The sequence below is a fragment of the Anopheles stephensi genome, chromosome 2, assembly GCF_013141755.1.
Source record: "Anopheles stephensi strain Indian chromosome 2, UCI_ANSTEP_V1.0, whole genome shotgun sequence".
NCBI lineage: Eukaryota > Metazoa > Arthropoda > Insecta > Diptera > Culicidae > Anopheles > Anopheles stephensi.
In genome coordinates, this window is record NC_050202.1 from 49,928,025 (window position 1) to 50,000,113 (window position 72,089).

At 44.5% G+C, this 72,089-nt stretch overlaps 1 protein-coding gene across 1 annotated transcript; it reads right to left on the reverse strand.

Moving 5' to 3' along the window:
- Window positions 1–12,597: 12,597 nt before the first annotated feature.
- On the reverse strand, window positions 12,598–42,070 carry LOC118502533 (helix-loop-helix protein delilah). The gene is made up of 3 exons (XM_036034804.1): window positions 40,849–42,070; window positions 24,152–24,193; window positions 12,598–17,368 (listed from the first exon to the last, which is right to left on the reverse strand). The coding sequence occupies exon 3, from the start codon at window positions 17,313–17,315 to the stop codon at window positions 15,981–15,983; it is 1,335 nt and encodes a 444-aa protein (XP_035890697.1). The 5' UTR covers window positions 17,316–17,368; window positions 24,152–24,193; window positions 40,849–42,070; the 3' UTR covers window positions 12,598–15,980.
- Between the last annotated feature and the right edge of the window lie 30,019 nt (window positions 42,071–72,089).

Consider the following 72,089-nt stretch of genomic DNA (forward strand, 5'->3'; position numbering starts at 1 on the left):
AAACTGGACACTACAAATTATTGGCATTTTATAGCTGACCCGTTTGCAGGTCGCGGTGCGTCGCGCATGTCCTTGGCACAAGGATCGCCGGTACTGCGCCCAGTCCGGTACGGTACCGGAATGATAATCGGTCACGTACCACTGCAAACCGCCAAGCCGGCCAGCCGAGGTGATAATTTTTATCATTTTAAAGCCAAGTGAAGCAAGTTGGCGCCATCGATTGCACCTTAACTACGAATAAAAAAAAACCAACACACACACACTCCCCGTGGACTGGAAGCGATTTGTGTGTCTTTTTAGTGTCGCGCCACACAACCGACCGCGGTCTTGGATTTTGCGTTTGCGTGCCATGTATTTTATTGCACTGCGTCACAATGGAGGCGCCACATTACATTGCGGAGCAATTGTGAGGAGGGCAAAGAAAAAGGCGAGCAAGAAAACAAATCGACCTTCTCTCTTGTGGTGTTGATTCCAGCGGGCAACCAACAACTGTATCCAGCATTCAAGACCGTCGAGGGTCAGCAAGCCGAAGAGCGTAAAGTGCACTACACAAACATAAATAAACAGTATCGATCAAATTGCGGTTTATGTTGAACTGGCCGCGCCAAGTACGATACCGGGCCGGCCGATTGCATGCCGCGCTTAATTTATATCCGAGCTAATGGATCCAGTTACAAGCCTTTAATTGCTGTGGTTAACTTCACTCGCGAGCTGGCACCAAAAAACGATACTTCTATCTGCTACACCGGGAAGATGTAGAGCACCGATGCGCCGATGGCGGAGTGTGTGATTTGCATCTTGAAGGACCTGCCGCGCATCACGCTCCCGAAAAGTGTCCAGCAGTGTTCAACAGCCTCATCCCGATAGCAAGGTTTCACCGGGATCCACCGATAGAGGGCCAACGACTCAGCCAACTTCCCCGGAGAGAAGCACCAAACTGTAGGAGGTCATCGTTACTAACCCCACCGTTGGGTTAAGGAACCCGTTTTTAACACACTAATTGGCTCAATCAATTTCGCTGGCGGCGAATCGCTATGGCGGCAACTTTCTTGCTTCCCACCTTCCTACGCCCAGCGAACCAGCAAAACCCGCCAACGTGTATGCAAATTTTCGGTACAGTTCGGTATCGGTTCACTATCGCGTCCCGTACCACCTCCGCGAAAGGATGCCAAGGGGATGAGATTTGATTAGCTTCTTCGGAACTTCTGGTCCAAGCGTGGTCCAATTACCGTATCCGCCTACGAGATACATTTCACACCGCCAACTCCAACGTCCAAGAGTCTTTGGTGTTTTTTTGTTCGGTTAGTGCCGGAATGCGTATTCGGTAGGAATACGTCCGGTAGCTTCCACGGTAGCTCTTATGGTTGAAAGAGCTCCCGGTCGATCTTCAACCGAGCGTAACGGGTCCCGGGGCTCCCGGGGGCACATGAATCATTTTGTAGTGTGCTACTAATTGGTGATAACGATCGATCGATCCATCGAGCCCTCGTCAGCTTCGGCAGCATTCGAAACGATACGGCTACCGGACCCGTACCTTTTCTGTTTGATGGACGTTTCGGTCGGTTCGGCTCGGGGATTTGCGTTATCCAGTGGAGCTTCCTACCTACTCTAGGCTCCAGGTGAATCGATGTATCATCGTCGCCGGATGATCCATTTGGTTGGGAAAAATGGCCACCGGGATAAGATAGGCCTCGGTAGTCGCTGAACTAGGCCCTTTTCGGTATGCTCAATGATTGCTCGACCTTTACGGCACATCTTCGGTGGGTAAGATAAGATTGGTAGAAAAAAAACGATCGTTCCTTGTTGAAGGAATCGTAGGCAGTACGGGAACGTCGAAGGTTCGTTGCGATCTCGGGAAGGTTAGATGGATGGTTGCCCTGTGGCAGCAGAGTGATGGAGTTTCGATAGGACGATATCTCCCGGGGTGTAAAAGTCGATGCCTGCTGGTGTGATTGATGACATCTAGGCGATCATGATGGTAAGTCAGAAGATCACCGATTTCCTGCGTACTTCGGAAGGGGTTGGTCTCTGGGTAATGCGTTCGGAAAGAAGGGTAAGGAACGGAAATTGCTGTTAAAGAGATTTGTAACGTTCAATGATGGTTTTAGATGTGCTGGAATAGGAGCTGAGGTGATCAGGTAGATGCGGTAGTGACGCCGATCTGCACATAGTTGGACCGGATATAAAATCTCGGCCCCGAAGGCAGAAGTTACTATGTGCAAGCTGTACTTCAAATTATTTTTATAAGGAACTCATTTTTTGATCTCCTAGATTTACTAGATCTCCCAGATTTGATTTTCCCAGGATATCCTAGACAACCAACATCATATGATTGTATCTATATCTGATCTCCTCATAGCTTAAATATGTTTTATACTCATCCTCAAACTTTCGAAGTTATGTCTTACTTCTTCGATCATTTAACTCTCAACAACCATCAAACTAGCGATCTAATGCATAAATGTACGTTTCGCTCTAATTATTGCTATAAAACCAACATATTCCATTAGCCCACATGTTTATAGCCTCACATGCGATCGCGCCTGCGAGCGATCGTGGTGGGCTACATGATGCAGTGAAGGTATGGTTTGAATTAAATCATAAACTCACCTTTCGATGCGATTCATCTCCTCCATGTCGCGCATGAATCATCGGCCACCAACACGAGCGATCGTGGTGAGATCAGGGGCCCGTGAGTCCACGCGGACATACCGGGAAAGGTTCAAACCAATCACGTCGATTAGGCGAAGCGGCCGACGTGCTGTGTGTGTGTATGTGTCGTTATTCAAATTGACGGACATATGGCGGTGGGATTTATGGGCCATACGGTTCGGGGTTGGCAAACCTCGTAAGCACATTTGAAAATCATCCCATAAAAGGTGATTTAGCGAGCCTTTGGCACGGCGGCACTACGGAACCGGTAAGGCCGTCACCGGTTAGGTCTGAGTGAAGTGGCCCAGTTGAGGCCTGGATACCGCCTGCCCGAGAGGATGTATGCTGGTATGGGAGCATTGACGGTAACTGCTTTTCTTCAGGATGCTCTGATGTGTTGTAATATGCCCATAATGCACCATCAAACTGCACTGGACTTGTTCCTTACCCTCATGTACCGGTCCGCGGTGAGATCAGTTTGTGTGTGTGTATGTGTGCGGGGGCCGTCATTTTGGCGCCCGTTCCGATCTCGATCCACCCCCGGGTTACGAGATTCCTCTTTTGGGACTGGACGGTTTTAACGGCTGGGAACTTTCGTGGAACTGGGCGCCTTTTGGTCCGGTCGGCACGGCGGTTGGGCGGTTTCATGAAGGACTTTTATGGTCATTTGGGGTGAGTGAGTGCGCGTGGCCTTCTTGAGAACTTCGTGCAGGCTTTTCGGTACGTGAATATTCATTACCGACACGTTCTTCGCGCTTGCAGGTTTCGGTACTGTTCTGCGGGTGCTAATAAACGAGGGTGCTGGTTTAAGTAGAGAAACAGGAAGGCTTAAGTAACTCCTCCGCAGACGAGAAGTTTGAGCAGTGTTGCTGCTGCTGCATCGGTCAATAAATTATAATAAAAGTTTTCCTCACTCCGTAAATTGGCGCCTGGTGCGGAATCTGGGTGTGTGTGTGTGTGTGTATGTGATTGGAGTTGCGGAGTTGCACCACGTGAGGGTGTGCGCATACGCGTGGCAACTGATGTCCGAAAGGCAAAACAACATCAAAAACAAAGGAGTGTCCAGGGGTGGGAACGAAAGCGACAGGGCGGCGGGGAAATGGCACAAATAAAATGGCTCAACAGTGTGCTCAACATGAAATTATGGAAATTGACTTTTTATTGCTTCATTCAAATGGGAAAACTTGTTGAATATATACATTATTTATTACTGAGGGTTGTTGGAGCTTGAGATGCAGCTAGGTTTGGATCGGCCATGTGAGTGGGTATTTGAGGTGGGGACCGGAAGAAGCTGGGCCGGGATGGGAAACGCACTCTTTATCCTTTCCGGGCAGTCCGGGTGAACTGATTTGGTTGCGCCCGGGACGCCTTATTTGGGTACGTATTTAGGAGTTAATTTGTCGATAATCATGCTCGCCGCGTTCGTTCGCTCCTCCCAGGCGGTCCAGGCCGGTGCGCTTAAGTCAAAGATCACACAATGCTCAGTCGGCTGGACGGTTCGGTTGGTTTGTGGCACCGTACGCCGAGAACGCTAATGCGTCTGAGTGCAGTTTCGGTGCGATTGCAAAGTTATGGCATAATAACCAGTCCCAGTGTAGTGACTCTCATTAGCCATATTTATTGGTAGATTTCCATTGTTTATTCACCAATGTGATGCGATTGAGAGCAACGTGCAAGGTGAATAGATACGTTCGAGGCTAATGTTTCCGAGAACTGAAGTAATATGTTGAGCGATTTGGTGGTGAAGTTATTTTTTATTCTGACATCAAATGTTCAAAATTTATTTAAAAGATATTTGAGATATAATGCAAATGTGGTAAAGCTTTCTGTAGTTTCTATAATTGAAATATATTTGTGAACAATTTCTTTAAAAGTGTTGGGAGAGTCGGAATTTGAAAAATTCGACAATCCAACACCTAGAAAATTTTGAATCGGATTGGATCATAAATGACGGATTCGAATCCAAATCGGATTTAAAAGGGATCCCAAAAAGATCCGGATTCGATTAGGATCCAAATCCTAATAAAAATCCGAAGTCTACCCAAATTTGATGCGACTCCGATTTTAATCGGATTTCGTTCTTAATTCAATTCCTATCTAATTCCGATTCGTATTCTATCTGAATCCTGTCCAAATCCGATCCGAATCCGAATTGAATCCAATCCACATCTGATCCGTATCCGATCCGAATACTATTAGGAACCCATTGGGACTCAAATCGGATTCGATTGGGATTCGATTGGGTTTCAATAGGTATTCGATTGGGATTTGATTGGGATTCCATTAAGATTCCATTGAGATATTACTGGAATTCCATTAAGATTCCATTGTGATTCGGTTGAGATTCGATTGGGATACCATCAGGTTTCGATTGGGTTTTTTACGCAATTTTAAGACTAACTGGGCTGGAATAATATACTTGTTTGCTTTCATCACCATACAACACCATCACCATCACCATACAGCATTCATTAAGATTCTGATCCTTATAAGGATAATGATTCGAAGATTTGAATCCCCACTGAGATTCATTTTTCCCATCACTAGTATTTAACCAAAGTGATTTTATGAGTGCGCTATAACTCTCGTGATCACTTACCGTACAATCGTCCAATGCCATAGAAATTACGCTTAGCGCGAGTCTCGGGACTAATTGCATCGTTGTCTCACCCGGCATGCTCTCCAATTTGCATACAGCACTGTAAAAGGATTTAACAACTCACTTCTATTCATTCCATTACTGCACGGCGGAATCGGGAAGATTCTTAACGCTAGACTCCAAGCGCTAGGCCTTTTACGGCAATCGGATTTAGCTCGGAATAATTAAAACATTTCATCTCAAGCTAAGCCGAGAGCGAGAGACGGACACAACCGGAGAAGGTTTTTATCCTTCTCAAGGGTCAGCGGTTCTCGCCAGGAAAACGCATAACCTAAACGTACGCTTATCGGTATCTCTGTAACGTTTCTCTACCAGCACTCCAACGCCTCGGTAACGTTACAGAAGCAGCTCACTTGCCAGCCGTGTGTCAGATTGCGCCCATAAAGTGTATGATTAGTGTATGGCTGGCTAATGGATCCAGACGCATTTGTGGCATCTCAACTTTAGTTACGGTGCGCTGAACGGCGATAGTGGTGAGGAAAGAAAAAAAATGCCAGCAGACTCAAATCGTAGTATCGAAACCGGTGAGTATAGCCGGTGTGAAAGTGAACGTATTCGCTTCAAACTGGAGAACTGTGGCCAGATAACACACGTGTTAACGTGAGTCTCCCCCCAGATGAATCGTACAACTTGTCTTTCACGCACCAGCCGCTTGGTGAGGTGAGAAATTCTTTGTCAGATTATCGCAAGAAGCTAGCAAACATTTTAACTACTTTAGATAGCTCTGCTCCGATTGTTTGCTGGCAGGGGTTGATGTGATTTTTTGTTTGGCGCTGACAAAACTCGGTAAAAGAAGGTGCCCGACCGGGACCCTTGGTAGCGAGGGTGTTAAATTAGGTGATAAATAGTCGTAAACTTTGGAGAAAATGTTTATTACGTCAACACGGTCCCAGAGTCATGCGGTCGTTACTGTTTGGAGTGTTAAACGTTCATTTTTATTTTACAAATCGCTCGAGTTTTGAATGTGGGGCAAAAGAATGTTGTCTGAAAATGTGGTTTAAGATTATAGACATTAAACGATTTACTCACCAGAATTGCGACCTGTTTCATATCGTTACCGTTTTATTGTCTGACAATGGAGATCCGTCTGAATGATATCCTTTCGAATATCCTATCCAAAAGATATCATTATCTTGGATGAGTTGATAGTCGCTTCATGGGTGCTAAAAGTCTTCTGGTAGGATCTTCAGGACAAAAACGATAAAAATCAAGCTAAATAATGCAGTTATCCAAACTAGTTAGATATAAGCGAACATTTGGCTCAAGGACCATCAGATCTGAATTCTCAAACAGATTTGTAAGAATCCTGAATAGATTTTAACGGCTATTTCTTGGATTTTCTAGTGATCGGTACAACTGTTATTCGTTTTCATTTTTTTAAATTTGGCTCATGATGACGACCGGTTGTACCTGCTTTTAATTTTGTTCTAGTTTCTCATTTCAGGAAGAAGGCGAAAACGGACGAAAATGAGATATATTGGGACTTTTCAACAGTATTGAGTGATTGTAAAATGCAGTATTAACTGACGAAGAAATCAGAGGAGCTATTTGCTGAAGGTTTTATCGAAGCAAATCCTTGATCCATTTATCATAATATTCGTCTAAATGGTGACGATCACGAAATTGTCTATAAAAATGTCTTACCCGGAGCTGCGTTCGTTGAAGAGGATTTCAACTGACCTCAGCAATAACTGATCGAATCGTAGCAAGTAAAATAGATGCTAGTAAGGGACATCCAACCCAAGATGGAGTTGCACTTCAAGGATCAAGAATAAGTAAGAGAAAGGTTTGAAGACATTCATGGCTCAGGTCTCAACTAGAGCGACCCGGTGGTAAATGTGACAGCGGCCAGGTTCGTTCCCCTAAAGCGAGGGCTGACTATCCAACTATGCGGTATCAATAAGTCTAGAAAGCCAGAAATAGCAGGCAAGACCTAAGAGGTCGTTAGGCCGAGAAGGAAGAAGAGTTTCCACTAAAAATCTAGCAATTGGTAACTACTGAGTGACTCCCAAGTCTTTAGTGACAATAGTTTCATACAATGTTTCTTGGACAAAATTGGAGCAAGACTGAATATTTTCCATTACTTTTCTATAACCATCCAAAGATTGTCTTGATTACTTTTAATAGTCTTGATAAATTATTATTATTTAAAATATCTGCTATCCAACATTCTTGTAGGGTTAATCCATCTGCTGTACCAATTTCGTTCGTTCTGCCATGACATTTCTATCGGTGGCGCCTTCGTTTGGACACTCCCGTAGCACCTTCGCATGTACGCCCGGTTAAGCTACGCGTTACTCAGCGGCACGAGTTGCTCCCCTTAGATTCCCAGGGGTCAGTCGTGTTTGTCGATGGCTCACGAATTTCTTGTCCAGCTGCCCATCATAACCTCAATGCAATAGCAGCACCAGCAGCGCCAGCTGTCGGTATGGTACGATTTTGGTTGTAGCCGGTGTAGCAATGCCTATTCCACCGAAGTGTCTTCTCTCCGTGCAAAAGTCATGCGTCGGCAGTTCGTACGACGCCCATAGCGAGCGCGACATTAAGCGGCTTTGGCACCTAGCACTGACAGTGCGGCGGCTCCCTCTTCGGGTGTAACCACATATGGTAAATGTGGCCAATTCGGATGGTCGGTGTTAAAATAAAGCAACCTCGCTTCCAGTCACACCGAAAGCTAAGGGTTAGTGTGCTGTCGTGTTCGTCCGTGCGGTTTCGTTAAAGGAATTAATCATAGGTTGGTGGTGGTGCCGTTGTTGTAATCGTTCTTTTATTTCTTCTGGATCGCCCCAAAGTTTCTTGAGCGACCTCGGACCCCCAAGACTCCGGCCAACACCGAATGCCGAGTAAGCTGTAGCTGTTGGTGCACTTTGTCAAACCTGTAAAAAGGTGCATCGAACGTAACACCTCGTCGTCTTCGGAGCACGATCTCGATCCGTATAGAAATGGCGAATGGAAAGGGTGGCGCAAAGTCTTCAACAACCGACCGCCCGCTGACCATTCGAATCGTAATCGGTTTAATTTCAATATTAAATTCTATGCAAATATTCTTCGGCAGCTCCAAAAGACCGCAAAGGATGAAAACACACACCGGCAAGAGGGCGACAACTTCTTCAGTGTTTCGCCGTGGAAAGTTGGAAAGATTTTCGACAAATGTGGAAATGTGGATGCGGCTTTGCGTTTTGTCGCTTTGTGGGAAAGGTGTTTGTTCTTCCCGTTTTGTAGCGATATGTTGCATGTGCACCCAATCACGAGTCGAATTGATTATTCAGCGGGAACGAGCTGGTGCAAAATCGAAATCACCAGTCCGTCTGTCCTAGTAAAAGGGCTTCGAGAGAGTATGGGAACGGGGTGCGAAAGGAAAATCCGATCCATTTCCATCCCGGGAGACACTGCGGTTGAGAAATAATCGTGAGGAATAGACAAATCGCGTTCGGGTTCGGTGTCGGTTCTCACCTTTGGTCGCTGGCAGTGTGCTTTTAATTCCCCAGGAGCAGCTATAGCGTCGGGGCGTTTGGTCAGTCGGTGGCTTATTAATTGAGATGTTTTTTTTTTCCTGTTTGTGGGTGACATTTCGTGTATGGGCGACTAATGCGACTGGCGGTCGTGAGCTGAGGTTATAATCGAGCAGTATCGAGTGTCATTCGTTTGGCGGTAAGTTGGAAGACATTAAAGCTCACCGCAGTACAGTTGGGTCGGTGCGTAAGGCTGGTAGCTGGCAGTAATGGATTCAGTTTCCCGAGCATTGATTGACCTTTCACGAGCGGGAGTTATTTAACACTCGTTAAAGCTGATTTTTTATCAGACGTATGGTGAATTACAGATGTTTTGTTAAATATATATTTTAGGAGAACGTTTTTAGCAATAATTTATAGTTTTTTGCAAAGCTGTTTTGAAGTTTAGTCACCACAAAGTCTTGTATGATATGTTGGAAGGATTCTCGTGAACATGAGAGTCAGTTCTATTCTTGTCGGCTAGTAGCTTTTCTTCATTGGCTCATAGTTTGTTAACACAGTTGAACTGGGTAGAGCTCATCTATAAGTCATAGCCAGGTTGCTGATCCTTTATTAGGAAACGCGATCCAAGGCTGTATCGGATCACCGATAGGTTGGACTCCATATAATCCAGCTAATAACCTTGCAATATTCCTGTAAGCCTCGTGCCGAATGGGTCCCTGAAGAGTACCTGTCTTGTAGGACATGACTCTGGCATCCTAATAAAGTGTTTCAGATATCGAATCCTTCCCTCATTGGCCACCGTCAGGATATTAGTGTCACCACATTTTGGTCGCAAGCATTACCAGAGATAGTCCTTAGCACCCGCCACTCAAAAATGGAAAGTGCATTGTTGTCCTCTCTCAGCGAAGTTCTTGACTCGTGTTCGTATTACATTTTTAATTTGAAATTCTTTCTTTACTTTAAATTCTAAAACAATTTAACGATTTACAACGCAGATCTAAAAGGTTTTTTCAAATCAATAAAAAAACTGTCAAATTTGAAATTCAGTTTGTTCAGTTTTAATTCTGCAAGAGCATTCGCCGTATGGCCTTAAGCTAAGCTTCTTCTTCTTTTGTTTTTGTTATTAAACACTGCTAGACCTCTTGAACTTGACTTGCCTTTACTGGTTTCCCTTTACTTAATTTTATGCTTTGTTTTTCCTAAGATATTTTTCGTTCAATAATTCCTTTCAATTAAACAAAGTCTTACATTCTTAAGACAGTAGATCTGACATGGCATTTTTAATCCTTACACGTATCTCAGTTTATTTGTTGAAGAATTATTTTTGGATGAAGTTAGAAAGAGGAATTGTGGCTGAATTTTACGCAGTTAGGGTAATAGTGAATTAAATCGGTATTCAACCACTTTTGGATTTCTTGCTTTACTTAGTTGATATTAAGTCGATTAGTTAATAGAGCATCAGTTTACTCTATTTACCTTGCTCTTACATATTTGTTTTGACTTATATCTTCCAGTTAATTTATTAATATCTCCTTTAGATAGTAACGTCTCGTTTTTGAGACGGTTTCTCTCAATTTGAAAATTTCATTCATCTTCTTTCAATTTTATTTAGTCATTTCGTTCTGCATGAAACTAATTCTTTTCTTTATACAATTTCATATAAGCATGTTTTAATATTGGACTTGTCAAAAATATTATTTATTTCTTACTTAAAATTTTAATCTGTTGAATTTATTAAAAATTTATAAAAGTCTAAAATTTTTCAATCAAGTCTTCAAACTTAAATATATTTTGCTACTTCTTTTTATAATGTTTTTACATGGCTGATTGAATTCATCATTCCATAGTGATGATTATTGATCAATGCAAGAATTTATTAAATTTTAAATTTAAGAAGATTTATTTAATTATTTATTTATATTTAATTATGGCGGCTTGAAACTGTATTGTCTAAGAAGATTTATGTTTAAAAAAAAATTAAAACCAAGCATCACATTCGAACAGTTTATGGAAAACAAATTCTGAAGAGGGTAGAACATTTTAAAAATTTGCTCAAGAAGAGGCTAATAACCTCAACGGTCCATGCGACGACAATGAACGCTACATATCGATTACGATCGGTTTGTGACGCACCCGCAACGCTGCTCACCAGTAACCACGGAAGCGTTTTAAGCCCTTACGCACCGAAGCAAAAGAAGCAGCTCACGCAGGGTAGGCAGCATCTTGAGAGGAAGTACATAAATTGTTGCATTGTGTTCAACGATGTGAAACATCGCCAATGTTGATTGATCCTGGATCGTCGTTTGAAGTGCTCGGGAACGCTCTCCGACTAGCAGCCCGCACCAACGTGGTGGTCCCCCGGTTCGTGTCACACGGTTCAGAGCTAAGCTTCGACACTCCCTTTGGACGCTGCTACGGCGCTCCATAGCGTGCTCCCGTGAGTAGGCTCTGCGGGCGGTGAACCGCATCGTAAGGGGCGCGACCGCTGTGGATCGAATTCTTGCCTCGACGACAATGGTACCGTCGTCATGATCGGGCCAGCATCAAGGTACGAGCTTTGCGTGCGGTTATTGAATTATTTATAACATTATGGAACGATGAACGCAATGAGGATGAGCGGGAGTCAATGGGAAAAGGGAGATGGTGGTGAGGTCCAGGGAAACTGAATTATGCGCTGGGAAAATGCAACTTGAACGATCGAACAATAGGATAAGAAGTTATGCCAATCTTCCAACCGAATCAGGCCCATCATGTTGAGACATTGGAGAATCGATAGGATTCGGAATGTTACAAATCTGCGCTGGTATAGGCAGAATTTAATTGCCCGCTTTAATTTCTTTGCTCAGTTCATTTAACGTAAACCTTATATTGCGCTCTGTTTATAAAGCAATACAACTTCGAATGCGAATCCGTCGATCATACTACAGTGAGACAGAAAAACGAAACATTCCTCAGATATGTCACATGACATACTTTGCAGGCCGGGAATAGTTCACACAGCAAGATGGATCGGTGCCTTATTGGACGTAAATTCCTGCGTGCCTTAGCGGGAACGCTGCGCTCCGGGAACGGTACGGTCGGCCGTTTTGTGGCCATCAGCAGCATCGGTAGCCCGGTAGCCATCCAATTAGGGAAACCATGAAACAACATCGCACACCAACACAACATTCGCACGGTCCAGCCGTGGAACGTGGACCGGGAACAAGTTTTTCCCGCGCAAAACCTCATCAATATTCTGGCCCAGGCGTCGTTCGCTTACGGTTCACGCATTGCTAGCTGCACCGGTTCCGGGCGGGTTTCGGAGGGCTCCCCAGAGTTTCTGGAGTTGATGATGTCGGGTCGGGAAGTTATGTCCAAACAAAAGCAATACGCACGCTGGCCACGGCCTACTCTGGTGTGTGTGTTTTCCCATCAGATTTGCTACCGGTCAGCGAGAAACCATCGCAGCAGAATTCCAGTTTTTCCACGCAGCTTGGTGTGAAGGCGGCCGACGCATCAGCGGGAATTGATTCGACAGGATCGCGACAGCCAGCAGAAAGCAACGGTCCGGTAAGGGGTCCACTATCATCGATGACGAATCAAACAAGTTGTTGCATTTGAACATGCATTGCCTAAAATAATAAGAAGTTTTTCCTTTGCTGCGATACGACGGACTGGTGACACTGGTCCTAAGGACTTCTGGCGAAAACAAAGCGTGAGAACATTTTGACAACGCTCCTCTGCGCACCGAGAGGAATAAATTTGCAGTCACATAAAGTGGGATCGAAAACACTTACGCTGGCGTTGATCGTCAATGTTTCTTTCGCTTTTCAATGAGTTGTGCAAGTCGAGTTTGTATAAAATATATCTGTTTCGTTTACTATTTCCAATTCTTACTCCTTATCATGCAACTGTGAAGCACACATAGTTTTGCTAGGACATTGATACGCTCTACTCACTTCTACACTTTATTAGTTTACACGTAGTTGCTCTTGTTGGGCACAGATTTCACACAGACAACATGCTGGCCTTATTGTGTGGTGCTTGATAAAAACTAGAAAAGAACTAGACCTTTACACGCTCATGGCTATTATCTTACAGTAAGCTGCCTGGGGAGCTTTAGAATCTATTAGAACGATTAGAAGATTGAAGCAGAGCTTAAACATAACGTTTGCATTGGAGACATAGACTAATCTTGGACGGTGATCAATGGATTAAATTTTGCTCGAATTTAAGGGGTCCCTAGACGACTTTATCTGAGACACCTGAGATAGGGAGCTCAGAACAATAATTTCTATCTAGTCCAGGATTTTTCCAGGATTTGAACACATGTTCTGACGCCAGAATCAAAGTTATACAGCGATCTCACTTTATCCTTGGTTTCCTGTTGACATAGTCCTACAACAGTCCTGTTGCTCGATTATTTTCTCCAAAGCTGCTCCAAAGAAAAACGAGATGATACAAAAGCCAATCGATGGTTGGGTGGATCGCTACACTACCGGGGCATCGCAAGGAGAATCTTCTAGATTAGTCTACTTTCAAATGCATACGCTACTTGTAGAAGAAAGAAGTATTGCATTACGATTTAGCTGAAGTAGTGTCATATGTCATACACTAGAGTGTGCGTTTCACCTAAGCTTTACTGGAATGTGCCCGTATGGAATCGATTAATAAAGACTTCGAAGAGATAACTTTTTATAAACAATGTTTGACATTAACCTTATGACTTCTTTAGGCTACTAAGTGATGTTTTGTTGGGCTTTTTTCTGCTGAGATTGTCGTTTGATTGTTAGTATGTCTAGTTGTCTGAGTCTTTCGAGGAATGACATTGTATTTCTTTAGCTTCTTTAACCTGCCGCATGCATTATTTCACCTAACAGACGATATAGAGAGAGAAAAAAAACAAGGCTACCGATTCAGCGTCCTCTCAATCCGCTGGTCAACCTTAGAAAGACAGGTTGTCCTTACCGTTTTTGGACCGATTTGGCCGATAATAATGGCTATATCATAATGCACGTGTATGACGCAGGTCTGCAATGTAGTAAAAACAGTTTCCCACCACAGCGATCGTTCAATAGAATTTGTAATGCATGACACATAATACAATGTATGTACGCATGGTTTCTCAGGGACAAAAAGTGAAATGATCGCCGCAAACGCAACCGATCGCTTATGGAAGGAAGTCTGTCTTTGGGCGAAAGATGACCAAATCTGTAGCCACTCTCGGTGAAAGGTTGAAAATGGCAAATCTTGAGATTGACTTTATGATAATGCAACTCTTGCGGCCTGCTGTTTGGTCTGCATCAGTCGGGCTACCAGTTTTGGACCGCTTGGGATAGAGACACAGAGGGAGAGCGTTAAGCGCATAACGCTACTGACGGACGTTACGCTCACAACCGGGATTGATTAAATGTATTGCGATTAATTTTATATTGATTTACAGGCCAAAAAGCAGAAATGCAAAAAAAAATTGCATTTTAAAAAAAATCAGATCAAAATCTCCATCTGCATCGTTTTCGATAATGGCGGCTCTTGGCGATGTACATCAAAGTAGCTGTAGGTCTGTAGGAGCAGCACCATTTTATGTCCCCTAATAGCCGCCCTGCAACAGGTGCCTGGTCAGTGGTTTCCACTTCGTTACACTTCGGTAGGTTACAGTTAGTAACGCCTACCCACGTGCTGAGCACCATTCGCACACGTTCCGTTCTCTGTCGACGCTGATGCTAAGCATTTGCTAGTGTCCGCTATTAATCATCCCCAAAGCAACTGGCAAACGTGGCAGCGCAATTGTCTACTGCACAACCAACTCTAAACCAACATCATCTACCTCAGATCAACCCGGCAATTGGCACGTTGCAGTTTTCTAATGGTTGTAAGGGTGGGAGGCACCCGGTACACCCCCCCACTAGGGGATTGTTCAGAATTGTGGGGGTGGCTATCCCTACCAACTGTGAGCTGGCGAAGCTGTTGTTGCAGGTGTGTGCCCGAGGTTCGCTCTATTCTCGTGGTGGCGTCGTTGTTCCACGTGCTGGATGCATTATGCAACCTACGGCTCCGGACAGGCAATCGTCAAAGGTCCCCCTCGCTATGTTTGACGTACAGGGCATGTGTGAGGTGGAAGTTATGCCGTACAGAACTAAGCCAGCTTTAACGAACGGGTTTGAAATGCTAGCAGGTCCAAAATTGGAGTCATAACCAAGGGGCCGGAATGGATGGTCATCGCGATAAGCCATGAAGTATCGGTGTATGAACGGGAATTGAGCGGGCATGATTCATGGATTGTTCTACCGCTACCAGGGTTTTGCGAAATTGGACAATAAAGGAAAATCGGAATTGTGATTTGTTGGATCAAATTCACCCTCAATTTGGCGATCAGCATTGATCCAATTAAAATGCAGAATGACACTGACAGTTGCAAGAGCAGCGTTCGCTTTCAAGTTGCATATTATTAAAAAGGAGGTCACAAATGGCATACAAAGAAATGAAAACACATTCAAGATAAGCAATGTAAATAAATGTGATGATATCGCGTCACAAATGAGCACCAATCCCCTTTAAACATGATCGATCGAGATTCACGCGAAGGATGAGCAAGCGACGTGCACGATCCACCAAAGTTGGTGTGGACATAAATCAAACTGAACCGCGGGACGATAAATGAGTGTGACAAATAGCCTATTAGGGTCTATTATGATTGCTGGAGAATGGAGAATTTGCATGCACCAATGTGTGCGGAACTTATCGAGTTCGTGACGGATTAGTCGCGTGCGTTAATGGCGCGTCGTTGGGGCTTCGTGAGCTAATTCAAATGAAGGAGGCATTCAAAAGGCACACACACACACCGTTCTGTTAGACTAACTAAATAACAGGTCCACTCAAAGCTCTCGTTAGTTAAAAAGTGAAACTGGAGGTGGATGAGTGGACTACAAACAAAAAATTGATGGCAAATGGTTTGTATGGAAGTCACGGTACACCTGTGCGCCGGATGCTACCGCACGGCAAATACGACCCGGCGGCCAGTTTTGATCTTCTTTCTGCGTGGTCGATGTCCGGGCGCCCGGGCGTGGTTGCTTTTGTTTCCTAACTAATATGACACGGTGAGAATAAATTACTGGGACTTTCATTGACACTGGGCTTTAACCGCTAATCCTATATACGCTCCTCTAAGAACAAATAAACATATGCACAATCTGGAACTTCCGTTTGGGTCATCCGGTGACCTTCGGCGCTGGGGGTTATAGATACAACTCCAGAGCCGTCTGTTCGTTGAAACCGGTGTGAAGCAGATCGTTGAACGGGTTCAACGAGTCCAGATGACTAAGCGGGCTCAGGCATGGCTCGGACAGCTGCAACGAGTCAGCGTCCGACTCTAGGAACAGGCCAAACTCCAGCCCATCGTTCGGCACGACCGACTGACTGTTGGTGCAGGCAAAGTTGGGATGGGACTTCAGACCGCCCGGTCCGACACCGGTCGTCAGCGGGCTGAGACACGGTTCGGACAGTATCAGTGAATCGTTGTCCGACTCCAGCACCGAGCTTAGATCTACATCCATCCCGAGCGGGTCCGGTCGGGTAGGAGGGTCCGGTAGTAAGCTGGGCGCCGTTAGCTGAATATCGTCGTCTTTCTTCTCTACCGTTGGTAAACTGGGCGTAGATTTTCGTCCACGCGTTCGGGGGCTGCTTGTGGTGGAACTGGATGAGGTGGATTTTTTGGAGCGACTATTGCTGGACGTGCTTCGCTTGCTGGACGATCGTTTCCGAGCGCTGCTAGAGGAGTTGGTGCTGCTGCTGCTGCTGCTCGATTGTTGCGAGTTATTTTTGGAGGATGCTGACGATGGTTTAGGATTGTCGGTAGGTTGCCGAACCGGCGATGCGGCCGGTGACGAGGAGATGTATCCCGGAGTTCCGGTGGAATATCCCCCTTCCAGCAGTAGCAGCCCCTTCTGCATCACTTCCCGCTCGATCTCGTTATGGTTGATCATGTCCAGGTCGTTGTTGTTTTCAAGCGTGCCGGGCGGTGTTCCGTGCAGCATGTCACTTAATATCCGGATGTACTTCATCGCTAGCCGTAGGGTGGTAATCTTGGTAAGCTTCTCGCTCGATGCCGCACTTCCACTGCACTGGGGTGAGCTGACGGGTGAACTGGTGCCACTCGTACCGGCCACGGCAACCGGAACCGCTCGTCGGAGATTCTCGAACGCACTGTTGATCTCACGCATACGGCTCCGCTCCCGTGCGTTGGCCGTTTTCCGGCGGTACTTGCTAAGGGGGGCCGCTTTGGGCTTAGGTTTTTCCTTCGGCGTCGCCTTCTCCTTGGTGGTGGTCGTCGTTTTGCTGACGTTCGCCGTCTCTACCGTGGTGCGACGTGACTGCCGCTGTCGAAGGGAATACTTTTCATCCTTCTTGATTTCGGACACAAGGGTTCCGGTACCGTCCGCCGCCATCATCGACAGCCCAATGTAGCTGCTTCCGTTGTGGTTGTTGTTAGCGTCGGCCATCGAGGACGCCTCCATCGAGGGTTGCTGGTTGAAGGTGATCGCACTGATCGACTCTATGTTGTTGTGACGCATCGTGATCTGTTTGCTTACTATCCGCTTTCTTCTTGTGGCCGTTAAATTGTATCCTGTGAAGAGAGATGGAAGAAGAATAATAAAATGTAGACAATCGTTTCGATTTGCTAGCTAATGCTTAGTTATAAAAATAAATCTTGAAACCCAAACTTGAAATCCAAATATTTTGCAGGCCTGTATTACATTCCTGCTTTGAATGCAAGGAATCTCCATCACAACACAAGAATGTATTAGACCTTTTTTCCCTCCAATAACCGAGATAAAAGACGTTATGAAAAAGGGCTCCATTGTGTGGTTTATTCCAACAAATTCTTCCCCCTCCAAACTACGTCTAACAGCGTCCGGTGACGCCAATGTCCCAGCCCTTGCGTGACAAATGGGTTTCTCCCGGTTGCCCGGGCAGGCAAAAATGTTCGATCCCAACAACTTGTAAATCATCGGTAACAATTGCTGTTTCTTAATCCGGTTGGAAGCTGCTTTTTTCTGTTGCTTGTGTGTGTGTCCAGCCTCGCTTCCTCGCGGACACTTTCTCATGATGAATTATGAAGCCATGAAATAGGGGACGGCTCGTTGGGACCTGTAGCTGCCCGTGTTCGAATGGCCAGCTTAGTGGTCATCGGCATAATCGGTGGCCCCGTGACGGACTGGTTGTTTTGGGACTTTAAGCACACCGCTGATACTTGACACTCGCCACTAGTGATATGATCGGGGAAATCGGGAAACGGCGCGGTGTGGAAGATCTGCGCGGTTCGCAAACAAAGTTCAACACAGGGCCACAAAGATTAATGACTATTGACATCAGGAGGTCACCTACTACGCATGGCTCCGGGTGTGGGGTCAGAGAGCGGTTCTTGCCGTATCGTTTATCGTTTTGCATCGGGGAACAGATTATCAACTTGATGCGATGCGATGATTTCGATTGAAGCTAAAGATTGGACAGAGGTGCTACTTGGTTGTTGGAAGGAACGAAAGGGAAAAAATTGTGACTTGGTCAGTTTAATTACCTCCAGAGATGAGATGAAGCGTGAGTCAAATTGACTCATGGAGGGTTTTTGGGTCAGGTTGCACATATTTGCTCATTAACCTTGGAATTTTCTGGCACATCATTAAACAACTCAAGCCACGGTACTTGTCCCACGGTCTTAACAAAGACGTCACTTGAGATAATTGAAGAATCCTGGTGAGTGATACGTTACATTCAGTGAGTTGTTGTCTTAAAGTTTATAAGGCTTCAATGACAGTTACAGGCAAAATCAAGTCGCAGGAAGCCAGAAATGGCAGGCCGAGACCTTTCGAGATTGTAGGGCCAAGGAGGAAGAAGTCCTCAGCGAGTGTTCTCGTTTGATCCAAAATACGAACTTCAAACACCGGAAGTGTCTGGTGAACAGGAATTGGAACGAACTAAAGTAAGACGTTACATAGCACCAACATCAGTAATCACCACGCACAACAGTTTGACAGTTACTTTCGCGTTTGTTTCATCGTTCACAAAACACAAAAGCCACCGGCGGGTCATCCCGGCCAAAGGAGGACGAAGATGTGGAGTCGTGCCGTGTGATGACGCGACAAATTAAGATCCGCTATCGTTTCTCGTTGCAGGGAAAGAAAGAAAACAGCTCAACTAATAAGTGGCCGTCCCATTTTTATGAGTGAACCCAACAACGCCACAACGCTGTGTTGTGGTTTTTGCCTGTCTGACGGAGGCCGTACCTTGACGCCCTCTACGCGTCGGTCGGATCGCATCGTTGATTGAAGTGTCGATGAAGAGGGCCATGAGTTTTGGAGCCCCGCGTGCGTTGCGCGTGTAGCGTTTTGGATGAATAAAGTAGCCGGAGAGAGGTTTCTATTTGTGAACAATGCGAAGCAAACTTAACCTTCAGCCACGGGGCGGTCGGTATCCGTGTGCGGCCACACAATGGAGGCAGGACTTGGAACAGTGCTTGTAGTGAAGTGTTTTGCGACATTTCGCACACGTGAGTCGGCGGGAGAAGTGAGCTCTAACGATTTGATACGGCCTCGTTTGTTACGAGTTGCTTGCATAATGGCGGGGAGAAAGACATGCGTGAAGTTTTATTGGACTAAAGTTGATTTTGTTTGAGGAAAAGTCATATCTCATAAGATACATGCTCTCTCTCACTGACTTATCATCTTCAGCTTTACAGCTCTTTTAGAGAACTGGAAGTACCAGAACAGACAGAGTTTTAAATTATTGTGACAAATTCTTCTCGACAGCCCATTTCACACGCCACCTGTTCGAGAAGCATTCGATGTCGAATGTCTGCACCGAACACGAGCACCGAACTTATCTGAAGCAGTGCAAAAATCCGTCAAGACCCATGCCAAGTGGTTCAAAACAAGTTGTCAACCAGCTGATCGTTGTTGGCATTTTTGAAGGACGATCTTAAGCTGCGCAGCAAGATCTCGGCGGTGAGCGAGTTTGGAGCGCCTACTACAAGCGCCGTGGCACTGTGATGCACCGATAGCTTAACCCGTGTGTCAATTGCAAAACGACGGACCGTCGAACACTAATCGGCATCAAGATCGGATTGTTCATAGCATGAAGCTTCTCACGATCGTACGCCGCTCGCTGACGGCGTTGACATTTCTGGCTTCCCTACATTTGCTAGCAGCCCAGCATAATGCAACCGATCGATCGATGAAGACGAACAACCTGCGGTACGTGATCCACCACCAGCCCCGCACCGAACGAACGACAGTTCTAAAACAACCATAATAAAAATGTAACTCACTGGACGAGTATGGGAGCCTCGGATGGGCGCGATTATTGTGGTTGATGCTCGCAACGATCTGCGGTTACGTTGTGGAACTGTTCGCTGACCATGAACGGTTACCGGGAGTGACTTCTGATGAATTGTGGTTTTGCACCGGTAGCCATTAAGTGCATTGGCGCGGGCTTGCGATCTTGCAGTTGGTTCTCGTGATCGTTGGCGGCTAATCGCACTGCACTGCTTGGCTGCTACCGTTTTGGACAGTTTACACAACACACAACCGCTGTGCGAAAATGTCGTCCCTCCCGGAATGGTCAGTAATGCTAGGGACCGGAATCTCTGAGGGGGTTTTCGCTGCACCATTGCCGTTGTGACCTTAGCTGGCAGGTTTCCTGCTGCAAGAGTTACATGCAGCTGGTCTTCAAACTTGTCTCCTTCGTAGGGCATTGACTTCGGGTTGGTGATGTGCCTTACCCGAACAGGCTCTTGAAGATCTTTAAAAGGATGACATCAGCTGGAACTGGAAGAGGCGTTCTTGGCGGGGGAAAAAGATTGCCTTCACGTCCGGTTTTTCTGAGCTGTGATAACGGTGAGAATCAATCCGGTGGAAGCTGTAATGCCTCTTGTCTTTAATTTTTGCGAGTGATCAATCGTTTCGTACGATCGAATGCTATCGATACTGTCATATGTCCCCCTGGAACGTATCAATCAAACGTTTCAAACTCGATCGTCGCGCGACGACGTGTCAACGCTGTGAGCTTGCGAGTTGTGTTTTGCTATTCTATACCATTCTTCAGCACGTGATCGGAATGCTGGGAATGTTTGCGTAGCTACGGTTCCAGCGATTGATACACTTTTTACACTGTCAACTGTTTTCCCATGATGTTAGAAGGCTTGCGGGACTCGTTTGTATCTTGGATGATTGCTTTCCTAAGATCATTGATTATACTTTGTAGTTGTAATAAAGATAAAATATATCTTCTAGAATTAAAAGTATCTTAAAATTAGATCTTAAATAATTTTAAAATAAAATGTCACTCCTGATGTACGATCGTTCTTGTATCCTTCAGCCTGTCTGACTCCAGCAACAAAGGACCAAATCTGACAGTATCGTTTAAAATTCGGCGCCTCTTACCAATTACCAACAATTGCAAATTGCTGTCCCAACTGTCGGCCCAGTGAATGGACGTCGACCAGCGAAACCTCCGACACACATCACAGGCATATCGCACTCACAGAATACGCCATCTGACATGAACGTCAGCCAATGTTTGGGTTTTTTGCCGATGCATTTCGGGGAAGGCCAGTCACCGTAGCCGATGCGTGCTGTAGATGAACTTTGCAACTCACTTCCCCCACTAAGTGTGTGCGATTTCCATCGACCGAACAGATCGCGACCGAGGCGCAATAGCGCATACAGCAGCAGTAAGTGACCACAGCGACCACAGTTCTACAGAAATCGATAAAATGCGATGCTGTCGCTGACGCTGACGGTTCTCCCTAACCGAACGGATGTCATCCATGCTAACCGCACCCACGTGTAGCGGCAGACCGCAGCATGCATACAAAGTGTGCCTTCCCCCGAGCGCATGGGCTGTTTCGGCTGGCGATTTGACAAACCGCGCCTTATTTCGCACCCTGATTGATCGCTGACAGTGGCGTTGGAGACGCCGTGCCAGCGGGTTTTGTCGTGGCATTGCGACGGCCGATGTGATTCCTGGGAAATGCAAACAGTAGTCGTTTGTACGGGACGCGTACCGGGATGAGGCTGGAACCGAGTAACCTACATTACGGCCACTGGTCGGTTACATTATCCGGCGCGCGCATCGATGTGGCCCGTCTGGTGGAGATTTAAGCATTTATGGCACATTTCGAGGCACGTTCCTGTGGATAGCCTTTCGGGTGGTTTTGGATGCGCACTGACTCATGCCGCCGATCCGTTTGTTAGGGAGCCGGGAGTCATGTAATCGTTCAAAACTATAAGCAGGCCAAGTCACGACCTCCCGCGAAGACTTGGCGAGCGAGAGGGCAAAAAATGTTACAACTCGTTGAGTGCATAACAATGAGCAAATAAAATAAATTAGTGTCGTTCTGCTTTCGATGCACTTTCGGCACAATGGAAGAACCAAGTGCAGAGGCAAGGATTTTAATTGTATGGTACTGGAATGGACCATAACTCCAGTACGCCACTTTGGGCCAATTACTTAGCAAGGAGAGTGATTTGTAAACAATTAGTAGTTGGCAGAGTTTTGGACATTTATGCTTCATCAATAACATGGCTGAGCAATTTTAGCCCAGAAGTTTCTTAAGAGATGCATATTGAACTTGAAAATAATGGATGCTCCATGTAAGCGCAACAGAGCTTAGTTATGGTTCGAACATCAATAGCTCTCCCCGAAAACCCTGAGACTGCACTAAGCTTCTAGGTAAGACTTAGAAGCTCTTGTCTTGAAGATGAAGTTGAAGTTATTTCTGAACATTTCTAATAAAATTTTGAATTCCAATACAATAGTAAGGAAATTTGTCTGTTCTCATCTTGCAGTCTATCGATAAGCATACAAACAATACGACTCATGATTTACCGACACCGCGTGGACTGAGGCTGACATTGTTCACACTCTTAACGCCTCCGGGATAAATAGGAAAAGGGTGAGAGAGATTTAGGGCGCGGATCGTACTGACGTCGTTTACCGTACAGTACGCAGCAACGATTTAACGGACATCAGTCACGGTGCATCAATTGACCACGTTTCAAAAGGCTTGGTGACCGTGTGCCACAGCACGTGTTCCATGTAATTGCAATTTTCCTACTTTTCAGTCAATACCTGCAGCGGGAACCAACTTTCATCAGATCCGGCTGGTGATGCTTCTCAAGAACGTGCCCCCCAACCCAAAGTTAAAGTCAAAAGGCAAATGGCGCGTCATTACGACCGCTAACCCCCGCATGAAGAGCTGTCGCGCCTTGGAAGAGCGGCACCAAACGGCACCATCACGCGTCACTTGATGCGAGCGTCCTTCTCGGAATGCATCTGTGGCATCAAGGTTGGCGTGGCCGGCGATTTATGGAACCCTCGCACGTACGCCACAGTCGCCATCGACAATCGACGACAGTTTCAGATCGTGTCAAGCTGATTGGAACGCGTCGCACGGTTTGAACATCATCTTCAGCGCTGTTTCGGTACGTCTTTGGAGTGTTTCCACGAGAGGTGCTTGCTGGTCGATAAATCACCGGACAATGTTTGCTGGAAGTGTGACGAGTTTCAATAGTTGTAGCCTTTTTTATCTACCAGCGAAAGTAGCTCTAGCAGTAAACCATGTCAAACAATTTGTAAAACGCCTTTAAACCACTGAGCTGAGCTGAGTATTCCATTTCAAATCACCAAATTACATGCTCCTAATCACATTTACAGTCCCATTCGGATTTCTGACGCTGCACAATTTTTCGAGCTAAAGCGATTAAAGATCACCAAATAAAAGATCAACCGATTAAGCAACACCCATCGGAGTCTGGAGAGTCGCTGCATCACACACTGCGCTCAACACTATATGCCGCAGTGCCGCCGCAGTCCATTAGCTCGGTTAATGAAGATATAAAACCTAACCGTCGCCTGACGAGCAAGGATGCCTTCCTTCAGGGGGCTAATCCGTGACAAGGGTTGTTTTGCTACAGTGACAGCAAAAATCTACAAAACCTTTCTCAGCAGCAGCCGACAATCCCCCAACCTCGCCACAGACAGGGACAACTACCGGGTGAGATAGTTTGGATTACTGATTGGTGTTGGTGGATTGAGCGATAAAGTGGACAGAAATCAAAGATCGCTGCACGCGGTGTGCGGATGACTCTGGTCGATACCGACGGCTCGAGGTTTTTTTTGTGATATCATCTACCGACGCTGGCACCTTGCGTCTAATGCGTTTTGATTGAGATATCAAGAGGAAGGGATACGGATTTTCTACCCGTGGTCCAAGATCGTCCAAGATGACAGCTTGGATAACGGATAACGGTTAGGACATCGTGATGGCAGATATCGGCGGAATTGTGTCCGTTTTTGCCGAGCCCTTCTCCCACTGTGACATTGACAGTTCTGCGGATGCTGGTGTACCTACCGGTTTGATTTTATCGGCGATCCGGTGACTTGTAGTACATAGCTGAAAATAGAAAATGAGATACAATACAATCAGTTATGTTTTGTCTAAATAATTAACAAGGTTATTAAGTTCCCGAAACAAAATGAATAGTTTTGGGCCTAAAGCGAATATCTAGTTGTAAAGCGTTGTCTATAGTCACGACCTCCAGCAAATCGACGCATGCCCTAGATCGCTATCGTCTAGAACACCCAGACCCAGGCAATAAATTCCCACTGGCAAGCGGTAGAAATCGTAGCAACTTTACGACTACACGCGAGCAATTAAGTTAATGAAGCTTTTGCCGCCAACACGCTTCATGCTAATAGATGAAGATCGCCCAAGCTTCATAATAGCTGATCGGTTGAATTTAAAGTTGATGGAGCGCGTTCTATTGGAGTTGAGCAAACTTTCTTCCCCTGTTTGATTAGGAACTTTGACATCAGCCGATGCTCGATGAAGCAATCACAAGAATCTTTAAATCAATATGATTTTAATTAGTCTCGAAGGGCGTTCGCTAAAGCACCGAACCTTTCAGCGTCCAATTTACGAATTAACCGACACTTTCACGGCCGCAGGAGGCGAACGAAAACACACTGGCATGCCGGGCACTAGCTGTGCGGAAGACTCACTCCCCAGCCATCCCCGTACCACATTGCCTCTCACTCCCTTTCCCCCTTCGGAAGCCTATCCTTTATCCACTCCCAAAACGCTTGGATATCTTGAGAGGGGAAACAAACAAAAAAACAAGGATGCCCTCAGGAATGAGTCCACATTCGCGCGTCCACGAGCAAGTGAATGGTCGTTTAAGTGGCCAGTCTCCTGCCTTCGCAAAAATCTCGGTAGCAACTTTGTGCCGGTGCCGACGTGTGTGTGTGTGCGTTTGTGGCCTGTTCGCTGAAAAGTTGTCGTCGCAGTTGTCATCCTAAATCAAAGCTGCAAATGCGTTTGCGCGAAAAATGTGCCGCTCTGGGACTGGCGTTTATCGCTCAGCGCAGGGAAGACTGGCAACAGCAGGACCGTGGTGTGGCGCAGTGTGGAATGAGTTAATGTTTTTGGTTGGCGTTGTATGACTTTTTTGCTTTGCTTCTTCTGCTTCACGTTTTCCCCTCGCACTGAGCTACAAGGACCATGCGACAGGTGAATTTTCGGAAGGAAAGTAACAGCCCCTACCGACAGCAGTGATTCCGAGGACCCGATCCATCGATCTTGCGCGCCGCTGAGTATGGAGCTACGGAGTGGCAATTAAAGGCGAACAACATTTTGTTCGCCTCGTTGCTGCGTCCGTTGCCAGGATTGCCACAACCATTCAGAAAAAGGGGAAGGTTTGTGGCGAGGACTACTTTTCTTTCGCCCGAAGTCTCGCCGAAACGCGCCAAGCGGTTGATAAAAAAGCGGTTTTGCTGTACGTCGACGGGTTGGTGTAAAACATGTGCTCGTTCGTCGGCTTATCGCCCCAAGTTGCAAGCTACCCCTGGAGAGCTAGGTGTTGGCTAGTGAAACCTTTACGTGTGACAGTTTTTTTTCTAGCTTCCCCGATGTGTCGTTGTTCAGTTTTTGTTGAAGAGTTGAGGACTCTTTTGTGTGTGTGTGTGTGTGTGTGTGTGTGTGTGTGTGTGTGTGTGTGTGTGTGTGTGTGTGTGTGTGTCATTCTTCACGTCCAGTATGAAGCAAAAATTGTATCAAATTTCAATGATCTTTTGCGACGGCCCCGCTCCCGTTAGCAATCATAATAAACTTGACAAACATGATCAGTGACTGTCGAATTACTTTCACATAAATAGGAAATTAAGGCAGACAGTGGCCGTATGCTGGAATGTCTAGGGTCAATTAACCAACCAACCAAAAAAATGTCTAAAATTTTAGATCGCTGCTGGTGTTGTTTCTCCAGCAGACGTTCGACCAGATTAGCCGGAGGAGTCGTGAAGTAGTCACCTAACAAGCGCACGTAAAGACAGCGGGAGATACAACATATTAGAAGCCTGCGGGCAACTGATTTTGCTTGATGTCTTTCTTCATTACCTAGCTAACATCATCACTAGACTAGCGCGTTTGATGGTTTTCCTATTATCGAGGTCCCAAAATGCCATTCGCGGGGGGTTTTGTTCTCGCGCAGCATTAAGTTGTGCTGTGCTGTTGTTATCTCGGAATCATTTATAGCTTAATTATTTGGTACGATTATTCGCTGTCCATTTCTGCATCGTGCTCGTTTGTTTTTCTCCCCATGCATTGACGCTGATTACACATAATCAGGTCCACAGTGCAGGGGCGATGAGCCTGCTGCCTAAACGTATAATAGTAGCTCTTATGTTTGTAGGCTAAAGGGCTGGTCTTGATAAACTGGTTTGGTGATATTACTCCACTTCCAAGAAAACTTTCCGATTTGAATACATTTCCACTGTGCAATCCCTTTTACACGCTTAATCTCCTTTTGCTCGCTCCTTAGCCGGCCCAAGTAAGGGTTTGTCCAAGGCCTGAGGAGCAAAAGTGCGAGTCATCCTGTAGGGCCTATCCTATAGGAAGCTCTGGGCTGTAGCTCTACATTCCAATACCCTTGCACATATCTGTTGCTGTATCATTGTCTATAATTCCTACCCTAACGACAATACCCCGGGACCCTATCGATCGTTCAACCCTCGATCGGCATAATGTGGAGCATTGGTTCATTAAAAAATCATCAATGAAATTAAACCGTTGCTAGCTACAGATGCACAGCTGGGCAGGTGATAGAGAGGCTTAATGCCGAACGACCCGCGGCAATGTCTGTCACACGTGGATCGAGGATCACAGCCGTAAGACGTACGCAAATGGATTATGTCCCCCGAGCACTGTTTGTTATGGATGTGATAATTCGTTTAGTACGCTACTAATCCCGGCAATCAACCCGGCGTCAATCCGGAGGTCTGGAGAAAGGCACGATCGTATGAGCACACTGATTGGAGATGAATGTGTTTTCCCCCCCATTCGCTTTGGCATTGGAAGCGAGTTGACGAAGCGATTAAAAGAATTCCCAACGAAACATACTCTGTAATTTGTTAGTCCGTAATGTCTTGGTTTGACGTACAGTTTTATTAAATCCCATTTATGGGTTGGGCCAACCCAAACGACTCGAACTCGATCGGATTCCATTTGAATCGTTTAATTTACGTGATCATATTTGAAACATCCCATAAAAGCCGTTACGAGCTCATAAACGGACGGTGGCAGGAATGCTGGTCACCAAATTTCGCTTCTCACCCACCCCGATCGCTGATGCTTTCTCCATGCCAAATGTGGCAAGTGTTAATTGACGAGTGTTCAATTCCATTCGCACACCGCCAAAAAGGAGGGTGGCCTGGTGGTGGCCACTTGCGCAAAACAATTATTGCTATCACCCTATCAGCGCCAGAATCGTTTTGCACCCTTCGGGCAAAAGGTTCAAAGTGGTGTAGTTGTCGGTTCAAAACGATCCGACAACCATTTAATGGTCCAACACAGATTGTAATGAAGCATCATTACAAGATGTCGCGCGTTCGCTCGGATGGGTTTCGCCACTTCGACCAGAGACCGGGAGCTGTGTGCATTAAATTTTTCGTGTCTCGATTCCCACCGCCAAAAACCGAACCCGGTGGACACTCTAAAATCAATTCTCCATTAGCATGTTGTTGCAGAATTTTAAGACAAGAAAAAACAGCAATCGATAAAATAAATGAAATAAATGAATTGCGTTAAAAGCACACGCAACTTTAACTTTGAGAGTGACGGGGTTTGTTTTTTGCTTGTCTGCTTCCGGAATGCTTGCCACCATTCGGACGGGGTTTTCTGATGTTGACATCATCTTTGGAGGGAGTGGAAAAAAAAGATCAACTCAAACAGCACAGAAGTCAATGAAGAAGGTAATGTTCACACCTCGCACCAAATTTGAAGGTTTCCATGCCAGCGGTAGGAGCCAAAGTTGCGGGGCTACTATTTACCCTGCAGCCTGGTAATCGCCAAAAATACACAAACTTTTATCGAAAGTGTAGCGAGCTGGATGAGGTTGACGGTAAACAGACCACTTTTGTGCCAACATTTGTCCACGGTACACAGCAGCAGCAGCAGCAGCAGCAGTGAGCACACGAGGAATCGTATCAGCGAAACGGCAGGCAAATAAAAACGAGAGCTCAGCAGTTTGATACACAAAGCGCAACAATTCGATCATCTTGACCTTAGTGGAGTTTGTCGTGTCAAGTGTGGTTAAAAAATGGCGTGAACCCCAATCTTGGAAAACACTATTCGCGAATTATGAAACATGGAAAAATCTTCTTAAATCCACAAGAAAATCTTCAAATAACGTCTTTTTGCCCCCAAGTTCTTGACTAGAGCCCACTTACTTGTCTATCTCTCTTTCCGTCCTGATTGGTTGCAAAAATATGCGCAGATTGTCTAGATAAACTCGATCTTAATTGCATTCCCCAGCGGCAGATACAAATATTTGGCTGTCTCATTGTTTGATGATTTGCGGCCGGGTAGCCGCATTGGACTGGACGGCCGTCCTTCTTCCAAAACGCCTGCTTGCTGGTATCTTTCAAAATATGACATTTATCTTTCGTTTAGCAAGCGGCAAATCTGGCGTGCACGAGCCTTCCCCTAGGGGACAGCCCCAATCGGACTCATTTTAAATTCAATGTCGATGCGTTTCGATCGGTCGGGTCGGTCCGGCGGCTGGCCCTCGAGCAGGCTTCCTACGTGTGGCTCCTGATGCTTCTCCAAACAGCCGTGCGCTCGACAACCACCCTAATCGTTGATAGAGCCATCACTCGAACGCCATTCTGCCGCAGCACACGTCTATGCCTCCAGGGATAGATCCTTGGGCTTTTGATCCAAATTCGGTAATTAAGCTAAGTGAAATCGTTTAGTCAAAACAAACTGAACGAAGCGTGAAAGGGGTGACTAGGGGCAACAGGCAAATGCTTTGCAATGCAAATTTCGTGTCACTTCGCGTGACAACGAAACGATGGAACGGAAACCAAACGTGTCATTCGAGCGAGCAAAATGAAACAAGTAAACTGTCACATCCTGCCAACCTCTGGGCAACCCTCCAGCCTAAATTATGTGTTCAAATAGCGATCATTGTCTCGAAATCGAAGCTTTTATTTAAATGACCAACAAATGGATCCCCGATGATAAAGGAAGGATTTACACCAATAAAGAGTGTTTTGGGCCTGATGGTTGTAGCTCGTCTTTTTTTGTTTTTTGTTATTGCTTGCAGCCAAGCCTTAAATCTTTTCATCAAACCGTTTCGGTAGCTTAGGAAATGGAATATTTAAAATAGTCACACTTCTGCTGGGCTGGGTCGGGTGGGATCCCAACTTCGCACCTTTTGTTTCGCTGTGGATTGATGCTAATTGCTATGGTTTGGAGTAATTTATGTGAGAAAGATCTATAGAGCTTCGTTTGGGTGTTGGTTGTTTATCGGCAGTGGTCGGATAGTGTGTGACGGATTTACAACGTTAAAAGGTGACAAATGTAAATTGGCTTCGTGGCATGTTCTTCTGCTGCTTATATTGGGTGCTTGAGATGGATTGATTTTGGGATTGATTCAACTTTTGAAGAAGTATTTGAGAATGTCGTTTTATAAACTGTTTTTTTATAGGTACAATTATTGGAAGCTGCTTGCATGGCTTATGATAGAAAAAAAGGCGAACTTCCCCTTGGTCTTTCAACCATCTAGGCCTTCAGATCATATAACTGCTCACTCAACAGGCAAACCTAAGATTAAAAAAGGCTTTAGGGTTTTGTACTACAATAAAATTTTCTGTAGTCTAGTAGTTGAAGGTGGTCATCTAGCATTGCGGCACATTAAAGCTCGGTGATGAAGTCGCAATCACACGTTTTCCGACACTCTTTTAGTTCTGCATCTCTCAAGTGAACTTAAAAAGATGCAAAAATCAATTACTAGGTCTCTTGGTAGGGAAGACGTCCTGAGCGAGGCAGTTCGGATAGCGAAGACTCTCTCGTCTTGACTTTTACGAGCTCTTAGGTCATGCCTTACATTTTTGGCTTACTAGTCTTAATAACACCACATAGTTGGATAGTAGGTCACTAGGGAGGGATGGTTCGGATAGGCTTTGATCCTTAGTCCTGCTGTGATGAGAACTCTTAGATACGAAAACTTGGTCAGTAAGGACATTTAAGTACAAAGACCTGGACAGTGAGGACACTTAGATACGAAAACTTAGACGTGAGATCTTGGACAGCGAGATCTCTTTCTCATATTGCCCTAACGACCTTTTAGGTTATGCCTGCCACTTCGGGTTTACAAGACTTAACGATACCACGTAGTTGAATAGTCAGTACGCACTATGGGAAGATGATCCGCATGTGATTTTATCCTTAGTCTTGCCGTTGACGCTTCCAGGTATTACCCAGCGAAAACTTTTAGATACGAAGACTTGGACAACAAGGACTTTTAGATACGAAGACCTGAATAGTGAGGACACTTAAAAGATATAGATGTGACAACTTGGGCAGTGAGGATTCTCTATCTTCTTGGCCTTCAGATTACTTAGGTTATGCCTGCCATTTCTGGCTCACTAGACTTGATGATACCACTTATTTGGATAGTAAGTCACTACGGGGGATTATTGATCTTTAATCCTGGCGTGAGAAATTCGGTACCTATGTCGCCTCTAGGTAGGTGTCAGGGAGATCTCTTAGCTGCGAAGACTTGGGCAGTAAAGACCCTTAAATACGAAGACCTGGACAGTGAGGACACTTGGAAATATAGAGTTGGACGTGAGATCTTGGAAAGCGAGGACTCTCTCTCTCTCTCTCTCTCTCTCTCTCTCTCTCTCATAGGTTATGCCTGTCCCTACCACGCCCCCAGATAGCGACCAGCGAGGACTCTTAGATAAAATAAGTTTGACAGAGAGGACTCCTAGATACAAAAACTTAGACGCGAGATCTTGTACAGTGTGTTCTCTTAAATGGGAGGACTTGGTCGAGGGATTTTGAACAGCGAGGTTGTTGAGTAGGTGAAGAAATCTAAGAGCCGTTAGGTTTATGACAAATATTTAATCAAACATCCAGCAGGTATACAGCAGTGGAAGGCAGAGATAAATTCTTTCTACAGTCATAATTGTTCCCAAGCTATTATTGATTATTATTTGAGTTTGAATTATTGATTTGAGATTGTCTCACGCTACATGTAGAAACGTACAACTCAAGAACCAACTTAAATTTGGGTTTATTCGAAGTATAGAAAGCCATTCCTACTAATTGCTAATCGATAACTTTCACCAACTGTACCTCGTCGCTTCTTCCTCGACGAGGAACCTTTTCTGAGGTGTATAATGATTCCATCACTACTTGCCAGCTTCTAATTTGATATATCCGAGCGGCACATTTCCATCTCGGAAACTTTAACCTCATCAGATGGGACGGACTGTCATCATTAGTCCGCCTAAATGATGGTACAGCAGAAAATGGACCGTTTTATGAAAGCCCATAAAAGGAAGCGGTCTCACCGAAAACCTCCGTTACAGCAAAGAGACCTCAAGGAGCAAAAAAAGAAAAAGAAACATCGTCTGCCTACCAGTGTTTCGCGAAATTCCACTTCAGTAGCAGCAGCAGCACACAACGCTAGCAGCAAAACTAATACGCGTGCGCGCTCTTTCATTAATCAAAACGATCAAACGGTAGGCACGATCGGTCGATGCGAAGACACACGTACCGGCCAATCCAAAACCCCTGCGTGGAAGCTGTGAACTAATTTTATGGTGATGAAAAATCTTTGGTGGCATACCCTGCGGTTAACCGCTGCCGACCCATTTGTCACACATTTTCTGGCCCCGGGGTGCAAGAATTGGGGGTGATAATAATTTAATTGTACGTCTACTCCGTCCGTCCGCGTTCGGGACGCAATTCGCTTCGATCACACCGATCTTATTTCGATAATTGGTCCTAAAAAGCGACCGTGCCTTCTGCTGCTGTTTAGCTCGCTCGGCTCTTTTTCTTTTTCGGGGGAAAGAAATTATTTAATTAGACGAATTAAAGAGGCGACCACGGGTTCGGCCACAATCTTCTCCAGTTCGTTGAGGTCGTGCGATATTTCGCGGATTGTCGAAAGGGTGTCCAAGCGAGCGAAAGGGCCGTCTGGGACGGTGCCGAGTGTCGTGGTTTTGATTGGGATTTTATTGCCTCTAATTGGAACACTCATTTTGAAGCTTAATTTATTGCCTGCTGCCCGATGGTGGCTCCTGGCCAGCGAAGTTTAGGGGACGTCACATCACAAGGACGACAGTTTGGACGTCATTACATCGTTTTTTGTTCCGTTTATTGCGGGACTGGCTTTCGCGTGCTGGAACGGCCAGTCGCACACGGCACGATCGTCTCATCTCCCCAACTCGTTTCCATCTCCCCTGGAAGAGTGATCGCGGGTGGATGGCATTTAGATTGTCCGTCCGTGCTTTTATCAGATAAAATTTAAAGCCCTCAGCGGGAATGGATCGGGTTCGGGGATCGTAAAAACATAAACAACATCATGATATCGGGGTGTAATGCGCAAAAAAAACCTTCGCCCTCGTGTTAGCCGAAAATGCATTCGGAACGAGGAACGAGTGAAATGCTGATAAAAGTTGGTTCGAAAGGAGGCTATCGGTTCTTGGGTATCACCCTTGGACCTGGATTCTTGGGGTGTGGAATCGCTAGGACTACGACGGAATCGCTCGTATACGCAAGCATGCTGCGCCAAGCGCAATTACTCTATCCGGTTTTCGTGCATGGGAAGGATGCAGCAACTCCGGCGATGCAGCCCTTGACAGACAGTTCGCGACGTACGACGTAACTGTACCACACCGGGAGTAAAGCGATGGGATTGAAGTCCGAAATCAAAGGAGGGGAAACACAATATTTATGGCTTGTTTTAAGTGGTTTTATTGCACGCACTCAATGACAGCGTTAATACGATCATCGATCCCCCGGGGACCGCGTTGGTTACGAAAGCAGGTGAGAGTAAAATCGGTATAAAATATTCCAAATCCTTCATTTTTTTGGGGTCGCAAAACTTAAGATCCGCTTCCAGTTTGCTATTTGAAGAGGAGTCGCGTCGTCTGCTTCTTACTACACAGCAAGTAAAGAATCATCGATCAAACCCGCCAACTGGGCTTAAGCGAGATCTTCAAAATCTGTCCGTGTTCATTATCACTCCCGTGGCTCGCACCGACGCCTCGTGATGCTCTAATCATTAATTTCTGCTCAAGAGCCCGCTCCGCCTGTTTCTTCGCACGCAGTTTACACGGCAACAGCGACATTCCAAGCAGGTTTCAAATACCGGACCTCTTTTGCGCCACTGTACACTTCAGGTTGCTTTGCCGTTTAGCATGGTGTCGCTGCGGAAAACGACATCCATACATTGAAGGCTTACGCACATTTTTAAGACATTAACATGAAGCACGCGTAACGGAATCTCGTGATTGTCGCCTGATGGGTGTTTGGGCTGTCTCAAGCGGATCGAGAGTTACGCAGACCTTCACTACTTCTACCCGCTTCCACTCGATCAGGGACCGATCTACATCCTTCGACAAGACAAGGAACAAAAAGAGAAAAATGGAGAAGAATATATTTATAACCTTTATTTTCACCGTGCGCCCACTGGGACAATGGCCGCGAGAGGGGTTTTGCAGACTTTGCGTTCCGTTCCTTCGTTCCTTCCTCATTTCCGAGCTAATGATTAATATTCATATGAAGATTAATGATCGCGTCGCATGGCAAAACGATCGAACGGCTGGGGCCGCGCAATCACCACCCAAACAATGCCCACACAACCCTTCGAGTCTGCCGGGGTTTTTTTTTTAACGCTGTCGCTGTACTTGACGGTCCCCTTCAAAGACAACCCGTGGCCAGGATAAGCTGAAGGTCTTCGGAACGAACAGCCTCGAGTGCACAGTTTTGGGCCCGTGAAGTGACTGGGAGGCAGTTTCACCTGTTGCATGATCGACTGACCGTGGTGACGGTCAGTGGCTATCGCTACCCCTATCTGCGCCCCCCGTGATGGCGCCATACAACAATCGTCCATAAGTGTGCTGCACGGAGCATAGCCAAGTACGCGCGTAGGAGTTAGGAATGTCATCCTTGCAGGCCACGGTCCTTTGAGTCGATTGAGCTGTTGCAGTGGTTTTGCTCATTCAATATCACCGAATAATAAGACTCGCAGTCCCACAGTTTACCTTATCCAAAAGAAAGGCTGTACCTTGGTGAAGTGAAGTCTTCCTGGATCTTGGCTTCATTAAGCTGGATACCATTTCGCGATGTGTTAAAAATTAACACTTGACTCACCAGTGAAGCCGTAGGAAAGGGAAGAGGTGGTCTTAAAAAAACTGGAACGGACCTGGACATCCCACACGCGTATCTGAAGGATTGGGAGTGTTCATTTTCGTCTGGAGATGTAAATGATGAATTGCGCTTTTAAATTTAAGCTGCTTTTAATCGGAGAAACGTATATCCGTACCGTCTCACCTACATCAACCTCGTTCTTATTAGAGCTCTTCTTACTTGTTAAATTTTGCTGGAGATATTCCAGTTGGGGTTTTGTTTTGTACGATAACTTTGATAAGCATAAAAAACTCCAAAGCAAGAAGAGTGTTTTTATTAATTTGTGATCAATATTTTACTTTTCTTACCTATATTTTTTATTTGACGCTTCTGACATCAAGATCAATCTCTAATTTAATATACTGAGCGTGTTGGGTCTCTTAGGATTGCTCCATCATATTGATAGGATCACGAAGAAACATATCATAACATTTTGCATTCAAACATGGATAATCGTTATTTGGAAGAGCGTCAATAGCTAAGGGATCTTTCTCTTTCCAATTAGATGATTTGCCAGCTCTACAAGTGTGCACAAGACCTTTAAATAAAATTCGTAAAGTATGCAACCTAGATTAAAACAATAATGCAAATTGCCGTAGTAACTAACTTCTCTAAAAAGAGCTATTAAACGATTTAAATCTCATATGAGCTGGAAAAAACTCTTCATGAAGAGCTTACTCAACCCATTCTTTAGGAAGATTAACATCAATCATTCACCCTTACTCAGTTCGTATAATATTAATGCAAACCCAACGCAAATGATTTTTATAGATGAATTATTTTTAGCATAAAACATCAAGAAAATAATTAATTGTATTTTAAGATGCAAAAGAAAGTATAAAATCTTATAACTCTCATTGCATTTAAATGAACATCAACCGCTCTCGAGCGCTTCCTAGAATCATAGGATTCTAAGAAACAAATGATGGAATCCTAGGCTGCGATTATAAACTACTTTGCTAGAATTTAGCTTCGCTTGACGCAGTAGAACAAACAAGCACCACTACCAAACCTGTCAAGCTTCCCACATTTGAACTTGAGACAGTCACAATTCCCAAAGCGATCGAACCACCATCCCACACTTTCGATCAACTAGCAGCCAACCTCTACCAGGGGGACGTTAAGCAAGCGATCTCCCAAAAACTATCGTTCGCTTATCAACACAATACTTCATGTTTTTTCTTCGTTTTTCATAAGTTGCCCATAAATTTCCTCCAACTACGGACTTTTCATTTTCCTGTTGCGATCGTTCAAATCCAACGTGTTAAATACAAAGTTATAATTCAAGTCCGCATGTCGGGCACTTTTGGGGCCTACGCTCGCAACGTGTCTGTTAAAGCTGTCATACTGGTTTTTATTTATATTGCCTTTTGCCAAAAGCAGAATCAACAGAAAAAGAAAAATACGGCGCAACACTTTAGCGCTCGGCTCGTTCGGCGACATATAGTGGCTGCGGGAATCGATCAGCGAATCCGCAGCGAACGCTTTAGCTATTTTGCGTGCTATGCGCTCTCTTCAATGTTTTCACTCTACATTCGGACCTTAATCCTTGATGTGGATCCCAGGCGAAAGATGAATGAATGGTCCAACACCGCCAATCGTTCGTTGCTCTCCTCCGACCCAAGGTGGTGGTGGAGCAGCGGTGAGGTGTTCTTGTTTTGGTGGACCCGAAATTCCGCCCGAAATCGGCGGAACTGGTCATCAAATTAGTTGGTCAATCGTTGACCGGCCGTAGCCTGCGGGCGTCATCGAACTCGCGCTCGCCAAATGAGTCGAACCCTTTTTTCGCCGTCCAGTCCAGGCTCCGGCTTTGCTCCAAATGCTCGCGCATGAATGATGTAGTTCAAACTGACAACCTCATTACTGTCGCACCGAAGGTGTAAATTAGCCCTACTTAAGGATCTCGTGCGGTGCCGCGGCCCGCGGGCCCTATCGCGGCAAAGGTTTTCTGTTTTTTCTGTGGTTGTTAAGTGAACCTGCACGCGGGGGTCACACAGCCACACGGGGGGGGGGGGGGGGGGGGGGGGGGTGAAAGGGGGGGCCGACGCTCTTGGGTCGGTAATTTTCTGCCATTTCGAACCTCAACTCAACTTAATTACGACAAAAACTACCCCGACCTCTTGGAGGCCACTTGACTGTGGCCGTGCGGCTGACCCGCGCGACACCTTCGTGGGATGGGTGGCGCGGAGGGGGGAGGTGTGGTAGGAGTTGTTGGATCGGGGAAGCAACGAGTGGCACAACACACGGAGGCCGGTCATAAGTGTGAAAATCCACACTTGTCTGCAACGCGTCCGATTAATGCTACCAACGCGTATCGGCGGCGGGTTCGTGATAGCCGGTGCGTTTAGCTCTCTCGGCGTCCCGGGGTACGGGAGGGTGGGAACGGTTGGCCCAAGGAAGAAACACCGCGGTTCGGATTCGGATTTCAGATCGATCCGATCCACAATCACTTTGCCACTCGCAGCGGTGCTGGTTGTTGCTAATCGGTTTCAGCAAGCAGAGGGACGCGTAACGGCTCAAGATCTAACGGATCGTTAGCTGTGACAGCAGGCGTAACGGCGACAACGACACACAGTCACATGCCCTAGAAGTCAATTAAGTTCACTTCTAGTTTTGTTTTACCTCTTAGCGTGGCACACTGGCACGCTGGGGCACCTGCCTTTCCTGAGGTGGTTGGTTCAAGCTGCCACCGTCATCAAAACAAGGTAAGATTGGCAGACGTAGAAAAGAATGTCATTACTGATGATCAGCTGAGCAAGTTGATTAAGAGTTAAACGATCGACTAAGTTCTGGTTTTATTTTCGCCTCGTTTGTTGATCGTCGTTTGTTTAGCTTTATTATCCTATTATTTTATAAGAATTTTGAAAATAATCTTCAATTTCAATGGCACTACACTTCTTGGCACTACAATCTCGAAAGGTCTCGTCCATAGAAGCAGCTATCGATGTTTCAATGTAGGGATTGGTGAAATCCATTGTCGTAGTTTTTAATGGCGGAATGAAGGTTAAGGAAGTATTGTCCCAAAATTCTCTCACTTCTTCCCAGGCGGTTTTAGATCTGTTAGCTTAGGACCTTAGCCATATTTGTCGCTAATATAAGTAATCTCTCGCTTTTCTTACAGAATGTTAGGTTGAGGTCATATTTCATTCCGATAGAGGTTTGCTAAGCATATTCTCACATATGCCTCGGAGATATTGACCCTGTCCATTACTTACATAGTACTCTGGTGTTCGAGCGAATGTGTGGAAGGATATGAAAGGAGTCGTCACAATGAGGATTTCTATAAGCTGTGTAGTGCTCACATCAATCCGCAGCGATTTAGACTCACCAGACTCTGGTCTGGTAGTGAGAATAGAACCGGACGACACAGCTTCTTGAATTCGTCTGGTCTTTTGCTAGCTTTATATTCTGTGGTATTGCCTGTTGCTTTACCAAGGATTTTATTTTTGACCAAGTAGTTTGCGATTGTAGGCAATGACAAGATCTTCTTAAACATTTGGACGGATACTTTGACTAGGAGATAATAGGTTTAGTACAATAGATGAGCAATCAAGACTTCAGTTTTCTTCTGTAGTTTTATGTTCATTTTACTGTGGTTTACCCACTATTTGGTGATCAGAGCTTGTACTTTTGTAGGTTTCCTGGACTTTCCCCAGACGTGACAGTTAAACAAACAGCAAGCTTCTCATGACCTTCAATTAGTAGATTAGCTTTGCAGATGTTATTTTATTATTTATGTATAGGGATTTCTCTCTCTCTCTCTTACACTAGATTCACCTCTTTACTTTGGGTTCGGTGCTGGTAATTTGAACAATCCTTAGAATGCAGTTAAAGGTGTCAACATGCCCTTAGCTCTTCTCATCAGTTTTGAATTTATTTTAAAGTCCTTGGTGTACTGTTGGGTGACCAGAGCTTGTTTCTCTTTAAATGCCCAGGACTTTCTCCAGAAGGGGTAGTACATGGTAGAGCCCCAGTCAGTTATAGCTGCCGATCAACAATTTTCTCATGATCATCAGTATACATACAGCTTCAAATATTCGTATCGACGTTTTGGTTTCGGCTCACTCATGTTCATCGAATGATAAACCATTCATCTAGTTTTTAATGGAGACGTCCCAATACCAATTAATATTTTAATATGAAGTCTTTTGTGCAACTGTTTTTAAAGTTCCTTTGATCTGTTTTTTATTATGAAAGCATATGTGAAGTAGCGAGGAAAAGCGACTTAATTTAGTTACTTTTTTCCACAAAACAATATGCGCAATATGTCAGGTGTAATCAAGTACCCGAAGTCCACATCCACCCGGTGAAACTGCACAGGAGTGGCACGTTGGACTGCGTGGACGAAAGAAAAAAAAACACCCATTCAATTAATGCTGCAACAATGTAACTAATTAACACGCTACAAAAGCTGATCGGTCATCGGGGCCCCCTTTGCGTACATCATCGGTTTTGGTACGATCAAACGCTCGAGGCAGCTTAACGATGACTTCGAGCGAACGCTTCTCACCACACCGCACGCTGATAAGAAGCCGCCTGCGTTATGCGCCCTGCGTTTGGCATTGCATCGAGTTGCAACGGCACGGGCATCGAAATAACTTCATCATCTTAGGCTCGGGGTTTTAAACCATTTTTACTGCCACATTCTTTAGCCAAAGGGTACGCCAAGCAGGCTCCAGAGCGGGGTTCTTACCAGATCCGCTTACCAAACTTCGATGCCACATTGTAGACGGAGGCCGTAATAAACTCCCCACCGTCTTTGACATCTTCTTAGTTGCCGACCGCACTCCGGGCACGATTCTTTGTTGCCACAGCCACATACAGTACACAATGAACATTCCGGGTGTCTGTGTGTCTTGGAGGCAACGAAGCGGGAGGAAATCCCGAAAATTAAGTGAAATCAATAAACTCATATATTTTATTTCGCCACGGTCTCGCCGGCCAGTCGGCACGCTATCGCCAAAAACGGCGCGATACGATGACACGGTAATATTGGTTTCCCGGATCCATCGTCGGGAATGCACCGGTGTATCGGCATCGCAACGGCCACGATGCTCGGTTGCGCGGGTTTTATCAAAGTTTAATTAACATTTCACGGTGGCCAGAGCAACGGTGGTGGGACAGCGACAAGGATAGAGCGTTTTGCAGCCGTTCATGCATTCATTGCCTGCGGGCGTCCTGCGCAGGCATACATCCCTGAAGGACATTTGCTTCGGTGTGCCGTGGACCGGTAAGCGTGAGTATAATTTTTAATTTTCCATTCGGTGTGTAAGTGGCAGTTGAATGTTTTCGGGGCGCATATGAAAAACGTAATTCAATTAAGATCCCGATGGTGCATTGAGCAAGTCTCCAGCATCGGGGAAAGCTTGGGCTGTGAGCTCCAATACGCATTTGAGTTGTAAATTAAACTTTGATCATAGCAAACATGCATTTCTGGACCCCGATTTTCCATCCGATTCCTTAATTATAGCATTTTTGCTAAAATTACGCAACATTAAAAGCGATCCCGATTGCTTGTCATTCCCACTGTTTGATGTGACCGATGGCGATTGTATGCAGGGGAATAAAAATTTATAGCACATTAATACGCATTCGATCGAGACTGTTAATGGGTTCGTTTAACGCTGTGACTGAATCAAACAACCCATTTCTTCGTGATTGAGTATTGAACGAAATTTATAGCTCGTTTTTCACGATCGCAACGCGTAGTGCGTGATGTTCAAGCTAATTCGAACTGACACGGCACGAGCTAACGACACTGTTTGCTTCGGGGACATGGCGTTTGTGATACATGAACTGCTTGCTACCGACTGACCGAAGATACAACTTCACGATAGCGAGGATGTCCCCGGTACGGTACAACGATCGCACCCAGATCACGTTCTATTAATTGCTTATTCAACACATCATTTGTTCGCGCCTTGTTGCTCCCGTGCAGCAACAGTACAACAACACGGAGCGATCACGCCTCATCTGTTGAGGAACGGCACAGGCACCAGCGACAACTTCCGATGTTTATAGCTTAGGACCGGAGACTCTCGATACGCTTTTTGCCGTCTAGCTTTGCATCCCACGTCGAAAAGCACGAAGCTCAACAGTCGTCACTCGCTTCAACTCATATTACCACGTTGAAGCGTCAGTGGAGAGTGGAAGAAAAAATAGAATCTAAATGCACACCCACGATCAGTTTGAGTTGACATTTTGCGTTTTTTTTCATCGTTATTTATCATAAGGGATGGCTGTTCAATGTGGCCAAAAGCTGGTCGTAATGCGCAGGTTGTAAAGAAGTGAATCGTATGCAGAGATTGACAGGACAGGAGTTTTATGCCTAAATCTAGGACACTAACCTATACAGACGATGTTGATAAATCCTATCGACCACAGCTCGTTGATCTTCGTTGAGATTTGCGTTTTTTTTGTGTAGTTATTCTTGCTCCAAATTACAACTCTTCTCTTCAACAACTTCCACTTTCACTTTCAAACTTCAGCTGAGCATTCACTAGCCACTTCTTCCGTATGGCCACCTTATTTCTTTGTCACTGACACTTGTTCCCATACAGCTCGAACGATCGGTTGCACATTGAAATCAGAGCACAATTGTACAGACACTATTCCGGCGAGATGTAGATTGCATCACCAATAACGGTTGATAACGATCGAGCGCTCGGGACGGGACCACTAACAAGATGAGCGCTGTGCAGTAACTTCAACGGCCGCTTAAACAACGAAACCGCTCCGAACGTTCCGAGCTACAAATCCTCGACGCCGGTGATGCCCACACATCCATATTGTGGTTAGACGGGACGGTGGGGACGCCAAAAGTTTGGGCGTCAACAGGCGCCTGTCACACACGCTGAATCTTGGGATATTTAATCAGCCGACGGGGTTTTTTTTTCGGTTTGTGAGTTTTGTCAAACCGTGCGTGCGTCTACGTGCGTAGGATGGCAGGTCGCACTTTTTGGATGATTTTTCCTCAACTCCACTCTTCCGTACTTTTCTCCGAGCTCTATCAAACTACACCACGTTCACACACTCACACGCATACTGTGGTCGCCAACAAAAACAAAACCCACTTGTAGTTTCTCCCCTGGGGCTTCCTTTATTTTAACGGTTCACAGCTTCTCCATTCACCGGAGTCACACTCACGCACGGAAGTTTACACCCCACGCACCTAGGGCAACAAAAACACTTTGGCAACAACTTGACAAGCTAACCTCCGCTGGCCCAAGAAGCGCAAACAACGATCAGCATCCTTTCGCGTGGCCCAAAGCTTTACGACGTACGCATGCTCCAAATGCACGCGCCCGTACATGCGTATCCAGCGCAACGCCTACGCCTCGATGCGTTCGCTGCAGGGTTTTGATGTGCTAGGGCCGCTCGGGCGGAGGCGTTCCGTCCTTCTGGATTGTGTTCGTACGCGCCCTACGCGAGGGTGCACAACACGGGCGTGTGTGGGATGAGCACCGCCAAGTCCACGTCGAACGAGCAAATGGAACCGAAGGAGGCGCGCGCGCGTTGGCTGTACGGTGCGATCGATGGAGCGCTAGCGGATCGCACGTGTTCGCGGCACGGCGGATAAAAACGAACTGATCGTCTGGGACGATTCGAGCGGTTGGACGAGCCTTTGCCTTCGGGTGCTTTGAAAGTGCTCGATCGGTTCGGTTGGTGAGTTTGTCGCGTGCGACACATTTTGTTGCATGGGGATGCCTGTGATTTGTATGCTGAACATTTAATGTAAATATTTTCTGTTAAAAAGGTTTAATTACTTTACAATTAACAACAAGAATACAATTTGAATCACGGCCAGAAAGCTATAAGATATCACCACATGTAAAAGTCTCAGGTTTATGACTAAAGCAGTTGCATTCAAATAAATCTGGTTAAGTAGGATATGGTTTCACTTTCGTTTGAAGCATGCTTGACTATATTTAATCCAAAATAACTTAATTCTAATAAAAATAAAATATACCTTTTTTTCATTTTAATTTTGTAATTAATATATTTGATTTGATTTTTGGTATGACAATCAAATATTTATGGTCCTCTTATTAAATTATCTTAAAAACAAGTAGCTCTTTACACCCTCGTCGCTACATGCGTGTTGCAGGTTGTGCATGAATCCGTTAAGATACTGTTGCACGCTCTCCCCGAATCTCCGCTCTCTGAGTTCCAATGCGACATCAAATGAACACTCTCGTGTAGCTTATACTGGAAGAGGCAGAACATAACATTTATCGGGCAGAAAGGAGTTTTACAGGGTTAACGTTGTGATGAAAGTCACAAGCATTCTTAATAAATAAAATAAATGTTATTTAGAGGCAAATTTAAATATGTCTATGATTGGGATACAGCATATGAATAAGTAAAAGGATTTATACAGGGTGTTCAAGACAAATCTTATAGTTGAGTGTTTGTTTTAAATATACTTTTAGTTGGCTTGATACATGCACATCCATAAGCTTAAAACGTTTGTTAAAAAGAATAATTTATAGTGAAGCTGCCCGATTCATGGAAACAAATAAGATATATAATTCATTGAACACTGACAAATTAAGTCGAAATGAGATGGAAAACTGCGATGGAAGTTTTTAGAAAGAAGGACGCAGAGTAGACGATAGGTTTAGGTTCGACAGATTCACTCTTGTCAAATGTTTCGTAAAAAATCTCCAGACTATGCTCTTGGAAGTTTTTTGTTGATGGCAATGTTAAACAAGATTCCAAAAGATCATCATGGAACACCAAAGTGGAATTAGTCCCAAAAGTAATATACGTTGTAAACGGCTTTTCCCAGGAAGATTTGACCTTAATTGCGGTTGGAAGCCGATATCGATACATAGGCTGGCTTTTTCCAATGATTCGATTAAAGAGCATGGTATGTTATAAAATATTTAAAAAAACTTATTTAATTAAAAAACATTAAAATCACTCCCTTCTCTTATTTTTCTCAAATAATTGATAAAAAGCAGTTGAATAATTGATTTTATGTAGCCCATATCGGGCATTAAACTGCCAGATTTCGACGTTTGCCGAAAATTTCGTCGAAGTTACACAGGATTAAACCGTTAAAAAAATATCATTTATCTTTTTGTAAAATCAATGAGCTCTGAGCGAATTATAAAACCATTCTATTGTTAAGAAGATTGGCAATTTTTCTCATGCGCTAGTTTGCTTCAATCGGCACATAGCAAATCGGATGAATTTGTGCAGATGTGCACTACTATTTCTATTTCTTTCTGTCTCTATTTCTATTTTTTTCAACTAAAATGATAAATACGGAGCTAAATGCGCCCCAACTTAATACTTGGAAAATAAATATTTATGGATTTATTTAAAAGTAGTTGATAAAACATTTGGAACATTTCCAAAAAGCTGATACAGCTACTCTATTTGTCCTAGTTTTTTTATTTTTCCTTAGGGACCAGTCAAATTTTTATTGTACACCCTGTGCATAAAATAAAACATTTTTCGAAGTTGTCCGTTATTTTTTATACTTTCATTATTGTTTACAAATTAAATCAAAACCAAAAAATTTTATGTAATATGCCAAAGGATGAGAAAGAGACCAAACGTAATGTTATTTTTAATACCCATCCATGAATTATTGTCAGAATTGTGTACTTATTAATCGTTTATTCCTCTTACTACATGAATTTGCTTGTTGACTTCATCAGGTAGCATACCGTGCGGGAAACAATATCAATCATACTCCAAAATGTATGTAAATTCTCGTGAAAAAAGAATTCACCCCCATTCTTCCAACGCAACTCATTTATCACCGAAACGCTGACTCGATTTGTCATCCAGTACGGTACGAGATCGACAGAAATAACAGAAAAACAACAACGAAAACACCTCCACACAGATTCGCGACATCTAGTAAAGCTCGTGGCAAGAGTCCGTGCTGACTCCGCCCCGGAGTGTAACCAAGCGTCCGGCCAGAAGCGAAACTGTAACATTGCGTCATGAGCAGTTTTTAGCCCGGTCGCCTCATCCGGAAACAGTTTAGCCCGCACGGGGCACTGGATGCTAGCGGTGTTGGCGTTGAATTTGAATATTGAATCATGTTCCGCGGAAACAGTAACAAGACTCCCCGCTTGAGTCACTTTCGATGTTTCACCGTAAGCGGCCGCAGTGTAAAGGACGGGAAACGTTCCCCGTCGAGAGACTGCTGGAGGATCGAATCGGACCCTGTGCCTCCGGAGAGCGTTCAACCGCTCGACGACGACGAACGCAAACGTTGTGTATTCTTCCCCTAATGAGATTCGGAAATGAAGCACATTTCGTGACAGGCAAGCTCACGAAATCATCGTTCTGCACCACGTCTGCAAAGTAATCGAACGAGGCAGCAACACCTACGCGGATGGCTCCGCCGGTGAGTGATGGCTTGTGGCGCGTGCTGGTAGCGCAAACAGCTCAACTCACACCTTGGCCGCTGGGATCGGTCATTTATCGTCGGAGGATGCTTGACTTGCACCACCGAACAATGGCTGAACCGGTGCAGGAGGTCGTGTTTGCCCGTGTCCATCGTTTGACTTCGAACATAAAATCGAACAGTTGAAGGTTTTTGGATCGCCGTTGCTTTATTTGCTCTAACTCGATGGCGTTAAAGTTTGGCGCCAAATCTGAGCTCATCTAGCATCGAACTAGGCTGCCTGTGTAGGAGGCGGTGACGATCGAGAGCAGTTAGCATGGGTCGCGTGGGATCGTACTGTTACCGGGGCCCATTGGGGTTTTGTAGCGTGCCGGTTGCTGGTTAGTCAATGTCTGCAGGGTTGTCTGATGGTTTGTGGGACATCAGTCTGGTCATAGCGTTTCCCGGCTGACCGGTTTCGCTGCAGAAGCACTCAAGGGCACTCGACATCGGACGCGGGATCCGTTGGTCAAGCCTACACAGAACGGTGGTAAAATTAATTAAGATGATAGACGGACTAGTCACGCGCCATCTCGACAGCTAGGACGTGTCGATGGACGTGGGGATGGAAGGGTTGATAAAGTTGCAAACAAAACTTTGTTTGTGCGTTTAATGCCTATGTTAGTAAGTTCAAACAAATCGTAATATAGCTAATGTGCAAAATTTGAATATAAAGGAACTAAACAAGTTTGTATCAATTTATCCAATGTTTCTTATTTTTTAACTTTGATTGGCTCTTAGTTGTAGAATATGTCTTTTTACTTATAGATAAAAAAGTATGTAATCCGTCAAGGAAAATTTTTGGGAAATAGAACTATTCCCATCAGATTTATCTTTGATCCGATAGGCTTATTATTGCTTATTGTAGCTTATTTTGGCTCGAAACTTACAGCTACAACTCCCGGGCAGAGTTCTGGTCTCTAATATCAAGGTCTTGGCTCTGCTAACAACAAATATTCGTCATTTTGAGGACTTTCCGAACTTCAAAGATCAATTAATCCTATGTCGATGGAAAAGAATGATTGGCCAAGGTCATCCGATAGAGCCCTATCCAGACAGTTCTACTGATCGGTGGTAAAGTCAGGTGGTTGTCTCTCCGATCGACGGTGTGTCCACCGACTCAGAGATATTAATCATAAGCACCATCTATTCATTTGCCTGGGGCAGATCATAGTATAAGCAAACTTAGAACACCTTTTAAGGCCCCAAGCTTTAAGGACGCTTCGTTCATATATTCAGAGGCATATCTTTTTTTTAAACGGAATGTAGGGTCCTGAAAGCCTCGATCATTTCGAGGGGTCCCAAACTCCTTTAAGAGACTCACAAAATATTTCCGGTGAGCCTCTGTGATGACTCTGGTCCAGGCAGCAGATTTGACGTGGTAGAAGTTTCCTTAAACTCCTTTTATTGTCCTTAAAACCTTCAAGATGCTTCAACCGCCAATGCATATGCTGTCATGAAATATACCGTAATGTTCAAAACGATCAATTCATGTCGTCAGGATATGCCTCACTATTTTCGACTTTTTGCTCAAATAATGACTCTTCATTTGCAGTTCCATGAATATTTTGGGAAAATCATCTTTAAATCGGAAGAATATGTATAGCAGGAAGATCCACTAGGACGCTGCTTTAAGTCAAGTAAGTTTTTTGAACAAACAAGCTGTCTGTGGAATTATTGCTTCACGGAGATGAGTTTGATACAAAAAATCCCCTTTCGTTGTGATGACCCACTCTCGCTCAGATTCAGTCCCTAGCTTAAATTAAATGCTGATTGTTTTCTGCCAATTTGCTTCCGGCTGACATGTACGGCACTTAAACACTTAATCAACCTCCCCAACCGTTAAACAATAGCTCCGCAAACCACTCATTCAAGGGGACACTCGGTACGCTAAAAGAAAGAATCTTATTCTGCACTAATCCCACACCCACTATCCGAGCACCATTAACCCACTCAGCTTCCGGAGAGAAATTACATCGTCGTCGTCGTCGTCGAAAGGCCTTAATTCTCAACTCACTTACACCTTGCCAGCGCAAGGCCATCTGGTTATTTAAATGAAGCCTCCACGTGCAAAGAAACCGAAGCAAAGAAGGTAAGGGCAGCAGCGCACGCGTACTCCCCGCGTACTCCGAGATCCGCATGGCAGTGAGTGATCGTAGCTTGCGAAACGCTAACTTCGGGCTGGCAACTGAAACGGATGTGCGGAGGCGCAACCGAAAGACAGTCATACGCCATCACCACAGCGTGGATGGCGTGAAAACGTGAACAAAAGACTTCGATTTAGTGGCAGCAGGCGACGAACCTGTTGCACACGCGAACAAATCGCTGCTCGTCCGTTGTTTGCTAGCTGGCTTTTGTGCAGCGGATGAATATGCACAAATAAAACTGTACCCCGTACATTGTGCATTGTTGACACCGAGTTTCGAACTAGCGTGCTGGTTATGCATCGTTGATAGGACAAAATGGAAGGTTGCACAAAGAAAGGGAGGAGTTGAGAGGTGGTTAGTGAAAAGAAAAACTTCACCCAAGGACTGGTTGTTATGAGCAGTGCGGGCATATATCTAGTGGAGTGCAATCGTGGCAAGCGTGGTCAATAATCAGTGCAATTTATTTTGCAACTTCCATTCACGAAACCGTGCCACTCGGCTCGAATGAGCTGGGAGGACATGCGGGTAAAGCGCAGATCGAGTCTATTCTGGTGCACCGCATTAGCATACGTGCGGAGCGCAGAGACACGTCCGTCCGGAATATGAAGCCGCGTACGTTACGGGCCGATGAGAGTGTTTCATTCATAAATTTCATCAACAGCCTAGACGTGAAGGAGTTCATTCATAATCGAACGGGCGGAACACTGATGTTGGGGTGGGTTATTGGTGGGTAAACTGAGCAAACTTCTTCGAACGCTGGAAATTTCTTCATCAGTATTAAAATGTCTTAACTTCGCAGTTTCATTAACTAAAGCTACAAACAAGATAGCCACATGCCACCCTATTCCACCCATTTACGGCAACCCAACTCTGCCGGGTAAAAATGATTTATCAAAACCAATATTAACCGTCCGTGGCTTTACTTTGCAGTAATGCTCCACGAGAGGTTACTTCGGTACGGTTTACCTCACCGAGCGACCAGCTGAACTCATTCCGACACCCACCTGAGTGCGCAACTAAAAAAATTCATTCATAAACTTCATCAACCGGAGCGTAGGTGTGAGTTGTGTATCCGTTCGAAGTAAGCTTGCCTTTTTTCTTTCTATTTTGTCGTCAATTTAGTAATTCTTCCGCTCCGTGTTCGTTGCTGGATTCACCGCACCAATCAAGCCGTTCAACCACCATCGCAAAGTCGTGCTTAATCGTCTAACGATGAACGTCGCAAACTACTACTTAATGAATGAATCCACCGCTCTTGTGACTTCGCTCTTCATCACCACCGAAAGAGGGAAGGGTAGTATCGGACCTCGAACCGATCGGAACACGGTGGTTTACAAATTGTGGGGGCGAGACAACACATTAAGGTGCACAGCATTACACCGCCAGCCGTTGGGCGGGCGTGCGACCTTTGGCGAGAATATGGCTGTGGTCGACATGGAGACGACGTCACGGTGGTGGCGCGATGATTATGTCACACAGATTCCGGTGAACTTGGGGGCGTTGGCGGATATCCGATTTTATTGAATCGACTAAGATGGCCAGTTTTTTTATTCAGTTGTGGGAAAACCTATTCATGGAACCTGTTTTCGTCCGAGGAAAAAAAGCGTTTAGTGGAGGTCAAATAGTTGCTTATACTTGTTCAACTTTAGTTTTTTAAATCCAAAAAGAGATTCCTATCTAAGTATAATGTTCTTATTTTTTTGCTAATAACAGCAGACAGACTAAAGATACAAAAAACCGTAAATGTAGGTTGCAACTAGCTTTGACATGCAGCAGTTTTTGATTTCTTTAACCTACACATCACCCCCACCAGAGCTACGCAAAGCACACTCGGCCTGCTGCAAGTCCTTGAAAGTGACTTTAAAACGTTCGAACATTAAGCACATCGATTGTGAAGGTGTGAATTACAATTTCAAATCACGAACGTACGAATATGCAGTGCTGGCAAAACGGCAACGAGGCAGGCAACGCCCATACAGTAAGTGATAGTGTTATTTATACGATCTAGATATCTGCAGCCCTGGCTTCGGCTTCTGATCGTGTTGATTGACTGCAATCTGATTGCAGCCTGGTATCAAAGTAAAATGCTAATCGGTCGACATCATTAGGTCGGGTATATTTGCTGTTGCTCTTATTGCAGAATTTTAAAATCGTTTGTGCCTAATAACGTAGTTGAATTAATATCAGTTTTATTCTAAATCACATCAGAATTTGAACATGTTATCCATGATTTTTATCATGATTTGTGAGTAGAGTCAATATATTACAACATTATCAGTTGATTTGAAGCATTTTAAAATAAAAACTGTTTAGGAACTGCGAATTTAGGATTGGTAAGACTTCAGTAAAAAAAATCGAAACGATGATGTACAATCTGCCAAAAGAATATAAGGATTTCAAGTCTTAGAAAATCTTCTCTCGGAGGCCCAGTACTAAAAGTAACTACGACGCGGATATTCATACAGCAGGATCGGGGTTCAAATTCCATCCGGACCGTTCTCCGGTAGTGAGGACTGACTATGCAACTAAGTGGTACCATTAATTCTTATAAACCAGAAATGGAAGGCATGACCTAAGATGTCGTAAGGCTTAAACTACTCACTTATTAGGTGCTATAACCGCTTCGAGGTCTTGGCCTGCTAAAACAATCTCGATACCGTTCACGGTCTAGCGGCGTCGTCTGCCAATCCGTTCTGGTGGACGCATCACCGTCATTACTCCATCTCAATATGTTTCTGTCCATGTGGACGGCCTAAAAGGACTTTATGGGCTGGGTCGAGCAGAGCCATTCTCATGATATCAACAACCCACCATGACCTCTCAGGACATCTTGTCGCCTTTTCTTAATATACTTATTGATAAAAGGCAGTTGCATAGTCAGTCCTCACGACGGAGAGACAGTCCAGATGGAATTGGCAAACTATCGAGTAAAGAACTTTGCCACTATCACCGCTATCACACGGTAGCACCAAAAAACTTAAAGTGGACAGATTCCGAGCAACCAACAAAATGGCAGAAACTTTCTACAGCAGAGAAAGTCGAGGCTACATTAGCTGATGGATTTGTCCTTGAAAACATCGTTCGGGAGATCACTAAAGCCGTCTTAAATTAAATATAAATCCTGTAGAAGATAGACATACACAAAAATCATCGTCTACGCCTGAGACAACCTCTCCTCCGACAATAATTCAACATTTCAGTTGACGGTGACAACTGATCTTGGCAGAGGACAACAGCAAGAGGTTCGCCATACCTCTGTTGGCGAACCTGCTCCATTTATTGTGTGCTCAAGACAGGCAGCAGCTGATCTGCTTGGGACTGGACGAAAATATTCCTGTTGAAGGCTGAACATAGAAATCTAACATAATTTATGCTAGTAATACAAGGCTCAGCAAATGCATACATCTCACAAGAAATTTTTGTTGGAAACTTCTATCAAGCTTGGCAATGATTAACCTCCCTCAGTTTACTGACCTCGGGTATTAATCAAACGTTTATTGTTTATGAGCTGGAATTTCCGCTCTAGACGCCACGCCATTCACTCGGGGGATACATTTTAATCATTTCAAACAATCGCAAAAAAATCCTTCAAATGACGCCGAAACAATAAACCACCACTTCCCAGTAGCCATTCCCGATTCCGGCCCCGGAAGGTGTGGTGTACAGCCTCGCTTGCACGGAAAATGCAACATGCCCTTTCAATTTAATCCAGCGCAGTCCAATAAAAGCGTTCCTTCGCGCGCTCGGACATTCTAACGTCCGGCGAACGATTGGAATGTCGATAGCTTTTGTGGTTGGATGTTGGTCGGGAAATCGAAAAAAAAAAAACAATTCGTTTCCAATTTTTGCACACACGAAAAGCATTTCTGCGTTCGATTGAATGACTGGCCGCACTCTTTAATCGTTGAGCATGATGGACACACACAGCGTTACTTGCATATGCAAGCTTCAAAGCCCGGGCGAGAAACATAAAACACCGCCAATTGGAACGTCCGATCAGTGCCACCCGATAGCGTGGCGTTGAGGTTCGCGTTGTGCGAAGGTCTTCGACCACCACTGGTTACGGGCCCTAGCTTACCTAGCCGGCTTATAATCATTATGCTATCTCTCCCACCCGCTCGTATGCAGCGCCAACCGTCTGCAATCCTTCCTCTGCAGCGCTTATTACTGTCAATCAAAGCCGCGCCGACACCTTCGAATGTATGCTAACGGGCTGCTCAAACACTGCCGCACGCTGTCAGCTGAAGGCGGGCGCACATTTTCGAAACGAGCCTGATCGGGTTCACCTACGATCAAACGCGGGTGACATTATCCGCTTTGATGTCAAGTGTTAGGTGGGTGCATTCTACATGCGGATTTTACCTGACGAGCCACGGCTAGCCTTGTTGATTGTAGTGTTGGGAAAGATGGATCCCAGCAAGGATTTGAATCACAATTCCAATAGGGATTCAAATCTTAGAATCCAAATCTGGAACCACATCGCTTAACTGACTAAATAATCATTGTTCAAGACTCCACTAAGAAATATGAATGCAAACGACTGTCCGGTTTCAACAAAATCACCCTTATTCATTCTCTATAAATCCCGATTAAATCCCAATTGAATCATAATCATGATTGAATCATATCATAATCATAATCATATCGACTGCTAATCGAGTCTCAAATGATTCCTAGTGTAATCCCAATCTATTCAATGGGATTCCAAACGAATCAGAATCGCATGCCGTCCTAAACAATACTCGATAGAACCTCAAACAAATCCCAACAGCATCTCAATGGAAAACTGATCGAATCCCAATCGGATCATATTTGGATTTGGATCGGATTTGGACCGGATATGGTTCGATTTTGGATCGTATTCAGAACGGATTCAGATCGCATATAGATCGGATGCGGATTCCCAATTTCCAAATTTGATTCGGATCCCTATCGAATCCGAATCTGATTCGAATCTGTCTTTTAGGATCAAAGCCGATTCGAATCCTTCTATACATTGGATCTTCGACTTATCCTATCGCTCCGCCTCCCATTTTTTTACATCATTTATTTATAGAGGCTTTGGGTCTTTGAGACCTCATTCGCCTTTGAGACTCTCCCAACACTAGTGATTTGTTAGTTTATTTTTGTATGCCAGCATTTTATTATTTATTTGAGCTTAATAATGTGTACAATAACGTCAATTCTTTATTAATGCCATACGATTGAAAGCACCCATGCTCCATCTGAAATTATGTCTCACAGTACGAATATTTTAAATTTCAGCCCCCGAACCAAGCATGTTTTCTGTCCCAAACTTCTGTGTAGCAATAAATACTTCGAATCATAACCGTCTCACATTTTCAGTCAATCACTGATCCGTTCCGTTGCTTTCTTTTCGGATCAAACTCTGCTTTACGCGAGCTAAGAAAGAGCAAACACTCACACACACACGCTGAAAAAGAGGCCAACACCCCCAAAGCCGGATCATCCTAAGTGATTTCCGCTGTCATGTCGGTGCGAGGTGCGATCGGCCAACGCCTTCGCCTGTGCGCGAGGATGATGCACTCGCGGTGCAATCGTGGGCTCTTCCTCGGAGGTCGTTCTGGTAGAAGTACCATAATTTCCGCGGTTGACAAGCAAACAAGATGCAACAAAAAAAAAAGAAACAGCAAAACGCCTAAAAGAACACACACACACGTCGGACAAAACATTCATTCGCACAGACGTGCATGCTTTTGCTTGTCCGTGGAGTCATCGCTAAGCGCCAAGCGGTCGTGTGGCATAACGCCTGGGTCATTCGGGGAAGACAAATGCTCATATGCCACGCGGTTTTGCATCGTCCCACGAGTGGGAACCCGTGGTCCGTGATAAAAGAAGCTGTATTTTTTCATTTTACCCCGTGTGACATGATATCTTGTCCGAAGCGAAGTTTTTGTTTACAGTGCCGCCATCAAGCGGGGTACATATTATTGCGTTTTTCAAGCTCTCGTTTTGATCACGACACAGCTGGCAGGACGTAATTTGTAAGGGAGGTGAACGAAATTGGTCGGGAACGTTATTCAAACAGTGCCTGGGAAGTTCGCAAGCTTGTTTAAGTGCTTTTCACAGAATTACTGTCGTGTACGTTTGCTTGATGTGAAAAATAGTCCATAAACACATATGACTCAGTGGTGTGGTCTGGCTTTAAATTCGCTGGAAACCGTCCTACAGCAACCGGTGGACGATGCATGTGGGAGTCACCCACGCCACGCGACTAACACCTTCACACACACACACACAGTGAGGTGAAGATGCGCCGTTTCGTGACAATCGCCTCTGGGCTCATCCGACGCAACTGCAGCGAAGTCACTGAAGAGCGAGACGGTAGAGTCTAGTGGTGCATAGAACTGAAGTGGATGCAGTTGTTGTCTTGAGAATAAGAGAGTCTTTTGGGACCCAATTTCAGATATAAAGTTCGGAAATTTATCCAAAGATGGTTTGTACTTATAAGATTACAGAATCTCTACTCAACTTTCATATTACGCAAATCAATCACATTTATTATTTTTAATAATTCCTTTTTCGCTGGCATCGACCGTCAGACCCTTCATTTGCCAACAGTGTTAACGATGCTCGTCTTCCCACCTATACGCATCCATCACGCCACTACCGCGGGGATGGTTCGGTCACAAGAGACGATCAAACGACCCGGATTAAAACGGCATCTACCCATAAACCACGCATCCACAAGACACGGCGCAACACCCTCGGCTAAACCATGGCTTATCCACCTCCACACGAAGAAGCGCACTTAGGCCCCGTGTGGGTCAATGGATCGAGCTGGATGGGATGGGACGGATGGGCACTTGAGCAAAGCACTGGGGGAGTGTAAGAAAGAAGAAAAGGTACACCTCGGCCTGAGACTGGGCTTCCTAAAAGATGCTTTTAAGTGTGTAAAATATGACCAACTGTGGTACGGCTGTGGCGTGGTGCCATACTGCCGTTTATAATAGCCGTTGCCGGTCTAAAGTAACAATTTCATGTTGCCCTCAACTGCAACAACCGCGTCCGGGAAGTGACTCATGTCCATTTGGTCCGATTGGCCTCTGCCGAGGTGCTCCGAGGTCAGCAGCAGCGTGTCTGGGCGGTTTGTGTTGTGGTGATCCCTGAAGCGTTTCCCACCGATCCTGGGTACTGCCTGGAGGTGTGTTTGTGTATGTGTAAATTGGGTCTTCGCGTTACGAGGAGTACGCGAAGGAGTATTGCAGGGGCCGATATGCGTATAGACGTTTGTACATTTGTATAGTTTAGAGCTTAAATAATATTTGAAAATATTTATCTCAACTTGGGCTTCCGATTTGATACAGGTCCTGACCTTGGGGATCCTGATCTTCCATTAGAAATGGATGGATAAGGGCCAACCAACAATGTTCCACTATCAATCAAATACGGCATAAACTGTTTTGGAAAACTATTGAGTTTATATCACGTAGGGTCTTTATCTTTATGATACATGACAGAAGTGATAAGAGCTTTCGTGTATATAGTAAAGAATTTCCTTGACATGGGCAAGACACAAGAGTTTATAGTCTTTTTTATTCACTCCTATGCATCGTCCAAATTTGAATTCTAAATAGAGACTATCTTTAGCCTTATTTACTTTTCCTCAAGCCCAAGCTGGGGGACATACACGTGGGGAAACTATTTCTATGAATGGAAGGTAAAAGGAATATTCCCTTTCAGTCCATCCTGTCAAATCTATTTTGCTGTCCTTCCACACAATCGTGATCGTGCTTGTTGTTAGAAGAGCTGCGGTGACATTTCCGGTTGAAGTTCAGTTGAGGGGCACGTTGTGCATCGTGCTACTGAAAGATCTTGCAATATTCCCTGATGAGGTGTGGTGTTCAGGAATCCTGTTTCGTCTATTGAAGATTGAGGCTCGTCTGGGCGGAAGTTTCAAGCTGAAGCTTCCGCCTGCTGCTATTGTTGGGTTGATGAGTCTAACATAGCTATAGATACTACTATTTAAAACTTAACTTCAATTTCTGGGGCAATGTTAACGTCTGAGGCAAATTCCTGGAGAGGTGCGTCATCGATTGGAGAGACTTTAAACTCTCTGTAATCTGTAGGGAACAATAGAATTATCTGGGCAATCTTTATTTGATCCATATCTGTTTCCCTGATGGAATCGCTAATCGACGATTGCTAAAGATGAGCTAAAACATGCTTGTATTAATTATTAAGATAGCTATAGCATATTTATTAGGAAAACCCCTGGTTTAACACTGAAATTTAGCAAAATAAACACAAAAAAATTATTCATCTGTTTTTAACTATAGTTATCTGGAGTTAACTGTAGCAATTTGATCTATATCGCTGTTCAAAGCTTGTCTAGACAATGGACGACTTAGCGCAGATTATGGTATAAGTAGACTTAGCAACTATTTCGGACCATGAGCTCTTAAGGGACCTACAGAAGCAGATTGTCGTATAAGTGTGCTGTGTAGTCCTGGGGACCTTCAAAATTTTAAGTACCTAAAACTCGTATACAAATATGGGAGTTTACTTCAAGCAATTTTCACTTCAAAAGTCGATTTATCTTCCGATAAGTAGTATTTGATTCCTGTCCATAAAACATGGCCAAAATATCTGATACTGTGTTCAATAAATGACTTGCGCTTATTCGTTTCGTTTTTATATTTCCTAAATTGATCCTTTTTTATTGAATAAAGTTTGATTAAGTTTAAAGTTAAAAACTTTCTTACTTGATTAAAGTTTAACCAACAAGAGCTTTCCCAACGACGGTGTGAATTATCGAGCTCAATTGAACCTTGATAGTATCCAATCGATTAACCTAGTCAAACCCTGTTTACAACCGTTTTCATCCTCCTTTGTCTAAGAGTCTCGCAGACACGAACACACGCACACATACTGCAATTGAACTTGCTACGTGTTGGCGGCTCCCAGGCGAAAATTGAAGACCTCGGTCAATGTAAATTGCCGTACTTTATGGACGTGCAATTGCATTTAAAGCAGACGCCCGCCAACATCTTTTGCACGTTACACCCGATCGTAACCTCTTGAGGCCGAGCCTCACGCTGTCCGCCCAACCGGCCCGTTGCATACTCGATTTTAATTGATCATAATAAAAATGGTTTTATGGATATGACCACGGCAATTTGTACCGGTTCTAATGCATCGCCACCGCCACCTTTAGTCTCGGTTTTCCTTTCTTACCGATCGGAACGGTTTTCCATCGAGATTTTGCAGAGTCTGTGGGTCTGTATCGATCCGTGGAAGTCTCACGCCCTCATAACACCATCATCGGGCCGCCAGTGTTTGATTGGCATCGAAGCAGAGGTCCTTCCGTGATAAATAATGAAAGCATACGCGCTGCGTACACCCGGTCAATCATCCTAGCCCAATCGATCCGAGACGATGCCAGTCGTTTTGCGCTTCCAATTGCTGCAATTGCATTTAAGGCATTGCCGAGTAAGATGTTTTGCCTGTCAGCGTTCTGCTGGGTGAGTGATAAATATTTAAAAATTATGATGCCCATTTTTCCTTCCACGGTGGCTCCCGCATCACTGGCCAATGGTTGGCGGTCAACAGTTCACTGGAGGTTGGATGGTACTGAGCCGATTTATGGTACGATCACTTAGCTTTACCAGTGGACCTCACTTACAGAAGTGATATCTTGCATTTTATTATTTCCACACGGGACTAAGCTAAAACTTTTACTTCAAAAAATATTATCTGAACAAAATAAGACATAGCTTTTGGAAAAATTAGTGGCTTTATATAGACAAGATATTCTTAAAAAATAATTAAAGTTTTGCTTTAGTACAATACACAACCTGCCAGCTCGAGAGTCCTCAACGGAACGCATCATTAATTACCGCACCGCAAACAATTCAACCGTTCACACGTGCATGAATCATGCTCGGTCTCGCCATAATCACACACACACGGTCGTGTAATCCGGCTCATGGTTGTCGGGTTACTTCAACAAAACCGGGGCGTCGTTAATCGCAGCTCGGGGAAGCCTTGTTTCTGTACACTTTTGGACGTGTACTTCTGGCCAGATGATCATCACCGGGCGCAGGCTCGTGTTTCGTACCGCCTTTTACTACCGAATAGCAATCGAGCAGTAATTATGATGTGTGCCATTTCGCATGTCAGCTTTATTATTGTACCACTTTGCATTTTGATTAATAGAGTACCGGTGCGTGCGTGTCGAAGTTGAAGCATTCTCCACCGAGGATGATGAGCGTCCGCGAGATGTGGAGGTGAGGACTCGGGACCGGAATGGGGGTTTAAAAATGTGCAGATATTACTTTTGTTTTTCACGCACGTCGGTGGCACATTAAACTTTAGCATCTTCAATCGCTGTTGAGTAATTAGGGCCTCTGTTACGATAGACTTCAATTTTAGTGCCTTTAAAATCAAACTTGGTGTTTTCTTGAAGATGATGCTGATATTTCGTTTAGTTGCAATATATTATTTTTTCATGAACCCTGTTACTGAAGACTTCGCAATTAATAATATCGATGAAGGTTTGTTGTGATAGGTGCACAAACAGCGCCCTGTTCCAAACAATTCGTGAACAACTCTCAACAGCGTTTTGTTTGGTTTGCCGGCGTTGTTAAAAGGATATATTTGTTTTCTCTCCCTTGAATATCTTCAATGCGTACCGTGCGTGTGTGAGCAGCCACCCCTCCGATTTTCACCAACTCACGGCAGCGCAAACACGGCTCAAACGGCATACTGGCTGGTCGGGCTGGTTTGTGCGTTTAAAAAAGCCGTTATCATTGAGGTGTCGGATGGTTTTTGTTATTAATTGAAGCTGCCATTATTTGGCGGGTTTTCGGTTTCGACTTTGAGCGGGCACCGTGAAGAAGGAGGAAGAAAGAGCAAGAGGGATTGAAAGACTCAAACACAGGTTTTGATTACGTGTGGATTACACCGCACCGTTGAACGAATGCCCCAAACAACCCAACGACTGAAGAAGAAGAAAAAATGGTTCCCCCAGGCTAAACTACCGATGCCGATATCTTAAATTCTCAATCCTTTTAGCTACCAGCACTGGCGACGTGCCACCACCAAGCAAGCCAAGAGAGCTGACCATCGTTGGTCGCCGGGATGCATCGTTTTTATTAAAAGTTCATCCTGTCAATCCCGCCCGAAAGGGTTGTTAATGGAATCGGCTACAAAACAGCCGCCACGACAGACGTTCGGCTAGCTCGGAATCAGGACTTTTGCATCGGACCGGCCGTACAGCTCACAAACAAAAACCGCAAAATAAATGGACACACACGCTCGGGCAGGTGGACGGCGGACCGGGGTCGACACTGGTGGACGCTCAAGGGGACGGATTCCATTCCGATCTGTTGGCTGTTGTAACGATAATGTAACGACGACGCGTTTTCGTTCCGGTCGTAATCGAACTGGTTTCCGTAATATTGTCAGCTCGTTGATTTATCGCGGGTCCCGGTGTATGTGTGTGTGTATTTCTGTGGTGATTCCTTGAGATCCTCTCACCAACCTGCGAGATGGTACAAAAATAAGATAGAAAAACTGAAGCGGCGTTGACCAATGTGTGCGTGAAGAAGGAAGAGGGAGTTGCTGTACGGACTGCATGTTAACAAGCCGCAACGCATTATCGATTTGAATACTTGTATTATATTCAATCAGGACTTTCTTCAGGCCTGGTTAACATCATGGAGAGCCCCTTCCAATAAATCATGGATGGAGAAAACGCTTTTAGCCACCTTCCAATTAGCATCGGTGGAGAAGCGTCGTTATTGCTTTCAAGCCATTTGGGCTTCAGCAGTAAAAAAAAAGAGATTTTGTTGATGTGAAGGTTGCGATTTTGCCCTAAAGTAAAACAGTAATTTCTAGACTATTGGCTTTATCAACTTCAAGAAATCAATGTTTTAAATACTACTTTTTTCTTCTTTTTCGTCCTAGGCCCTTAAATTACGCCAGTTCTCGGCCTGCCAATTCTGAATTCCTTGACCTAGAATACTGGTGTCCGACAATCTTGACGGAATTCGATTTCCGGGTCCTGACGAGCAAGGATTTACATCACTACTACCTCGAGGTATGAGGTATCGTACCGAGTGATTGATCCAGTAATCGATTCTGAGTATCTTTTAGTCAATATCATGCAAATATGGCTAAAATCTTACCAAGGGGCATGCTCCAAAGGGCCTCGTCCAAGTGTCCTAATCCAAGGTACCTAGTCCAAGGGGCCTAGTCCGAGGGGCGTACTCAAAGCGGCCTAGTCCAAGGTGTTTATTCTTTAAAGCCTAGCCAAAGTGGCCTAGTCCAAGGAGCCTATTGAAAGGGGCCTAGTGCAAGGGACGAAGTCCACGAGGCTTAATTCAAGGAGCCTAATCAAAGGAGCCAGATCCAAGGGGCCTACTTTAAGCGGCCTAGACCAAGGAGACTAGTCCAAGGAGCTATATCATAGGAGCCTAGTCAAAGGGGCCCAGTCCACGGGGCCAAGGGGCTAATTCAAGGGCTCTAGTTTAAGGTACTTAGTCCAAGGGGCCTATTCCAAGCAGCCTAGTTCTAGGGGCCTAGTCAAAGGAGCTTAATCGAAGGGGCCTACTCAAAGCGGTCTAGTCCAAGCAGCCTAGTCAAAAGGACCTAGTTCACGGGGTCTTCTTTAAGCGGTCTTGTTCAAGGAACCAAGTCCAATGGGCCTAATCCGAGGATTTGACTCGGGTCGAGGATTTCCAAGGAGCCTAGTTAAAGGGGCCATGATGTCTAGTCCGAGAGACCTAGTCTAAGGGACCCAGATCAAGGGGCCTAGTTCAAGAGACCTAGTCCATGGAGCCTACTCCAAGCGGCCTAGTCCAAGAGGATAGTCCTAGGATGCTAGTCCAAGGAGTCTCGTGAAAGGGGCCTAGTCTAAAGGGGTTCAAGGGACTTAGTCCATGGGGCCTACTTGAAACGGCCTAGTCCAAGGGATCTAGTCCACGGGGCTTGTCCAAGGAGCCTATTCAAATGGGCTCTTATCACAAACCCAACGAATATTTAACCAGAAGAACGTGAGGTGCCTTTGTCCTCACGAGGTACCTCTTCGTACTCTTCGAGTAATTCACTCTCACGAGGTAGCTCTGTTCACTCTTGGAGCACTTCATCCTCACGATGTAGCTCTTTGACCTCAAGAGATTGCTTGTCGCACGCTTCAAGCTTTTCATCCTCAGTGAGTGCTTAGCTATCGAGAGACCTCATATGTTAGCAAGCAGCTGTACTTTCCTCTTTAAAATGAGCTACGTGGCACCGCACTAAATTTACCAGAATAAGGGTTTTCTCAAATTTCAAAATTCTATCAAAAAATTTCTTAAGATTCCCGGCGTCGACTGTCGTAAGTCATTTTCACCACTCACTTTTTAAAGGTTTGAGTGCTAAGAATATTTTTCAGAAAATATAGTTGGTCTACAAAAATGGCGTGAGAAATTACCTAAAGCAGGATAGTCAACGTGGAAATCGTTTTAGCAAATTGGGCTCTGCTTAGATTAATATTTGCCGCAAATCTTTATCAGTTTTGTTTATCCATAATCATTTATGCAACAGGATAAGCATATTCTCCTATCCAGGATTTACAACTACAACTGTTATCTAACGACAAAATCAGAAAAAATCGGCTGTTTTGCTTATTCATTTTGTTCCTTTTGATTTGCACGTGTTGGGACATTCCCCCAGTCAGTGCCGGTCAAACGGTATTCGGCTGTTACTCCCTGACTATGATTATTAATTGACTTATCAAGCTAGTGTTTAGGCCCCCTTGTTCAGACAGCTCTCCTAGCCGGGTGTTTTCTCAGGTGTTTAATATAAAGACAAAATATTCAAATAGATTTTATTTCCTTGTGCCGTGGCAGACGATCGACGTTCTTCCAGTGCAAGCTCGCTGGAGATGCGCTCTAACATTTCAGCCGATTCGATGATTAGGGCGGTACGCACAAAAGCTAACGTTCCCCGTGGAACGGGTTGACAACGGTGACAGTGAAATATGGTAACGGTGGGAGAATCGATGATTCAGCCAGACGGATTGATTGACGGCCCGCAACAAATGGATTGGGGTTCGTCTTAGAGTCGCTCATAATTTATTCGCGCCTGACGGCTCAGCATCGGTCACTTTCTTTTGGGATGATCCACTTGAATGCCATCCCGGGTCGGGAATAGAGGGTGATTGTCATAAAAATTAGTATGGAAAGGGAATGCCGACAACAAAACAATTCACCGGATCAGGTTTCGTTGGGGTGTTTGTGGTGTTGAGTAATTTGCTCAGAAATCAGATGTTGAATTTAAATAAAAACACATTTCCCTAATCAATTTGATAACAGCCAACAGAAGAAGACATTGGGAGGAGGTGTATGACTAAGTATTTTATGATACTGTGCAATAAATACCAGCTTATGTAAGCAAAACCTTCCATAAAACAAAAACGTATGTCAACAAAAGTTCAAACAGCTCTCACTCTCTCTTAATTCTGTAGACAAGTAGCAAATTAATCCTTACAAATCGAATCCATCTTGTGCGTGGCTTCCATGCTAGACGTCCGAAGTGATGGCGGGGTACCTCAGAGCGGTCACCAACATGATTGCCCCGTAGGCAATTACGCTTACTGTAAGTAATCCAGTAATGTACCATCTTCCTGATATCGTAAATCGTCTCGCCGGGGCCAACGTTACCCGCAGAACCAGTCATCGACGGTGCGTTACTTATCATCTTCACAACCGTTCCCGCCTCTTCGATGTGACGACTCGGGCTCGGACCTGACAGTCGATCTTCGCACTTTTAAGCAGCTTAACGGGTCCGATTTATCGCACCAAACTTGAAGCAATGCAAAAAAAAATCGACGCACAGTTTGAAGATGGGCAACAGAAGCTGTCCCTGTCGTTTTCACCGGGGATGGGTTGATATGGGGACATCAGTACCAAACGACAGCTTCTACATAACAGCAACGCCCGATTATCACCAGGTGAGGAATTGAAATTAAGAGAATGATATTCTGCCGGAGGACAACACAAGAGAGAGAGAGAGAGAGAGAGAGAGCGGATGGTCGGACAGTCGGAAATATCGAGGCGCATTAAATGGACACACGGTTCACGGTTGCTGAACATCATCAATCTTACACTTTCGAGGGATGCGCCTCGGTGATCGATTCAAAAAGTAGCTTCTGCAGCATGGCTCAAAGAAAGGTAGGGGAATAAATATTGTAATCATGCGAGTGAGGTGAGATTTTCGTTCGAAAGGTTTCATAAAACGTTGGTGAACCTCACTGGGACATTTTTCTTGGTGAAGTATAATGTTTAAGAGGTCCTTAGAGTAACTTCAATCTCCCCGATATCTCGGTTGAAGTCTTAGAATTCCTCCTAGGTGAAGCGATATACCATATCGCAGTACTAAGGCCACATTTAGGATTCCCAGTGCTTTATGGACACCTTCACCTTCCACCAGCCGCCAGGTGTCCCCTCACCAACCCTTCCCACAACTTCACCATGAGTGATGGATGTTAATTTCATCAATTTCGTCGTTCATATTTTTATGGGTTTGGCATTTTGCGAATCGCATAAGTAATGGCCACTTTCCGACCAATCCATTCCGGTCGAGGATATCCCACAAGCTCTTCCTTTAAGTGGAAGCTGGCATGCTGGTAATGGGAAGCGTAACGCGTTCTCTCGCGGCCCCTATTGTACTGGATGCACTTTTGGACAGGTTGGGCGCATCCCATCCCATTCAGTGGAGATGACCCAAGCGGGTAAAGAGTAGCGCAAAGATCGTTGGTTGACTTTATTTGACTCTTTTTTCGGTCTCTCCTGCTTGACACACACTCACACACACGCTTGAGCTAATTTATTTCCCAGACATTAGTGCTGTAGAGATGCATTCGTGACTGTTGGCCAATGCGATTGCTGAGCAGCGGCGAGCATGAGGAATCACGCACGCATCATTCCAGTTCGGTTTCCGTTCGCTTTTTTTGTTGTTGAGCCGTTTTCAGTAAGTGACAGAAAGGGTCATGCAGGCCAGCATTTTGGGGCGAAGGTGCGCCCAGTGTCGGTTCGGTTGGTCCTGGTTGGCTTTGAATGCGTCGTAAAGTTCAGCTGGGTGCGGGCTAGGGTGCTTTCGCCTGCCAGAATCCAATTTATTTCATGATTAAGTCATAATCATTAATTTTGATGTTTACCATCTTCAAAACTCCCGGCGAAAGGCACCGGAGTTTGAGGCGCAGTGCGGTACTGTTCTGTGTTTTAAGTGCGTCCAACTTTCTACCTTTTGCAAATGATTTTATGGTATGCTTAAGTTTACGGTATGTGTTTTGTCTATTTTATTTTAAAAACCCCATCGCAAGGATAGATTTTTGAGGAGCGATAGAAAAATACGTCTTTAGGAGTAATTTGAATTTTAACGAATTTTTATATTAAAAGACTTTAAAATAAAATTTTTATATCCGGGATTATCCTCATCTCTTTACCGGCTTTATCCTTTAATCTCAATTCTTAAACCTTATACGCACAAAACATACACTTCGGTACATTTTCGCTTGTTTAAACAGGCGATTTCTTCATCGTGTAGTATTTGCATCAAACTTTATTCCCTCCTCACGATAACTTAACCATTTTAATGCCTTCGATCCGGAGCGGATCACAGAAACAAAGTTAACACGCATGCAAAACATCTACCCCATTCTGATAACATTCTCAAACCGTTCGGACCAAACACTTAATAAAATTAATAAATTTACCCTCAAACAGCAACATAAAACGGCCGGTGATCACCATTTCGAACCGTGCGTGTTGCGTTTTACGACCGGAATCAAAATTCAATCCTACGCTCATCTACGGTTCGCGTACGATCTCTACCACTTTGCCTAGGGAGGATGGAAATGGAAAACAAGCGTTCAGAAATAGAAATAAAACCGATCAATCGATTCAACAGCTTGGCCGCAAGATCCTTCCTGGCTGACTGGCTGGTTTGACGGTGTGGCATCCGAATGCCAGCTCAATGAGCTGGTACGAAGGTCCTACCCAAGTTTTGTTTTCGGAGGAGGCACGCCATCCATAAAACGCTTAATTTATGTAGTCCAAGCAAGAACAACCGTGCCAGAAAAGAAGACAAGACGCGCTGGGTGATATGGTGGAGTTTTCCTGTTCACGAGAGACGACCGGAGGAACCCTGTCAGGTTTTTTTACCCGAGGCAAGTGTTATGTGACAATTTACATTTTCTGCTCATAACTGTGGAGAAGAAGCGACCGGACGTGTCTGGTAATTTATTGAATCGGTCGACCAGGTTGACGATTATTGCCCATTCACCGCGTTTGCGTCCTTCTGCACTGGACAGGCACTTGCCGGGACTCCTTGTTCCGGGAGTCGGACGATGCGGGCTGACCTCAACCAACCGATACCCGAGAATGGGGCAGCAATTCATAAAGTCAAGAAAATATTTGTTCACATTTTTCACACAGGCACACACACACACATACGATCCCTTGTGACCGCAAGAGACGATTTTTGGTGCGTCACTAAATTAAGACGTTACGGGAGCGCTAAATTTATGTGACTACGAAACGATAGGAAGGGAAGAAAGTTGTGACGGTGGTTGAGCATTTTCGGGAGAAACTCTTTGCTCTGGCAGCTGCCATTTTTCGTATGCGCACGCGTTGTGTTGTGATTTTTGCAACACCTTTGATCCATAGGAAGTGACACAAATTTTACCCAAAGTTGCGTGGGCACTTGGAGGAACTTTTGCAGATTTTCGTATCTTAACCGATCATATTACATACGCACACACACACGCACGTAAATCTGATCTCGTGTTTTGTCTTAAAGGTCTCATGCTCCTGCTGCGTCCTGGAGTTCCTCCGAAAGGAATCTCCTAAAGTAAGGCATTTGGGTGCTACCATAAAGCGATCGGAGTTATGGAACGAACGCATTTGCCCCCCCCGTACGGTGGTATTTTACGGAGTCAGAATTTGAGCCGTGTGAGGTTGGCACGCGAATGCCGGGCGCAACGTTTGAGTAGCGATTAAGTGACACTGATATTTACGGCATTTTGCGATCATCATATTTTATGGCAAAGTTGGGCGATCTTTTCCCTCGTTCATGATGACCGTTATTAACACCCGCACAAAATGCAAAGGAAAGTGGGTTGTTTGGCGTTTAAATATGAGTTTGGGGACATCTGGTGCAAGGAACACTTTTGGGCAGGAAGTTATGATTGAAGAGCAAAATTATTTTAAAATCGGACAAATTTTATAGCATTCGAACAAAGTCGTATGTAGCCATCACTGCCTTTCCATTGCCGGTGTAAGTAATGTTTGACCCTCGCTAAAGCGAATTTCATTGGGTACTTCAAATTCGCCGTAATTTAAGCTCAAATAAAACGATTCTGTTTTGCGTGATTGGTGCCACGCGACCAAGCGCACACTAACTCACTCACGAAAGCGAACCACTAGCGTTTATACCACCTGGGTAAGCGCCTCGAGGCTGAGTAAACGGTAAAAATCAAATAAAACCCTCTCCCTCCGTGATGTCACCTGATCCGAGCCAACATGCGGCAAATAATTAAAATAAATCTCGTTTGAAGGTTTGCTCCAGGTGCACTGCAAAATTTACTCGTAAATTGAAAAAAACGTAAAAAACCAGTTGTTTTGCGCCCATAAAACTGAGGAAAAATATCAAATATCAGTCGTTTTGTGAACGTTGCACGAAGTACGTAATTTCGGTTTCTTCTACATTAAACACATTCCTGGACTCTGTCTTCAGCCATGGCATTCGTTCCAGCCAGTAAACGGTGTTGTTTGGTTTAAAGGCCAACGTTCCTGGGTGGAATAATCAAAGAGAATTGAGGATCGTTGATGGGTTTTCTCGCACGTCAACAGGCACGACATGATGGCACTTGGCACGTGCCTAAATAAGGGTAGATGGCTTACGCGCGAAGTACGCACTCGGAAGCCCACTCTAAGCGGGCACGCGACCATTCCGTCCATCTTTCGATCGGCCGAATTTGGTCAGCTAATAATGGTTTTACAACCAACCGGTGGCACGGCCATAGAATTTCATCGTTCCATAACTTTCAAACCAGGGGCAGCTTTCAGCGTTCCAATGAGCCGCGCGCTCATTCCTTCTTTATTGCCGCCTAATGGAGTGGACGTTTTCTTTAAAAAGTGCAACTAATTTCCATCCAATCCGGTGAGCAGAAGTGGTGCCGATTGCTTGCCGAGAATGGGAAAGCTTTCCAAAAATCGAAACCCGCTTAAAAGGCGTTGTAAAATTTCACACCTCATCACAATGGATGGATGGGAATTGGATTTCTTTGGGGATCTTTGAGGGTGATGAAGAATAAACAAATTGACGCAGTAGGGAAAAAGGGATGAGACAAGGCTTTGTTTGGTAGCTAATTGAATTGTCTATGGTAAAATCCGTGATGAAGCTAGAGATTGGACAACAGGGGTGGATATTTGAATGAAGGTCTCCTAACGACTTACAACTCAGCAGTATAAGTTGACTTAAACATGGCTTAAATATCTTCAATAACAGACCTTAAACTGAGTGCATCGTGCACTTTTTGAGGGCGCAAATTATTATGTGCAATGATAAATGTTTAACCCTTCACAATCAGATGATGAACTAGCAGCACGCATGAAAAAGTTCGTGATCCCTGATGCCTTAAATGTTCATCCCTGCATCTCGATCGTCTTCCTTCTCACGCATAAGTTTTTCGCCCCTGAACGGAAACGTATGCCTGGAGATTGATCGCAAGCCTCATAATGTTCAGCCTTTTTCCCTTTTTCTTTTTTGGGCGGTCACCCTCTCCAACAACTGATGGCAATCAGGATTCTGAACGTGTCAGAGTTGATGAGACGCTTCGTGTTGTCGTGAATCAGGTCGCCCGAAGATATAAAAAGGCTGATAAATTTTCAATAATTTAATTCACACGCGAAGATGTTCCGTTTTAATGCCGCCAGATACAGTCCTTTGGGGAGGATCGCTATAAAATAACTCATATCATGCGTGCGAAATATTATTGTACGGTGTACGGTGGTCATTCGATGCCGTATGCGTAAGGGTTACTTAAAAGGGAGGGAGAGAGAAGATTGTATGTGAAGTGTATCGTCCAGAAGGCTCATCAATCTCGTTCACAACGGCATTGTGAAGTTGAACGGTCTTATGCAATCAGTTTTATAGTTGTGCTTGTAGTCTCTGCGCGTAATGCACTTGCAGTCTCGCATGTAATTTTTTTGTTAAAATGATTTATGAGTCTATTTAGTGATAATGAAACTGAAACAAAGTAGTTAATTTTGGGGGGACTCAGTAAAACTGTGCTCATAAGACGTTATTTACACATACTTTGAAGCCCATTTTCTAACGGTAATCTTTATTGAGTCTTTGAGAATGACTTTATCGGTACGGGGTAGAGGAACGAAATTTATTTATTTATGTTTTATGTGAACAGCGCTAAAAAACATTCTCCACACTTAATATTTTATTACTTCATTTTATTTGGTCGTTTTGGTTGGTCCGAATTATCGTTTGCTTTTTCTAATTTTTACCGATTCCATAAAATTGAATCTTCTGCCTTACACTTTATTTTGTATCTATGTATCAATCGATGGAAAATTCTGCAGTCCTGCATATTCAGAGACGGTTTGAATGGGATTTGATTGTACAACGTTAAGTGATGGGAATTTCGTTACAAACCTACTAGGTTCGTTCCGGTTCTTCAGTAGAACGATCGAACCTAGACTCAAATAAAATCAGAGAGTTGGTTTTGTGCTCCTACATTTTGCCATCTGTGCGAAGTTAAAACGTGTTCTCCCGATTATTTTTCCCTACTCACCTTTGTATCATCATAGATCGTTAACGCTGAAAGTTACAAAGCATGTAATAATTATTTATATTGTACCTGATTTATACGCTTTTCAAAAAACTTGTGGTCCTCTTTGTTTTTCGTCCCTAGGAAAATGATTGTCTATGTACCGCGATATTGTTGTTTAGCCGTGAAGAGACTGCTGATAATAACCGCACGGCAAACGCTTTTACTGTCAAGGTTTCAAGTTTCTGTTTAAGTAGGTTCAAAGAACGTACTGGAATTACATCGTTCTGTTCCGTTAAGAAACCGGTTCGGTTGCGATATTAAAAAACATGGAATACTCCCAGCACTACTAACGTCTCTTACGATTGTCGGCAATTATAAGAGATATTCGTATAATAACATAAAATTAATAAAATATATGAATTTTACCAGTGTTTTTATCTACGGTGTGGAGGTACATGACAGGTAATAGGCCGGCCATTACTTTTTGTTTTGACTTGATTATAGAATGTTCACGAAAACTCAGTTAGACGTATAAAAAGAAGAAGTCCTCTGGAGTTGATCCAGCGCCATCGTCTGCGTATCCATTATTCTAGTCTTTTCTAGTCTAGGCCACATCAACGCCATCACTGCACCTCAGAAAGGGCATAACACACGTCTTCTATCCGTGATTCAGGATAGTGCGGTGCCTTTCTGATAACTTGCCTAACTCAGAGATTAGCTAGTTTAAAAACGTAGGGATGATTAAAGTTAGAATCTAAGTATCGTATGTGGATACAAAAAATTGACAAATTTTATTCCTCACCATACGTGGGAACTGTTGCTACAAATATTTTGAACAAATCCCGCATCATCAGAACGGCCACTACTCCGTCAGGTGCTGGTCGCTTGATCCTCTTAGACCATCAAAACGTAATGCAAGACTCTGCTTTGTTAGCATAAGCTTCATGCTAAAGACTATAAGAGTTTTTGTTTAATTGCTAATATAATAATTTATTCAAGCTCTGAGCTTACCACGAAAAGAGTTCTGACCTGCCACTAACCAGATCCCCATCCAAAATTTTACAACAGATCTCCTTTGGTTAGAAATTGTTTCGCTGGCTTGTTAAACCAAATTTATTCAAACCATTTTAAAATAAACCCGTCAAACAAATTTACCCAGCCGCTTATTCCGAATAATTTAAAAAATAAATTCGTACTTTTTCTTATTGTGTTTCCTCTAATGTTTTTCACCTAATAACTACCATAGGGGGTAACGAAAAATTTATCCTATTAAAATAAAATACGTTTTATTATTAATATGCTCAAAAAAACGGACCAATAATCGTACAAAAAAACCGTCATGTTTAACCGTCTGTTTAAAACGACAACAACTTGCCGATCTTTATCATCCGAACATATGGGACTTTAGCACACAAAAAAACCAACACCAAGCATAAAAGGACGAGTACGAACATTTCTTGTTCAGCCAGGGTAACTGACCATACGCAACGTGTACGTATACGCAATACGCAACTCGAACAAGAACCGTTGTTGACCACGCTCGTTTGCTCGCTCGCCTGCCATGAAATCTTGATCGATCGGTTCACTAACAAATAATCATGGGACGAAAAAAGAAAGAGAAGAAAAAAAACCCTCACCTCACCATCGATGCCTTTGCGATACGCCCGATGCTTATCTGCACGCGACAATCACGCAACCTCTGCTAGGGCACTGGACTCACTTCTGCGAGTGAGTTTCCGATCTGCGGCGGAACGATGTGTGAACAAACGAGAACCAAACCAAAGCCAGAGATCTCAACAACGAAAAGAGGGCTCAAAAAACGAAACCCATCTCCCAGCGTTCCTTGGAAGGTCATCGAAACCATCAAGCGCGCGGTACACAAATGGGTGATCGTTGCAAAATCCAGACAAACAAACAAAAAAGAAATAATGTTGGCCAAAGCACCGGAGCCGAATGAGCAGAGCTCAGGAAAAAAACATGTACAACCCATCCTTACACCACCACATCTTCCACTTCAAACCTCCACAGCCTTCGCTTCTAGCAACGATGACAAAAAAATTAAAACGCGATTTGAAAATATCCCATCCTCGACCATCGTTACCGCACCGTGCCGCTCAGAATCACCTTGGCCACAATGCGGCTGCTTGCGGTACTTGTTGTGCAGAAATTCGAAGGAATTTACCGCGCACCAAGCGACGAACCCTCCCGTCTGGCCCGCACGGACAGTCGGGACTCGCGAGGCCTGAAATTAGGTAAACGTGTATCCTTATAAGGCAAACCCGTGGCCAGCCGCGAACGCGAAAGCAACCCGCACCGAACAAAGTAAAGGAAAGAGTATAACAAAAACTACATCAACATCCGTGCAGCACCACGAACCAGCGCCGCGCGTTACGAGGAAACTAGCTCTACAGCGGCACACTCACACACACACATACAAACCAGTGGCGAGGTGGAGGAGAGATTCCGTTGCCAAGATATCCGATTATTGTAAAGGCCAGCAGCAGCTAACCGAGGAGCCGCGTAATGGATCCGAAGCTTCAATGGGTTTGCGAGTACGATGAACAAGTGGCCGACGCAAGGATTATGCTGTTAAGGGTAGCCGTATGTTTTTTTCGCTTGTTTTGCTTCCCATGGAACGGATGGTAAGCGATTTGGGTGGGGGAGAGAAAAAAGCATCACTCGCGCTTTCATCTGAAAGATGGAACATTTCATAGAGTCTGGTGTGCAATGAGAGCAAAGGCATAGGAATGCTTCGATAACGCTAATAAAGAGCATAAATAAGAATGATGTAGGACCGTTGGATACTACATCCAATAGACGATAAAATTCGAATGAAGTCAAACATCTAGTAGACGATGCAGGGTTTTCAGTCGATACATAAAATAAATTCCACTTGATCTTTGATGCTCGTTGCTCGTGTTTCTTATTCGACGATACATCAGTGTTGGTGAGGTCCTACTTCATTTTTTTTCTATCCGTCCTCCATTGTTTTCAAAAATATTCTTAGCGCCATGCCGAAAGCTTTCACATGTCTTTGGTACGTAGTCCTCAAATAATAACTGCCTCGCACTTGTTATTCAATATTACAACTCTCGAGATCAGATCTCTTAGCCAGTATCTTCTTCTTCCTTGGCGCTTTAATCAAGTGTGGTCTTGGTCTGCCATTTCTCGCTTTCTGTGACTCGATTTTATCCTTATCAAAGTAGTCAGCCCTCTGGTCTGGATGGAATTCGATCCCCGATCCTGCCGTGTGAAGACTGGCACATTTTTTATTTTTTATTATTTTATTTTATTTATTTTTTTTATTACACTATTATTATTATTTTTTTATTTACACTCAGGTTCAAAATTTCAGTGCTTAAAGGTCCAGATAGCAACTAAAAATATTGGACAAACTATCCTCCCTTTCAATCAGACTTCATAAGGTTTAATTTTATTTGAGCAATTTCTATTCCTATCAATCGATAACAATTTGTACTTGAAAGAATCTGATCTACCCCCAGGGAAGCTTGTGACCCTTCAAAAAACTCTGGATTACAACACTGATAGCTAGAACAATCATCAGCCGCTTGGCTATAAATTAAAAACATCCCCTTCTCAAGAACAACTTGAAGTTTTGTGTTACAAAATTGTGGAATCTGGGATCGTGCTGTTTTGCTAATATCTTTTTTTGAGATGAAATTGATTTTGAAGAGCTTTTCACTGAAAAACATTTACTTCAAATGAGTTACTTGAAGTTTTTGCATCAACGCCATCTGGCCCTAGAAATGAAAATAGTTTTTGAAAATAGATTTTTCTGGCTTTCGTGGCAAGTTTCTTGATAGAGCGTAAGCAATCTTGGCATAGACCGGTCTTACCAAGTTTTGCATAAGCGTGGCTCTTGCATCAATACTTAATTTATTTTTAAATTTAGGACTACCCTATAAACCCCCTATAAGAACCCTGTAAAACTAAGATCAAATTATTAGAAATAGAGCAGTACGAAACGAACTGATCGCTCAATTGAAAATTTGTTTCATTTGGTTCAGTTTATGCGATGTCTCAACATATAAACCATTCCTTACTATGCAGTACCTCAGTTGGACTTCAATCTTTCGCTCTTAAATCTTCTCTGCAAACCAACATTCCTGTATACACCTGAACCAGTGCATTGAACGATGCATGTGGGTCTAACGAAGCTTGGGCTCTTCAAATAAATCGCAGCAGAACGAATTTGTTTCGAGCTGAAATACAATA

Coding starts and splice junctions, on each gene's coding strand:
- LOC118502533 (XM_036034804.1), bottom strand. CDS start 17,315: ATGCGTCACAACAACATAGAGTCGATCAGTGCGATCACCTTCAACCAG.